The 70,870-nt window shown below is 47.1% G+C and overlaps 1 protein-coding gene and 1 long non-coding RNA gene across 4 annotated transcripts; one reads left to right on the top strand and one right to left on the bottom strand.

Annotated features, from left to right (window-relative positions):
- Positions 1–11,185: 11,185 nt before the first annotated feature.
- LOC103351603 (uncharacterized) lies at positions 11,186–19,867 on the bottom strand. Of its 3 annotated transcripts, XR_016224230.1 has the most exons (3): positions 19,433–19,867; positions 18,056–18,305; positions 11,186–11,869 (listed from the first exon to the last, which is right to left on the bottom strand). It is a non-coding gene; the product is annotated as an uncharacterized LOC103351603 (long non-coding RNA). The 3 variants fall into 3 exon arrangements; XR_007911556.3 differs by having other exon boundaries at positions 12,550–19,867; XR_016224229.1 differs by having other exon boundaries at positions 18,056–19,867.
- A 192-nt stretch (positions 19,868–20,059) lies between these two features.
- Positions 20,060–65,648, top strand: GNA13 (G protein subunit alpha 13). Its single transcript, XM_002719488.6, has 4 exons — positions 20,060–20,516; positions 22,753–22,979; positions 53,815–53,865; positions 60,380–65,648. The coding sequence occupies exons 1-4, from the start codon at positions 20,234–20,236 to the stop codon at positions 60,950–60,952; spliced, it is 1,134 nt and encodes a 377-aa protein (XP_002719534.4). The 5' UTR covers positions 20,060–20,233; the 3' UTR covers positions 60,953–65,648.
- The last annotated feature ends 5,222 nt before the right edge of the window (positions 65,649–70,870 follow it).

Here is a 70,870-nt window from a genome sequence, read left to right as displayed (position 1 = left end):
GAATATAATTCCCAGGTGGCTTCATGCCGGGAGAGGCACTGCCCCTAGCTCATACCAACAGCTGGGAGGGACTCACTCTTCCACCGAAGATCACGGCTAGAGGTGCTGTTCCGGTGCCCTCTCTGTAGCCTTCCCCTCCCCCTTCTCTCTTTGGGCAAGTTTCCGGTCCACAGCCTACTCTGTGTTCTCATTTTCTCAAGACTTAAATAAAATTAGTTACGGTTTTTTTGCACCTTATATGTGTCTGCACTTAGAACGATTGCCTACATGCAAGGCAAGAGCCTGGACTGAAAATGAATACACCCAGCCCACACAGGGAACACTGGCCACCAAGTCCTCCTTTGAGATCCCTGGTGTCCCTGAGACAGGCTCAGGCTTAGCCTTCCCAGACCACCCAGCCCCTCCTTCCGCTTCCAGATGGGGGAGCAGGAGTGTGTCCAACTGTGACTTTCCAAAGAGAGGGACTTTCCAGAGCCCCCACCCCCGCTGCGTTCTGCCCCTGCTATTCCTGGGAATGGCCAGGACCCGGGCAGGGTGCAGGAAGATGACTGATGCAGGATACGCAGAGGAAATGAAGATAGGAGCACCTGGGACGGGTTTGTTTGCGATCCCCCAGTTCCACTTTCTTTATTTAGATGGGGAGTTTCAAATTCCAGCTCCTTCACCCTTGCACATGGGAGGTTTCTGACCCTTCATCCTCAAACTTCCCAGGTGCAGGGCAGGTTACGTTCTACAGATTTCGCAAGAACACAACTGTGAAGTCACATCAGGCGATCCCAAGGCTCAGCATCTGTTCAGAGCCCCAGATTGATGGCTCATCCCCTTCTAGAACTTGGCTACTCCCCTGCAGTTCTGCCACTCACATTAGTCCTTCTTCTCAAGTCCCTGGCCAGACCTCCCTCTCCCTACCCTGGGCAGGCACCGTGGCATGCGCATGGCTAAGCAGCTGGCAGCCCTGAGCGCCCACCTCGACCCCTCCCCCAACCCCGTCCCCATCTGTTAGGGAGTGATCACGCATTCTTCTTCCTGCTCAAGGTCACTGCCTCCAGCTGCAGGGGCTTGAGAGTCTTGAGTCCGCTTCCTCCTATCTCTTCCTTGACCTTACTCACTTGTTCTCTCTCTCTCTCTCTCTCTCTCTCTCTCTCTCTCTCTCTCTCCCTCTCCCCTTTGTGCCTGGTCTATGAATATGCTAGAGTCATTTCTGTCTCTAGAGACATAATAACCTCTCTTCCTGCCTCCCTTAGGTACCACTCCACGTGTTTGCCCTCCTCTTCCAGACTTTCGGGAGGAATGGCCCTCTCTGGCCCTCTCCATGCCATCTCCCACCAGCTCTCTTAGCCGCTGCTCTCTCCACAACTGGCCTGCCACATGCCAACCCCAGGAGATATCCTCACCCTTTTCTTGCTCTGCCACGGCATCTCACACTGCACATCGTTCCCTCCTACAGGCCTCTCCTCCGATTTCCGGGACATGACGTGACTTGACTCTTATTCTTACTCTCCAGCCGACAGCTACTTCTAGGTCTCCTTTTGTGGACCCTCCAGTTTCTCTGAAAGCCTATACTTTTGAGGGCTCAGCCTTAATCCACGTACCTCCTCCTCTCCAAGATGACCTCACCCATCCCCTGCTGGAGAACCCCCTGATGTGTTGGTGACCCCAAAGTCTTTATTCCAGCTCAAGCTACTCTCCCAATTTCTAGATCAGTGCTGTCCAGTGGAACTTGCTGTGATGTCCTGTAAACTGCGCTGTCCAATATGGTAGCCGGTGACCACATGTGGTTTGCAATGCCATTCAAAAATTGCTAGTTTGAGCAATTGAAGTTTACATGTTTTTTTTTGTTTGTTTGTTTGTTTTTTTTGTTTTTTTTTTTTTTTTGACAGGCAGAGTGGACAGTGAGAGAGAGAGACAGAGAGAAAGGTCTTCCTTTGCCATTGGTTCACCCTCCAATGGCTGCCGCAGCCGGCGCACCACGCGGATCCGATGGCAGGAGCCAGGTGCTTCTCCTGGTCTCCCATGGGGTGCAGGGCCCAAGTACTTGGACCATCCTCCACTGCCTTCCCTGGCCACAGCAGAGAGCTGGCCTGGAAGAGGGGCAACCGGGACAGAATCCGGTGCCCCGACCGGGACTAGAACCTGGTGTGCCGGCGCTGCAAGGCGGAGGATTAGCCTATTGAGCCGCGGCGCCGGCCGTGAAGTTTACATGTTATTAAATTTCAGTTTAAATGCCAGCATGTCACTGGTGGCTATGGTTTGGGATGGTACAGTTCAAGGTCCACATCGTCAACTGCCTGTGGACATCTTGACTGGTGTGTCCCTCCAGCCCTTTATCGAGCCCCAGGCCAAGCTCAGTAGCCCCACACTATTCCCCAATACCTTGCCTAAGTCTTCAAAGCAAAACAAAAACTTTCTCTTCCTCCACCAGTCAGGCATTTCTCCAAAGCCTAAGCTTCTAGACTCTTCCTTTCCCCCTCGTTTCCCACAAGCATAGCCGATTCTGTTGAATTTCTTTGGTTCTGTGCTTGCCTTCTCCAAATCTCCTCTGGGACTTTAGCTTGACTCTTGTTGGGGTATTACTAATTCCCTGCACCAACCCTCCTTTGAACCATTCCTCTGTCTCCAGCCTCTACCATTATGCCCTGGGCAGCTGGATTCTGAGACTCTTATCACCTGGGCCTCCATGCCCTTAGACTTCCTACTGGGCCTGGAGATTAGAGGGTGGGAAGACACTCGGGTATTTAATCAATGAGCTCCCTGGATGGGCGGTGGCTACCTCCCTCTGCCTAAGTCCAGCCCTCATCAGTGGCTGACCCTCCAGTTACCAGGGACTCTGCTTCTCACCCTGGCCCCTTGCTGCAGTCAGCCATCCCCTTGGCTAGTGCCAGGGTGCCTCATTGCCCTTTGTCGGTTTCTCTAAATCCTTCTCTAAACTTCACAGGCAGTGCGTGATTAAGTCCTCCTGGACTGCCAGTTTGTCATCTGCTTCCACTGGGATTTGATTGACATCCTCAAGCCTTGTGATGGCCCGCAGGAGAAGAAGCCCGTGGGTCTTTGGAGAGCACACAGAGACATCATGATCTGTCCCCTGCCTGCTCCTACTGCCTCATCTCCCACCCCTTCTGCCCTTGCACTTTAGTCCTCCAGTACCAGCTCGCTCGTGGTGCCCTGGATGAGCCCTGTTGTTCTACACCTCCAGTCTCCGCCTGCCAAATTTTTGCTTAACCTTTAAAACCCTTCTCTGTAAAGCCCCCCGGGGCCTTCCTCTCTACTTTCCTGCACTTTGTACACACTCCTATTATCTCAGGTCTCACAATATATGGTGATTTCTTGTTTAGGTCCATCATGTCTTCTCTGCCCACAGAGTGCCTTGTGAGATGGATAGTGCTTAGTGAGATAGATAGACCAATGAATCCATAGGTAATATTTCATTTGATGAACTATTTAGGTGCTAGAAAGGGACTCCTTTCTATGAAGAATGGGAAAGAGTGGTGTTGTCCCTGTTGTAGAAAACCCAGAAGGCTTGGGTTACAGTGCTCTGCCATGTTCAGAAAACTTACAAGACTTTGAACCCCTCAGTTCAGACGTTTGGCCACAATTTTATGTTGCTGTGGGTTTTGCCAAGAACAGTCTTATAAGGCTGCTGTTACGGGTTGAATTATGTCCTCTTGCAGTCTACACATGTACACACACTCACACACACACACACACACACACATGCATTGAAGTCCTGAGACTCAGGACCTCAGAATGTGGCTTTATTTGGAAGTGAGGTCTTTACAGAGGTCATCAAGTTAAAATGAGGCCAGGTGGGCCTTAACCCAACATGATTAGTGTCCCTGTAGACAGGACAGTTGGACACAGAGATACAGAGGAGCGATGATGTGAAGACGCAGGGAAAAGACATGCATGGAATGAAGTCAAGAAGTCTGGCAAGCTCCAGAAATCCAGGGGTCCTACTGACACCTTGATTTTGTACTTCCAGCCTCCAGAGTGGTGACACAGTGCATTCCTGTTGTTTTAAGCCTTCCAGTTTTTGGTTCTCTGTTAGGGCTGTCCTGGGAAGCTCGTCCAGCTGGGAAGGCTGACGCTGGGAACGGGTTAAGTCCCTCTTTACTGGAAGGCAGGGCTCTCAGAATACTAACAGAAAGTGGAGTTTCCTGGGAATACTAAGTAGATACGAAACTGTGCTCCCAGCTGGCTCTGGGTCTGCGACATGTGGTGATTTGTAAACCTGAGTCACCCCATGGACGCATCCTAAGGAGAGTCAACCCCCAGCTCCTCACAGGGTCTGCCACCCCCAGGGCTCCCACCCCAGGCACCCAGTGCTGGTTGTTGAGTCAGTGAACTCTGGCCAGCTAAGGCACCAGGAGGAGCCTGTGGGAGTTCTGGATTTCAGGGGGTGTCCATGAACGGAGCACAGCCTGCGTGCACACACACATGCACGCAGGCCAGCCCCAGGACAGATGCGGTCCATGTTCCGGTCAAAACAACCACATAAAGTTTCAGGAGGCTCTCCTGGAGTCTGCTGTTCCCCAGGGTGACTCACTGCTCTGCAGAGAGGAGCCGGCTGGGGCTCCAGAGCCCCTGCTTTCATCTCCTTGTCTTCTGTCTTTCCAGGAAGTCCTTGGAACAGGATGTAAAAGCAGCACTTTCCACGCAGCCTGACATCCTGCTCCCAGATGCAGGAGGCGGAGCAGGCACTGGGATAACATTTCAGGGGCTGCGACCACGATGTTCCAATTTGAAAACCGGAGCCCGGCGGCTTCCACACTCAGCGCTCGCCCCTGAACCTCTTCCTCCCCTGTCCAGGCCCTCAATAGAATAATAGATGACCCTTTGGTCAGTCTTTCTGCGAGCAGTCAGCACTGGGAAGGCTGGGACCTTGTCATCGTCGTCCTTATGGCCAGGGGTTGTGCTGCTGGTGGGAGCTCCACAATGGTTGGTTAAAATGAATGTTCAAGGCAATTGTTGAGTCGTCAACAAAGCTGGAACGAAATGACACAAAGGAAACTCCTCAGCTGGAGGCCCAGCGCCCTGATGGTGACCATCTTTGCAGACTCCATACCCTCTCCTGCCAGGCTCTCCAAGTTCCGACTTCCAGACCAGGAGGCAGGAGCTGAAGCAAACTGATGTTTATACAGAGCTTCAGAGAAACCAGGTGCCAGAGGTTTGAGTGTCAGTCCAGGGCAGGTACTTTTAATGTCCCCAGGGTCCACTGTGGGATATACACATACCCCAGAATGGGCTGGGGAGGAGCCTGCAGGATGGAGACACGAGACACATGAGGGGTCACAGATCAAACCTCAAGGCACAACCTCAGCCTTACATCTGGTTACGGCCTGTTTGGATGAGCCACTCAGAGAGAAGTCTTCTTGGGTCAAACTGGAAAAAAAAATGCATTTCTTCCTGCAAGGCCATCATCTTGGTCTCTCTGTGTGGTACAGTTGTGGACCTGCCTGGGAAAGTTTTACTGGATTGATGTGTGAAAAGTGCCATAGTGGCACTGTGATGCCACTGGTTGAATGATGATAGGCAGCAGAAAACAGCAGCAAGCTGGCAAGCACGGACGGAGCCCTCATGATGTGCACACCATGGTGGGGACACAGAGGCAAAAGGCACACACTGTGGATTAACCCACAGCTCGTGTCGCCGGCATCCCACATAGGAGTACTGCTGCAAGTCCCGGCTGTTCCTCTTCCGATCCAAGTTCCTGCTAACGGTCCCGGAAAGGCAGCAGAAGATGGCCCGAGTGCTTGGGCCCATGTTGGAGACCTGGATGGAGCTGCAGGCTCCAGGCTTCAGCCTGGCCCAGACCCAGCTGACACAGCCATTTAGGGAAGATTTCTCTCTTTCTGCCTTTCAAATATATATATAAAAATTTTCTTTTCTTTTTTTGAAGATTTATTTATTTATTTGAAAGTCAGAGTTACACAGAGAGAGAGAGAGGAGAGAGAGAGAGAGAGAGGTCTTCCATCTGCTGGTTCACTCCCCAGATGGTCTCAACAGCCGGAACTGCACCAATCCGAAGCCAGGAGCCAGGAGCTTCTTCCAGGTCTCCCACGCGGGTGCAGGGGCCCAAGGACTTGGGGTATCTTCTACTGCTTTCCCAGGCCATAGCAGAGAGCTGGATCAGAAGAGGAGCAGCCAGGACTAGAACCAGTACCCATATGGGATGCCGGCGCTTCAGGCCAGGGCATTAACCCGCTGTGCCACAGCGCCGGCCCCTATAAATTTTCTTAAACATGATTTAAAAAAAGAGTGTCACTAATAAAAGTTTGGTAAACTGACAGCCAAGACCGGCACATACAGCAACACAAACAACGCAGGGATGCATGGTGGGGGCACAGGCTGAAGAGCCAGTTGAGTGTCAAGCCCAGCTCTGCCGCATCCAAGCTGTGTGCCCTGGAGAGACCGCTCAGTGCTGCACATCTCAGTTTTCTCATCTGTAAAATGGGAATGGCAATCACAGTGTCTCCTCCATGGGGACTGCCTGGAACAGGATGTGGGAAGCACTTAAGTAGCTACTGCCACATTTTTGTTTTAGTTATGATCTTTGTCTATGCTGTTAAATGCCACATAAAGTGTTAGGCAGTGCTGGCATTTACCAAGAGCTCAGCCATGGTCACTGCTAGTATTATGATCATTTTTATGATTTAAGTTCTAAATTAGGTGTTGATGGCTGTGTAACAAATCATCCTAAAACGTAGTAGCTTAATGCGACAATGACATTCAGTATCTCACAGGGTTCCTTTGGTCAGTGCCGAGGTTGGGAATGGTTTGCAGGGGTCCCCGAAGTCCGTGTGCTGGAGCTTTGTGCCCAGCAGGGCATTGTTGAGGTGGGAGAGCCTTTGGGAGACGGAGTCTAGTGGAAGGTCATGGGAACTGCATCCTCCAAAGGAATTAATGCTGGTGTCCAGGAATGAGAAAGCCCGCAGCAGAGTGGGCCGTCATGAAGCAAGGCCACCCCTCATGCTTGGCCCCTTCACCATGCACCGGTTCCCTTTCCACTTCTCCTCCATGTTGCGACACAGCCGGGAGACCCCTGCAGGACACTGTCCCCGTCCTTTCTAGACTTTGCAGCCATAAGACTCCTAAGCCAAATAAACATCTTTACGCAGTTTCCAGCTCCAGGTATTCCATTATCACAAGAGGAAACATCGTAAGACAGGCAGGAATTGGGGAGCAGCGTACAGCTTCGTGCTTCTAGCTCAGGGGGTCTCAGAGGCTGCAGATGACTTGTTGTCTGTGGCCTGCTTGGGGTCTGGCTGGGGTCTGCCGGGTGGGGGCTGGCTGCTGGCAAGAGGCCTCAATGCTTCTTCAGCTGGTGTCCTGCAGTTGACCGGCTTCTCTCTTGGCAAGCCAACCACGAGAGCCAGGCAGAAGCCACAGCACTTTTCCTCACCTACCCTCGGCGCTCACACTCTGTGCCACAACGTCCTATAGGTTCCATGGGTCAGTCCTGTCCATCCGGTGTGAAGCAGGGGAGTAGTTTGGACACCACGGATACAACCTTGTGTGGCAGAAACCAAGAGTTCCACAGGAGTTCAAACGAAACAGGAGGAACAGGAAGTACGCCGGGAATGCTGGCATCGTTTTTCTGCTTGATCTTGAAGGACTGCCTTTGCCATTTCTCCTCCCTCACGTTTCCTCCTGTGGAAGGACTTGGGAGGAGAGGGGAACAGGACTTCCCCATCCAGGAGGGCAAGAGTGTGGGGAAAAGGTGGAGGGATGAGCAGGACCGAGGGGAGGGCTTGGAAAGAGGACGAAGAGGAAAATGTGAATAAGGTCGCGGAAGGCCTGAGAAGCTGAGCACAAGGCGTTGAAAGTAGCTGGCGTAGAAAGGAGGCACTCGGGGCGCACGGCTTTGGCTGAAGACAGGCTCGAGGCCCTGCAGGCGGGTTCGACGTGGGGGCTTGAGGCTGGGCAGTGGGTTTGGGGAGCGTGAAGTCTGCCTTAAGGGACGTTTGCTTCCACACACGCATGTTTTGGTGGGGTCAAGGCAGCACCAGGAAAGGGACTTTAATAGCTTCCTGATATCAGAGTAGGAAGCTCGGGTTGATAAGAAGTTGGAATGGAGCCTCTCAAAGGAAATGTTGGAGTGGGAGATAGTCTGTGTTTACACAGACTCTATCTTCGGGCCTGGCTGAAGACGGAATCGCCTGACCTAGAAAAGCCCGAGCCTGGGCCTGTGCCCAGCCAGCATCAGGAGGAAGTGGCTGCCTGGGCCCACCCAGCTGGGGGCTGCCTGGACAGGTTGGGGTGGGGGCAGCCCTGCACGCTGCCGGCCCCACACAGCTGCTGTGCCAAGCTACTGTCAGTAGCTCGGGAGTCCTGTTCGTGTCCTGTCTGGAGAACCACCAGGTCGGGTCTTCTGGTTTATTCCAAGTAGCAACAGGGATTGCCACGTGGCACCCTTAATCCATGACAGAAACAAAACCTGATGTTTGCGCATAATGGTGGGTTCTCCAAATGCTCCCAACTGGCTGCTGCGTGGTTCTCAGATCCCTGCTGCTTAAAGAGGTGGCCTGAGTCGGGGCTATTTATGGGTTTGAACCAGCCCCATCCCTGCAGCGTGACCTTGGAGAGGGGCATTTTACTGCTCATAGTTTCAGTTTGCCTATCTGAGAAGTGAGGAGAGACTAATCACAGTGCCCAGCACACACCCACCAGTGCCACTGTGGCACGGCCATCCCGTTATCATTGCACTCCTCCCTGTCTTCACCCCATGCTGATCCCAGCCCAGAACGTCCTCCCTCCCACTCCTCCTCCTCACTTCCTCTTTCAAGACTCACACTGAGCTCCCAGCCTGGCCGAGAGATTTCAAGTCCCATACACAGCCCTGGCTGGCTGCGCCTGCCCCCAACATGGCACAGAGCCCTTGGCACAGAGGCGACCGGGAGGCTGATCCTCCCTGCTCACTGTAAACTCCTCATAAACTCCTTCCCCTTCATGCCCAACACCCAGCAGCATGCCTGGCCCAGAGCGGGCACTCCCCACACTCTCGACAGCGCAGTGTTGTACTTGCTTCATGTCACAGAGAGCACAGTGGGTGGATGGGTCCCCACCTGGATGAGCCCCGGGATATCTGCTTCTGATCTGGACTGTGTACACCTGGAGGCTGGGGACCGTAGGGAGCTGCGGACATGGACGATTGCAAGAGCCAATTCCTCCTGTCTCCCAGCAAACCTGGATTCACCTGGGCAGCTAGGCCTTCCCAGGGAGGATGGCGGGGCTGTAACAAAGCAGTCAGGAAGCAGGGGGCTGCCGCTAGCCCTTTCTGAGAACGAAGGGCCCTCGATTCAGCTCCAGCCTGGACCCTGCCCCTCCGAGAGTTCCCTTGAACTCAGGAGTGTCTCTTACAATCTCAGGGCAAAGTCCGGAGTAGTCACTGTGTGACTCAAAGGGTGGGGCAGGTACTATAAATTATGTCTTTGCTTTAAAATAATTTAAAAAAATAGACACCAGGTGGTTCAGCTGCTGTCCCAGGAAGCCATTTCCTAACTTCTCAGTGTCTCCCAGGCACACAGGCTCCAAGACTCCCCCGCCTCCACCTCTTTCCTGGCCCTCTTTCTAAATAACTTGGTCAGTGTCTAAGGCCTGCAGATCCTGGCTTTGTAAAGCCTCTGGATGGTTCTATCTGCTGATATGCTAGCCAGGTGCTGTCAGCACACCCAAGGCTCCACAGCCACCTCCATCCTGCCCTCTCCATCGCCTCACGGGCACTGGCACCTAAAACGCTGCAGGTGTCACCCGCCCCCTGCTCAAAAATATTTGAGCGGTTCCTTTTCGTGGATGGGATAAAACCCTAACATCACAGCTTGGGACTCCCATGTCCCATATTGAAGTGGCTGCTTCGAGGCCTGGCTCCTCTCCCAATTCCAGTCTCCTGCTAATGCTTACCTTGGAAAGCAATGGTGATGGTTTAAGTACTTATTGGAAGACTCCAGATTAAATTCCTGGCTTCCAGCCAGCCCACATTTGGGGGGAGTGTACTGGTGTGATGGAAGACCTCTGTGTGTGTCTTCCTTTCAAATAAATTAAACATTTTTTAAAACCTCCCAAAACAAAACAAAGCAAACACACACACACACACACACACACAAACAAGCAAAACATCTTAACATACTCCTATATAAACCCTTCCCAATCTGACTCCACCTGTCTCTTAAACCTCACCCCATGGGTTCTGAGCAAACTGGCCTCCATGTTGTCCTAGGCTCACGCTAGGCACACGCCAACTCCCAGGCTGTTCCTCCTGCCTTGGGATGCCTTTCCTCACTCTTTGCTTCATCTCCAGCCCCTCAGAGCTCCTGCCCACTTCCCATGCATTGGTCCAGGAAATGGCCACCAGCCCCACGTAACTACTGAACCCTCGATATGCAGCTTATGTCACTGAGGGATTTGAGTCTTTATTTTATTCAACTTCAATTTGAATTTAAAGACTGGTACTCAGATCAGTTATTAGAAAACATTTAAGCATGTTTGGGACAACTTGGTTTTGTAAAGCTACTTTTTTAAGATTATAAATGTTATGAAATCTATATACAGATCAAATCTCTGATGAGGGGCTGACATTGTGGTGCAGTAGGTTAAACTGCTGGAATGCTGGGTCAAGTCCTGGCTGCTCTGCTAATGAGCCTGGGAAGGCAGTGGATGATGGCTCAAGTACTTGGTCCCTGCCATCCACGTGGGAGACCCAAATGGAGTTCCAGGCTCCTGGTTTCGGCCTGGCCCAGCCCTGTCCATTGTGGCCATTTGAGGAGTGAACCAGCGGATGGAAGATCTCTTTCTCTCTCACTCTCTGTAACTCTGCCTTTCAAATAAATAAATATACATATATTTTTAAAACCTTTTAGAGTTTCTCACTATTGATAATGTACCCACTTTTAGTATTTATTTCCTCATCCATAAAGAATATTAAATAATTAATAATAGGGCCATGGAGAGGCAAATTTTTCAGGAACCAAGACATATATTGTGGGTTCCCAGCTCCTTCAGACTGTCCATCAGAACTCACTGTGTTCTCTTTATTATATCTACTGCCTGCTATGAATCTGTCCCAGAGGAGTCAAATATCCCTACAAATCCCAATTCCTTAATTGTAACAAATTAGCCAAGAGTCTCTGTGACTTGCTTAGTTCTTACAGAAGAATACTACCTAAGGGGGTTTAAGGTATTAATCTTTTCATTTTTTTATTTTTTAAAGATTTATTTATTTATTTATTTGAAAGGCAGAGTTACAGAGAGACAGGGAGAGACAAAGAGAGGTTTTCCATTGACTAGTTCACTTCCCAAATGGCTGCAATGGCCAGGGCTGGGCCCGTCTGAAGCCAGGAGCCAGCAGCTTCTTCCAGGTCTCCCAAGTGGGTGCAGTGACCCAAGGACTTGGGCCATCTTCTACTGCTTTCCCAGGCCATAGCAGAGAGCTGGATCGGAAGTGGAGCAGTCAGGACTTGAACTGGAGTCCGTATGGGAAGCCTGTGGTGGAGTCTCAGGTGGCAGCTTTACCCGCTACAAAACAATGCCTGCCTGTTAATCTTTTAAAATGTTAGCACATTGCTGAGGCCATCCCACAAGAGGGAAGCCTTGGTGAGAACTACTTCTTTGTGTAGCAGAAATCCAGGGTGATAGGATAACCGAGGGCTAGCACCAAAGCTTATACACTGTGCATCCGCTGCTCTACACTTGTGCTCTTGGGCTTCCTGTCCAACAGCCTTGGGAAGGACAGTACAACCGGAGGCTTGGCTCCTACGGGCGGGGCACACAGTCTCCAGCCAAGGACTGGACTGCCGCATTTCAGCTGAGCATTCAGAAGTGTCTCCATTGGGATTCACTTGAAGATCCGGAGAACTTGCGAGGTCTGGCTCAGCTCCTGAGAAAGGGGACAAGTCAGATGTTAACTCATGGTGTCTTCCCAGCCAGTACCACCCTTCCCACCAGGGAAGAGAGTTCCTCTCCTTTCTGAGTTGAAGAGGGTCCTGTTCTGGCCTTCTCTTGGTGCTGTTCCTATGGATGGGGCAAGGCCAAGGGACCACTGGAGCCCATGCTCCATTCTAGTCCAAATTCACGTACTGCAGGACTCCAAGGTTCCCTATTGGTATGGTTCCCCTTGGTATGAGTCTGCCCTGAGGGGGTACTACCCACTAACAAGCCCACCCCCAGGCCTGAGGGCTATCAATGACTGCTCTTTGAGGGGGGTGGGAACATGGGCTGATGTAGCCACATTCAGGTCCATAATCTTAATGACAGATACAAGTCCATTAACTGGATAAGTAAGCTCTCAGACAGAAGGACATGTGACCACACTGATAGAAGGTCAGCTCTGTAACCTCATAGAACCACAACCAGTACCAACACCATGCCCACCTTACAAATTAGAAAACAAAGCCCATGCCAACCCTTCTGCCTTTTCTTTTTCTTTCTTTTCTTTCTTTCTTTCTTTCTTTCTTTTTTTTTTTTTTTTTTTAGATTATCTATTTACTTGTTTGAGAGGTAGAGTTATAGAGGGAGGGAGAGACAGAGAGAAAGGTCTTCAACTGCTGATTCCCTCACCAAATGGCTGCAACATCCAGAGTTGGACCAATCTGAAGCCAGGAGCTTCTTCCGGGTCTCTCATGTGGGTGCAGGGGCCCAAGCAGTTGGGCTATCCTCCACTGCTTTCCCAGGCCATCATCAGAGAGCTGGGTCAGAAGAGGAGCAGCTGGGACACGACCTGGAGCCCATATGAGATACTGCGCTACATGTGGAGGCTTAGCCTACTATGCCACAGCGCTGGTCCCAACACCTTTGCTTTCTGGTTTTGAGTTGATCCCTTAGGTTTTGGGTAGGAACTAACAAATCCTGCCCCTCTTCAGTATTGAAATTTAGGGGACAACCCTTCATATTCAGGTCTTTTTCTCATTGTTGTATCATATCCATTTGATGGTAACAGTTCTTGCTGGCATGCACATCAGTAGCTGTGACTGAATCTAAGCCTAGGAAAGAGAAGAAATGTGTTTAAACCATAGAAAGAAGGGCTTAGGAAAGACAGAGGGGAGCGTTCTGACAAGGACAATACTGCTAAGCCTTCAACAGGGCTCTTACAGACTCCTCCCTTCAAGCAGACTAAAAGGAAAACTCCATTTACGGGCAGGCACTGACTGCATTTGTTCTATAATTTCATCTTCATGACAAACCTACACATATGGCCACTCCCATTATACAGTTAAGAAAGGCAAGGCTCAGGTCAGTTAACTGAGCTCTTGTTCCAGTTCTCCCCCGCTGTACCACATTCCAGAAAATACAATGCCTGGGAAACAATTTGATATGATTCCCATGGATTTAGACAGAAAGTGGATTATCTCCTTAAATAAGGGACTTTTTCTTATTACAGTTCTGCTTATTAACACCAAAATTTAAAAAATGTAATCATAAGAACAAAGTTGCTTTGAAACACGTAGAGCAGCTTCCCCTTGGTTTTTTGCTTGTTTCTTCTTTTTTAAACATTTATTTATATATTTAAAAGCAGAGTTACAGAGACAGAGGGAGAGATCATCTACCCTCTGGTTCACTCCCCAAAGGTAGCAATAGCTGGGGCTGGGCCAGGCCAAATCCAGGGGACTGGAACTCCATTCAGGTTTCCCATGTGGATGGCAGGGACCCACGCTCACTTAAACCATTCTGCTGCTTTCTCAGGTGCATTAGCAGGGAACTGGATCAGAAGTAGAGCAGCCAAGACTTGAACAGACACTCAGATACAGGATGTTGGAGTCACTGGCAGTGGCTTAACCTGCTGCATTATAACCTGCTGGCCCATGCTTCCCTTGTTTTTACTTCCTCTTCTGCTAGAGCCTGGCAGGACCTCCCCAAAGCCAGCAAAAAAGTTAATACGTACAGCAGAAGAGGGATGCTGGCCACAGAGCCCTCTACTTCTGTCACTCTGACTCAGCACTTGCTGCCTTTCCCTGAACCCTGCCATGGGCCCGCCTTTCTTTGGCTTAGTAGCTGACACAGTTGTTTCGAGAAAGATGCGTCGATGACGCTCTCTGCTCCGGGAGCCAGCCTGCCGCAGTTTGACGTAGGCCACACGGCCCATCTCTCAGTGCCCCTGGATGAGCTGTTTAGAGCTCGGTAGTAAACTCAGCAAGCTGATGCCCCTGGCTGTTTTGTACTGAAGCAGAGGCCAGGTCTGCAGGCTGAGACACGTTAACACTACCCGTGGAAGGAGCCTGCTAGTCAGGAGTGTGGCTGCTGGAAGCTGCAGGTCCAAGCCTGCTGATCCAGTGTGCCGAGGGAAGACATCTGCTGCCACCGGGAGCAGAGGATTTTAAGACAGACACAGGAATAAACTGAGACTGGAACTTTCCTGGGAGGAACAGAACTCACGCTAAAGACTCTGCCTGTTTCTGCCCAGAGGTAGCCTGTAAAACAGACAGTATCACTGATGTTTAAAAGTGGTGAAGAGACATCTAGGAGAGGGCTAAGCAGCTTGTCTTGATTTCCCTGAAAGAATCGCAGATTGATAGGCAAAGCCTTGTGTTCAGCGTTACTCAAACAGCTTGCCTGTGCTCCGTGTGAGGCAGGAGGCAAGGTGCAAGAACCCACATGCATGCTGGTGTGTGTCTTTAAGACAACAAGGCTGCTGACTCGGGACTAGCTGCAGCCCCAGCTGGTCAACAGCAGCTCACAGATCTTTTTCAGAGGCTAAGAAAAATACAACCAATAATTACAGTCATGCTTTCCATTATTAATAACAACAACCCAAACTACCACCAATTCAATTCCACATGTCTAGTTGCATATGAAACTTTCCACAGGAGAGGCTTATTCTGGTAAGGGCAAGATCAAATTTCATCATGAAAAAAAGTTGCCTTTTGAGATCTAACTCACATTCAGTGAACACCTTTAGGGCTTACACACCATGAAAAGATTGCGTAACTTTGCTCCTCTTTACTTCTTCGTTCACCATAAGCCACCTGGGCCATTTCTGCAAACCAGCCCCTGAGCTCAGAGGACAAATGAAAGATCTTCACTGGGGAAGTCCAAGATGGCAGTCAGCCTGAGAGGCTGAAGAGCCAGGCCAACCAACCAAGCAGCCAACCAATCAACCAGCCAACCAGCCAACAACACTACTGGTGCCTGGAGGCTAAGGCACAGACACTTAGCTACTTGTCTCAAGTAAGTTTCACCTTTATATGCCTGGGCATTCTGGACACCACGGCAATTTCAAGCAGTCAGAAAGAGCACTGGGCTAAGAGCCAAAGTATGGGGCTTTCAGCCCTCGCTCTGCTTCTGGCCACAGTGAGGGAAGCTTTGAAAAAGTCGCTTCAACTGATTTCCCCTAAGCTGTTCCTTGTGGCCAGTCTGAGTAAGGTTAATGCTGGGTGTTCCTAGTCATGCTATTGTGAGCAGCAAATGAGATAAAGTAGGTCAAAGTGCTTCGAGGCATTTGAAACTCTACAAATGTAAGGGATTTGTATTATGGGAAGGGCTTGGGAATTCCCTTCCTCTCAGTAGGGCAGGAAGGTATGAAAACACCCTGGCTGCTTTATCTGTCGGAAAGGATTCCTAGCCATCTGTTATATATGGATGGTGAGACAGAAGAGTTGTGTAATAAGCACTCTGTGTGTGGTGTCATCCCTATTAGAAAATTAACCCAAGGTTTAGCCATCAAGTAATATGACTGATCTTTAAATAAACATAACTAAGTGGGTGTTGTCCCATCCCGAATGGCAAGTAGTACTCTGGCAAGCACAACACTTATTTAAATATTTCCTGCCATTAAAAAAAAAAGGCTTTTTAACTCTTCTTTTGGAACCATTCCGAGTGCCTCTGGCACATTCTTTTGAATATGTCTGAGGGTGACACATTTTTGTCCTTTGTGGATAATCCTGAATTTTGTAAACAGCCCAGAGTTATTTGGCAGGAAGTCTGGTAAATAAGCTAAGTAATACCATTTTTTAATTGCAAATAAATGGTGACTATAAGATAGAAGCCTTATCTTTCAGCTCTAATCAAAGTTACAAGTACCAGATTTCAAGATGGCAGTATTGTTGGGAAGGGTGTGTTCCTTCCTACAGTGGTAAGAGAAAAGTCATTTAGAAGTGTATTTCATTTTCAGTTACACTTTTTATTATTTACCTTGAAAGACTGCAAGGAAGCACTTTGACCTACTTTATCTCAAGCTTTGAGTTTCTCAGAAAGAAAAGAGCATTACAACTAAGGGACTCATTCTAGAACTTTATCACAGCTCTAGGGGGCATGCAAACCCCTAGCTTGCATTTAGATTAACTGGCTAGCCACAATGCAGACGTTTCCAAGGTATTACCATCTGGAGCTGTTGGAAATAGAGCATTCAACAGATTGAATTGTAACTAATAGACTATATTTTCTTAAGAAGTTTGAATTATTTTTCAGCTATGAAGCAAGCTATCAGAAAAAGTTACAATGTCATCAGTAGCATTACAATGTAACCTGAAGTAACTGCTACAACAGATGTGCATCTGGCGCCCTTAATTACAATCATGGCGGAGTGAGTGACGCCTGCATACCATGTGGAGTGTCTGAGTCCTGGCTGCTCCATTTCCCAGCCAGCTCCTTCCTAGTGTGCCTGGGAGCAGCAGATGGTGACTCAAGTACTTGGGTCCCTACCACCCACACGGAAGACTTGAATGGAGACCCTGGTTCCTGGGTTTGGACTGGTCCAGCCCCAACTGGTATGGGCATTTGAGGAGGGAACCAGCAGATGGAAGATCTTTCTCTCTGTCACTATGTCTTTCAAATAAACAAAACAAAATGTATTAAGGATGGGCATTTAACCTAATGATGCTGATTAAGATGCCTTAAACTGTATCAGAGCACCTGGGTTCCACACTTGGCACCAGCTCTTGACTCCAGCTTCCTGTTAACACAGACACTGGGAGGCGGTGATGATGGATCAAGTACTCAAGTCCTTGCGATCCACGTGGGAGACCTGGATTGAGTTCCTGGCTCCTGGCTTTGGCCAGTCGTTGCAGGCATTTGGGGAATGAACCACTAGATGGGAGTTCTGTCTCTCAAATAAATAAATAAAACTTAAAAATTGTTAGAATTATTTTACAATAAACACAATGGCATTTTCACTTACTGAATACTACAATACTACACACTGGGGGTGCTTCAATGTCAAATGATAATAATGACTTCTTTTATGGAAAATATCTTTCCTCTAGCCTACATTTTAAAATAATTTTTATTTATTTTCATTTGAAAAAGAGGGAGAGAGAGAGAAACAGAGATAGATGGACGGCCAGGGCTAAGCCAGGCTGAAGCCAAGAGCCTGGGGCTCACTCTGGGTTTCCCATGAGGGTGGCAAAGACCTAAGCCTTGACCTTGAGCCATCACCTCCTGCCTCCTAGGGTACACATTAATAAGAAGCTAGAATTGGAAGCTGGAACTCAAACACAGGCACTCTGATAGGAGATGCGGGTGTCCCAAATGGTATCTTAAGTACTGACCCAAATGCCCACCTCTACTTATTTTAGTAGGATTCACACAACATAAAATTCACCATGTGAGCATTTTAAAGTGTACGATTCCGTGGCAATGGGTGTATTCACCAAGTTTGCAGCTATCTCCACTCCCCAGTTCCCATTTTCATCACCTCCCAAGGGAAACCCCGTCCCATTAAGCAGTTACTCCCCAGCTTCCCCTCACCCTGAATTCCTAGCAACTGAGAATCTGCTTTCTGTTTCTATGGATTTGGCTATTCCGGTCATTCATTTCACTTAGCATATTTTCAAAGTTCATTCTTGTTGCACCAGATGTCAGGGTTATGTTCCTTTTCATGGCTGAATAATCCGACTGCATGGATATCCACACTTGGTTTACTCATTTATTCGGGATGGATACTTGGACTATTCTCACCTTTCGGCTAATCTGAAGCATGCTCTTATGAACATGGGGATACACAATTTTGTTTGGACACCTGTTTTCAATTCTTTTGGCTACCTACCCAGCAGTGGAATTGCTGGGTTATTTGACAATGCTATGTTTAACTTTTTGAAGACCCACCAAATCTCTAACTCATTTTTATGCTTACAATTTACAAGGTATCTCGATGACCAGTTAGAAGTTGAACAGCTACAGCCAAACCCCAGGTCTGGCCAAAAGAGGTCTCTCCTTGGGAAACACTGATTAGAGCAGCCAGGCTTCCTCTACGCTTGTTCCAAGACAAGGTTACACGCAGGGCTTTGTACAGCTTTCTCTGGTATTCTGCGTGTCACAACATGAACTGGCTGGGCGGGATCATCTTCTGCCTCCTAGGCATCCTTGCTTGGCTTTCCATTTCGCTGCACCCAATTGGGAAAAGAGAGAGAGACAGAGCCGTGAATGTTACTCAGCCTAATGTGTAGGCTTCCCTTCTCTCTCTGCTGAGCTCACATTGGCACCCAGAGTGCATGCTGAGAGAGTGCTCAGCCAGAGCTGTGTCCTTGTCCTGGGCAAGGGGCTGCAACTGCAGGGTGAGAGAGCAGGGTCTCCCCAGCAGAAGCTGGGATTAGAGAAACATCTGCCATTCAGCGTACATTTTGCCTGACAGTACTACCCAGTGATTCTTTTTTGGGGGGTGGGGGTAGTGGTGGGGGGTGGGGATACTCTCATCTGCTGGTTCACTTCCAAAATGCCCATAATGGCAGAGAGTGGGCTGAAGCCAGGCACCAGGAATGGATCCCAAATCTCCCATATCAGTGGTAGGAAACCAATTTCTTTATTGGTCTGCACTAGCAGGAAGCTGGAGATGAGTTTGGAACCCAGGCACTCTGCTATGGGATGCAGGATGTCTCAGCTGCCAGGCTTGGTGGCGCGGGCCCTGACAACCCACATCTCCAGGAGGGGCGCTCCCCTGCCTGTGGACAGGTAGCCCACGGCCTGGCCAGGGCAGCAGGAGACAGCCCTACTACTACAGGCATTGTGGCCAACGGGCTGAATCATCAGGCCTGCCGGTGACTAACTCAACCCCTGACACTCGGCCACGCGCACTGACGTGGACACTGAAACCTGTCCTTAGAGTGCTGACCTTTCCCCCGAACTGCCTAGCGCACAGGAATCCGAGTGACAGGAGCCCAAACCAAGGAGTCTCACGTCGCATTGCCAAAACACAGACACACCGGCCGTGGCCTTTGCCACCTGAAACCGAATACTAAGAACGAAGAGGCCGGCTTCCGGGGGCCAAGCCCGGCTGTCACTCGCAGCCCTTTCAGGTGCCTTGGCCTGAATCTGCTGCTGCTGGGAGGATTAAAAATTAAAAAAAAAAAAAAAAAAAAAAAAAAAAAGCCCCCTGGCTGGTCACATCCTCTGCACGGTGGCAGGAAACCTAAAGGGTGCCTGCTCCGTCCTCGGCCTGCCTGCTTATCTGCTTCCTCGCCGGGAAGAGTCTGCATCAGTGTCCGGTGCAGGGGGATTTTCACCATGACCTCACCCTGCTCGCCATGCGCGGACTCGGGGCCGAGCGCGGCCGCCGTCGCCGCCCCGGGGAGACGCCGGCCACCCCGCCGCTGCGGCCACACGGGCCTCGCCTCAGTGCTGTCAGCTCGGACCCAGGGCCCCGGTGAGGAGCAGGGGCGCGGTAGCCGACGGCGGCGTCGGGTCATCGCCCCGGGCAGGGGAAGCGCCTCCTCGCGTCGGGGGCGTGACGCTAAGAAACGCCCCCCAAAACTTTCCACGCCCGTGCCGGCTGCGGGAACGATTTGCAAGCTAATGGCCTCGAGCTAGAGCGCGCGGAGGGTGACAGCAGCTGGGCAGCGCCCGGGACCTGGGTCTTCCGCCTCCGCGATTCCGGGAAACTGCCCCGGAGTCGCACGGCCCCGGAAAGTCCAGCTCCGCGGGCGCGCGCTAGGCCGGCCCATGTGACCACGGCTCCGCGAGCCGCGCGCGCGCGCACGCGAGCGAGCGAGCGGGACGGCGAGCGCGTGACTCGGCAGCCCTGGGCGGGAGGCGGCGTGCGTGCGTGCGCGTGCCCTGCGAGGCCGCGGGCGCGCGCACGCCCCCGGGGCCGCCGCCCCTCCCGGGCCCGCCCTCCTTCCCTCCCTCCCCGGTTCGCCTAGCCCGCCCTGCCCGGCCCGCCCTGCGAGTCAGTTCTCTGGTTCCCTCCCTCCCCGGGCGCGCTCGGGCCGCCGCAGCGCTCCCCGCCCTCGAGCCGCGGTGCCGGAGCCGCCCGCCGCCCGCGGAGGAGGTGGAGGGAGCCGGAGGGGCCCGCCGAGGCGGCGGCGGCGGCGGCAAGATGGCGGACTTCCTGCCGTCGCGGTCCGTGCTGTCCGTGTGCTTTCCCGGCTGCGTGCTGACGAGCGGGGAGGCCGAGCAGCAGCGCAAGTCCAAGGAGATCGACAAATGCCTGTCCCGGGAGAAGACCTACGTGAAGCGGCTCGTGAAGATCCTGCTGCTGGGCGCGGGCGAGAGCGGCAAGTCCACTTTCCTGAAGCAGATGCGGATCATCCACGGGCAGGACTTCGACCAGCGCGCGCGCGAGGAGTTCCGCGCCACCATCTACAGCAACGTGATCAAAGGTGCCGGGCCGGGGACCGGGGGACGCGGGGGACGCGGGGACGCGGGGCGGCGGGCGGGCGTGCGCGGGGCCGGACCCCGCCCTCGTCCGCTCGGGACCCGGCCGAGGACCGGGGCGCGCCCGGGGCTCAGGTTCTGCCCGCCGGCTGTGCCCTCGGCCGCTTAGGGGCGGGGGCGCCCCGCTTTCCCCCTGGCCGCCGGAGGAGAGGGTCGCGGCCGGCCCCCCGCCCCCAGCCCGGCCGCTGGCTTCGCCGCGTCCGAGAGGGAAGTGAGGCGAGCCGGGTGCCACGGGGTGCGGGGTGGCCTCTGCCCTCGTCCTCCCTGCAGACGGGGCCGCACACCCCGCCCCAGCCGCCTCTCGCCGGCCCCGGGGGTCGGGTGACCCGAGCCGCCGAAGGTCGGGGGCGCTCCCGGCTTGCTGGGCTGCCCCCGGAGCGAGTTCTGGACCCGGCGCAGTCGGGAAACTCTTGCCTCGGACTCTCGTCCTAGGGCATAGAGGGACAGCCCCTGGGGCTTTGGGGGGGCCGGGATGTGAAGCTGGAGGGTGTCATCTGTTGGTCCTGGCTGCAGGAAAGAGTAGACCCATACCTTTGGTCTAACATGATGCGCGTCCGTGGGTTCTCGCCCCAGCGCTCCGGTGCGCCGCGACGGGCGCCTGTAATCGCTTGTTGCTGAATAGCTGGGGAGGGAGTGGGGTCCCCATCCTGCCTTTTCTGTCGAAGTTGTGTTGTGCTAAGAAGGCTCTCTGGCCTGAAAGTAACGCGGGTGCTGGCCAGGGGAAGTCAGTGACTTACTGTTGGGTGGGATGATAGGCTCCACTCCTTTTTGACGGGCGTTTTGAAATTGAACTTTGTTCCTAAGTGAAACAGACACGAGATCTTTATTTGGGAGGCGTTCAAGGAGATCGGGAATTTAGCTGCTGTTTTGTCGTTGGAAACGTCACGAGCTCGCCTTTTTCTTAGTGTCAGGCATTTTCCACACTTGGAGGGACTGCGCCTGTCACTTGGCTCAGGTGCATCTGTCGCCTGCTGTGTGGAGAGCAGGTTATCCAGGAGTTCGCAGGGCTTTTGTCCAGGAAGTACAGAAGCAACTCCCTCAGCTCACTTTTTTCCCCTCCCAGAGTTCGTGTAGAGGCAGACGGCACAGAGAGGGAGGCATTGTGGGGTAGTGGCTGGAGAACGCCGGCCCGGAGCTCACACACACAGCCAGCTCTCAGCCCTGGTGCCTCTGCAGTTGGACTGTAAAGAACAGTCGTGTTGAGCCTGCCTCAGTGTTTGGCACAAAACTAAAGTCTCTTTCAAGGCCGCAGACTGCCTGGCAGGTCCTTAATTGAAGGTGGCTTTGTATTGTGATGCAGCCGAATGTAGAGGAATTAGGATAATGATTAGAGTCAGCATGATAACTGATTCTGGCTCTTCAGACGTCTGGGTCCTACAGGTGACCTACTTTGAGCATTGATGATGAGGTGATGTTAAGTCATCTCCTCTAGTCAGCTAGGCATTTCGTTTTATTTTTGAGCTAGCATGCTCAGGAAATTGACAGCCAAACAGCTCCTGGATTATCCAAACAAATGACTTGCTAATAGCCATGTGACTGGCAGGGTGGCCCAGAGGTAACAGTTTCCTGAGGGATGTGAGTTTGACCTAGCCTCTGAGTTGAAGTCTGTTTCTAGGTCATTCTGCAATTGGCCCTCCACCCTTTTAGGGGAGCTGTAAGACCCCTGAGCCTCATACTCGTTTGAGTGTGGTCTGGGAGAAGTTTTTGAGTTTTGAATGTATTCCTAGAAGACTCAGGGAAAGAACTGAACGCAGAGCTGTAGTGTTGGTTCTTAGTATTAAGTAAAGTAAGTGTCTTAGACAGCCTCATGAACCAGTGCTTGCAGCCGTCATCTTCACAGCTTGGACACTGGGCAGTGCAGCGTCAGTTCTTTTTCTCCTCTACTTTAGTTTTCCTTTGACCACTGTCTACCCCAGAAGTTACTTTATAAATTGCAACATGTGAGAGGCCCGCAGAAAGAGCAATTGTGTTCTTAGTATTTACTTTTCAAGGCTCTAATTTTGCAACCTTGAGCAACTGCTTTCCATAGCTGGGGAGATACTGGGGTTTGTTTTGGTGTTGGTCTCTATTTTTGGAGGAGGAGGGCTGCAGTAGTTAAGTTTAAGGAAATAATATTGGAATGAAAACTTAGGATAGTATCTCACGATTCTTCCCCATTCCCGTTTTTCTTTTTGAACATAGGTATGAGAGTGCTGGTGGATGCTCGAGAGAAGCTTCACATTCCTTGGGGAGATAATGCAAACCAACTGCATGGAGACAAGATGATGGCTTTTGACACCCGGGCCCGTGCGGTGTCCCAGGGAGCGGTGGAGACGCGGGTTTTTTTGCAATACCTTCCAGCTATAAGAGCGTTATGGGCAGATAGTGGCATACAGAATGCTTATGACCGGCGTCGAGAATTTCAACTGGTAAGAGCTTTTTTTTTAAATTGTGGTTTTATTTTAAAGATATCTAATAATGCCTACTGTTAGCACACTTTTTTCACTGACTTCCACAGTATAATTTGCCCCTAAAATGTGGAAATGTAGCATCAGGTCTTTGGATTGCTGTATGATGAACTTTTTAGTAAGTAAGCTAAGAATGAGGTTAACTTATTGTTTGTTTGTTTTTTTGTTTTTGAAAGTAAAGTCATGATGATTTTCTTAGGCATTTCTAATTTTGCTCTCGCCAAAAATAATTTCCTCCCAATTATGGTGATAATATCCTTTGAAATAGATTTTCCATCAAGTGTTTTATAATTTAATTGTGACTACTTTGTATTTGAGTTTTATTTGCCAAAGACCAGAAAGATTCCAGCAGTGATAAAAATCTAAAGCGTATGCAATTTGGAGATAATTCAGAGCTGAAGTGCTGTAATGTAAAGTGTCTAAAATAAAGTGACAGTGAAAAGTAAAACTGCTTGGGAAGTTGTGTGATGATGTCACCAACATCAAGGCTATCCACATTGATGGGTGTGGCTACACAGTGATGGACAGCCGGCAGTCTTTGCTGCTATGGTTTGTACTCAGAAGCAATCTTGGGTATTAAAAGTTCTAGAAAAGTATTCATGGTAACTTATAAAACTGACACCTTAATCTTTACTTTCTATAAATATGGCTCTTTGGATATCGTATAATTAGAACTTGATTGTGTTCTTTTTTTCATGTGTATATCTGTCTTGTCAAGTAATTTGCCCTTTTCTGAAAGTCACATTATTATTAAAGTTGAATAGCTGGAGCATTGTATATGGAAAACCATGTAACCTGACAGGTGACCTCCATCCAGTTCCCAGATTCTGACTCATGTTTTGTTCTTTGGTCAGTGTTTGTTGTTGTTAAATTTGCTTGCATAAGTTCCTGCACATACCTCCCTTCACTCTGCCTCTTTATAAGTGCTGCTTATTCTCCTTAGTTCGTTTTCTCAGCAGTCCACATGGCAGGTTTTGTCAGGCTCTGGGTTCACCTCTCCAAGATCAGGGCAGGAACAGCCTTCTGTGATGAGCATCTAGCACATACTGACTGAGTGGACCAGTGAACAGCTGTGTCCCTGGAAGTCCCTGTGGGAAGGTTCCAGATCTAGCCCTTTACCATTTAATTGAAGTTGGGCTTTACTGACCTTAACAGTTGGGGCGTTGACATCACGTCAAGACTGGCACGCCAGCTGGGCATGGGAGAGTGTCCCCGAGTACGTGTCATGCAGAGCACGCGGGCGAAGCCACTCAGGAGGAGGACCTGCGTGCTCTCGACTTGAGGCAGGTGGTGCCGTAGAGTCAGGAAGTCCTCCAGGGTGGCGAGAGTCAGGTTCCGGACATACTTCTCTTCACAGAAAAAGGAGTAGGGCGAAGTGTACTCCTTAAAGTCCTGGAAGACGGAATTTTTTTCCTGGATGTATCCTTGGCATTGTTAACAGTGCATGGCGCATGTCACAGGTGCTCAGTGATTATGTTGAATGAATGATGTACCTTCCGTATGCCGTCTGGGATTTGGCCTGGTGTTGGACACTAAGACTCTTGGCCTGTTGAATCCGTCGTTGTCAGTTCCTTCTGCTTATCTATGTACAGCTAATCCTGAAGTCCTGTCTTTCCTGGTTCTAGAAAACCTCTTACATAGAGTCCCTCCTTTCCTCTTTACGCTATTGTCCTAGTGCATCTTTCCTGGACGGCAAGGAAATTCGTTCAAACACAGCATGGATTCGCTCCGAAAGTTTGACCATCCTCCATTGCCTCTCACAGAGTGCGGCCTCTTCGTGAGAGTCCTGACCTTAACTGGCTTCCCTGTGAGTCCCACAGTAGATTTCAGTAGGCTGCTAGACGTGCCCTGTAACTTCCTGATTCCTGCACGCCTGGTTTTCTGTTCCAAGCCCTGACTTTGTGTTTCCCTGACTGTCTGTATGTAGTCCCGTCAGGATGTTTCTTCACTGGACCTGTTCACTAGATCTTTTCCCTTCCTTCACCTCGAGCAGGGGAATCTGATTTGAACGAGACTGAGTTTGGTCCCTGGATCCCTTGCGTTATGCTTGTTAAAATGCAGCAAGCAAATTCCCACATTCCAGCACCTGAAGATCTTCAGTAATCTGGAATGGGGCGGAGTGATCTGTGTTGTTAGCAGTAGGTGATTTGGTTGAATGGCTGACGTGTTCTGTGTCCTCTGGCTGGACCGGGTCTCTGTGCTCTATCTCCTCAGTGTGCTTGCCTCTAGCACACACTGTCCCCCATGTGGGACCTGCTTACCTTCACGCTTGGCTCTGTCATTAACACAGAACAGGTTAATACGCCTCTGGTGCGACCTGTCTTTTCCTCTCCTACTCGCATAGGGCTTGACACTTAAATATTTCCTCATGTTGTAGGCATTATGAATTATGATCTTGCAGAGAAAAAAAATTCTCCACTTTTTTCCTTCTGCAGAACATGAATTATTTCTATATGCTAGTTTTAGAATTTTCTAAGAGGAAGTCTTTGTATTATATGGTTACGATTTTTTTGTGTTCTTTCGTTATGTTTGGCAATATTACTTTTTGTATTTTGTGTAGAAAGGGTGACCATAGGGGAGGCAGGAGGAATTGCCAGATATAAAGTAACCAATATTAAAATTAGCTTTTTTTTTTTAAAGATTTATATTATTTATTTGAAAGTCAGAGTTACATAGCAAAAGAAGGAGAGGCAGAGAGAGAGGTCTTCCATCTGCTGGTTCACTCCCCAATTTGCTGCAACTGCCAGAACTGCACCAATCTGGAGCCAGGAGCTCCTTCCGGGTCTTTCATGCGGGTGCAGGGTCCCAAGGACTTGGGCCATCTTCCACTGCTTTCCCAGGCCGTAGCAGAGAGCTGGATTGGAAGTAGAGCAGCTGGTACTTGAACCGGCGCCCATATGATATGCTGGTACTGCAGGCAGCAGCTTTATCTGCTATGCCACAGTGCTGACCCAGCCTTTTTGTTTCAGCTAATGGTTAATTATCAAACTTATTACTACAAATTGAAAAAGTAGTTTGTAAGGTTCTCCATGACTGGTGTTTTGCTTAAGATGAGTGATTGCCCTTTAATCAATTTTTAGGCAAGGGGCAGAGTAGTGATAACACAGCTTACCTTTAAAAAAAAAAAATTATTATTTACTTATATGAAAGGCAGAGTTACAGAGAGGCAGAGGCAGATCTGCTGGCTCAATCCCCAAATGGCCACAATGGCTGGAGCTGTGTTGATCCAAAGCCAAGAGCTTCCTCCAGGTCTCCCACGCAGGTGCAGGGGCCCAATGACTTGGGCCATCCTCCACAGCTTTTCTAGGCCATAGCAGAGAGCTAGCTCGAAAGTGGAGCAGCCGGGACCTGAACTGGTGCCCATATGAGATGCCGGCACTGCATGCGGCAGCCTTACCCACCACGCCACAGCGCTGGCTCCAGTGTAAGTTTTTAATAGGCTTATTAGTAATAATACTCTTGTTAGTAATAACTTCAAGTGCAAACATGACTATTTCCCTTCCCAAGTCCCCAAGGCGAACATTTCCTTTTTGGTTTGTTTCATTATGGGTAAGATAAATAGCTTATTGTGAGAAGTAAAAGTCTTAAGATGCATTTTCTTATATAACTTAGGGTAATTTTTTAATTATTAAAAACTAGCATGTTAAGGATATTAGAAGGATAATAATGAGTAAAAGTTTGTGATGCTACTGCCTGCTGTTGCACTGATGCGTTCCCGCCCTTAGAACAGCTTCTCAGGTCAGAGTAGCTAGAGAATTGATAGCTTGGGTGATGGCAGAGATGATGGGGGTCCAGGGTTGGCTGGGATGTGCTATAATTGGAGGTGTGGATCAGAACTAACAGAATAGCTAGGAGTCACTAGCTGCTAATATTGTTGTTTAATTTCTTAATGGAAAATGTAAGCAATGCTGGTTTATAAGCAAGACAGTGTGTGACAGTGGAATGAACACCTCACAGCTTCCCAGTTTCTGTAAATAGTTTTAACATTGTCAGCGTTAATACAACTTCCTGTAATGGCCAGCTTGTCTTCTCAATTCCTGAAACCAAAAGATTTTCTTTGTTAATCATGGTTCCTTGGGTTAGACTTAGTTTTTCTTCCTCAAGTAGTACAGTTTGTGCTTGCCAGATAGTTACACTTCAACCCTCTGATAAGGCAGTTTATTCATAAGACAGAATTGCCTCTCAATCTGTGTAACTAAGTAACTGGTGAGATTCAGGATGGGCCTGTATAGAGGAGCTGAGTGCCAGCTAAGTCAAACTGGAAACTTTGTTACTGCTAAAATAGTTATTTGTATTGAAGCATGTATTTGAAATAGACCGGAATCAGAATCATTTGTTGATTTTTTAACACTAATTTGGATTTGCTTTAAAAAGTTAAATACAACTTTCACATATAAAGTGCTGTATTTATGTTGGAGGATTTGGTCCTTTTCTTCCTATGGTTAAAGTCAAGGCCGGCGCCGCGGCTCACTTGGCTAATTCCTCCGCCTTGCGGCGCCGGTACACCGGGTTCTAGTCCCGGTCGGGGCACCGGATTCTGTTCCGGTTGTTCCTCTTCCAGGCCAGCTCTCTGCTGTGGCCCGGGAAGGCAGTGGAGGATGGCCCAAGTGCTTGGGCCCTGCATCCCATGGGAGACCAGGAGAAGCACCTGGCTCTTGCCATAGGATCAGTGCGGTGCACCGGCCGCGGTGGCCATTGGAGGGTGAACCAATGGCAAAAGGAAGACCTTTCTCTCTGTCTCTCTCACTGTCCACTCTGCCTGTCAAAAAAAAAAAAAAAAAAAAAAAAAAAAAAAAAGATAAAAGTCAAGTAAGGACTTTGAGCTGCCAGAAAACTTGAGTGTCTACTTGTTGTGTGGTTAGGGTGAAATATTTCAACCTAGGTGACATAAGGATTGTATATGACATCAGAGATAGAGGGCTGTTTGTTTGTTTTTGTTTTTGTTTATTTAGTAAATGTGAAAGGTAGAGTGACAAGGAGGGGGAATGGGAGTGGGGAGAGATCTTCCATCCTTGGTTTACTCTCCAAATGGCCACAACAGCTGGGCTGGGCCAGGCTGAAGCTAGGAGCCTGGAACTCCATCTAGATCTCCTACATGGGTGGAAGGGGTCCAAGCACAGGTGAATTAGCAGGGAGCTGGTTTGGAAGCAGAGCAGGCGGGACTTGAACCAACACTCGGATAGGGGGTGCCTGTGTGGTATACTGCTGTGCGCCACAACACTGACCCAAGAGATAGTAGGGATTTTAAAGTTTGGGTATTTGTAAGTAGAATTTCCTTTTGGAGACTGCTCAGATATCAAGAGTGGTTACATTTTGTCTAAATGTTGGAAACCTAGAGCTCCAGCATTGTTTACTTTAAAAACAGGATGTTTGGCAAGTGCTTATAGTTTCCTTTTCAGATTTTTTTTTTTTAATTTATTTGAGAGGTAGAGAGGGTGAGCACTGCCATCCACTACTGGTTCATTCCCCAAATGCCTGTGACATTTGGGTTGGCTGAGGCCAAGGCTGAGAACCTGAAACTCTGAATCTAGGTCTCCCTTGTGAATGTCAGGAACTTAATTACTTGAGCCACTATCACTGGCTCCCAGAGTCAGCACTGGCAGGAAGCTAGGGGTCAAGAGGCTGAACCAGGTGTTGAACCAAGGTACTTTTTATAGAACATAGCCTCTTAACCCGCATCTTCAGTAGAAGATCAAATGCCCACCGTGCGTATAGTTGTAATACAACTTAGTGCACATGTACACACACCCATGCTTTTGCACATATAAGTTAATCTCTTGATGTGTTCCATTAATGTGATTTTTCATGTTCACATTTTTTGTTGTTGGTTGTTGGAAAGTTGACCAGCTGTGGGATGTCTAGGGCTTTGGTGTTAAAGGGGAATTGTAAGATTCTGTGCTGTTTTCAGTATTGCCTTTGTTGCTAAACAAAACAAGTGATAGAGTAATTTGTGTTGCTCTGAAAACGGTTATTAGGCAGCAGAGAGCAAGGAAACTAAGAGAACCAGTCTTTAGTTTTAGAGTTCTACCTAGAGTGTGGATGTAGCCCAGGAAAAAAGGTTTGTGAGCTTCTTTTAAAGAAAATCATGGGGGCGGGTGCTGTGGCACAGTGGGTTAAAGCCCTGGCCTGCAGCCCCAGCATCCCATAAGGATGCTGGTTTGAGTCCCGGCTGCTCCGCTTCTGATCCAGCTCCCTGCTGATGCGCCTGGGGAAGTAGTGGAAGATGGCCCAGGTCCTTGGGCCGCTGCAACCATGTGGGAGACCCAGAGAAAGCGCCTGGCTTCAGCCTGGCCCAGGCCCTGTCATGTGTTCATTTGGAGAGTGAACCAGTGAATGGAAGACTTCTCTCTGTTTCAGTCTCTATAACTCTGCCTTTCAAATAAATAAAAAAAGAAAAACATCATGGGCCAAGGACTCCCCAGATTGAATATTCCCTATTCATCTTTCACAAATAGCAGCAGCTCAACCAAGTTGGACTTTCTAATCAGATTAGCCCATAATAGGTACTACTTTCTCCAGGAAATTAATTGATAATGCTGATAATTGTAATTACTGTTTAACAGCTTATGTTTTGTAACATTGTTTTGTACTTTTCAAAGCCCTAACCCGTATATTAGCATATAAGCCTTAAAAAAAAAAATTGTGAGGGGGACCAGATACATGCTATTGTATCATTTCATGAATAAAAGAGTTGAGATGCAGAGAGGTTCGTGAGATGTTTTGATTCACAGTCCTAGTAAATGATAAGAAAATTGATACTGGAACCCCAAACTGCTGCTTCCTAGTCCACAGCGTTGATGACCACTAAACCAGTTTGAACAAGCACCCAGGGGGTACACCTTTGGAGCTTTCTTCTTTCCTTCTATTCCCCAACTCTCCTGACCACCACCTGTACCTACAATTGACAGTCCCCCTCTTAAGTTTTAGTGTATTAAGTAAAAGATTTTATTAGGACTGCTTGGAGGCTTGGAGGCTGGCGTTGGCATAGCAGGTTAAGCTGCCACCTGTGACACTGGCATCCCATATGGTGCTGGGTCAACACCTGGCTTGAACTTGCTCCACTTCTGATCCAGCTCCCTGCTGTTGTGCTTGGGAAAGCAGCAGAGACTGATCCAAGTGTTTGGGCCCTTGCACCTATGTGGGGGACCTGGAAGAAGCTCTGGGCTCCTGGCTTCAGCATGGCACAGCTCTGCTCCTTGCAGCCATTTGTGGAGTGAACCAGTGAATGGAAGATATCTCTCCCCCAACCTCTTCATAACTCTTTCAAATAAATAATAAATACACTTACAAAAAAAGATTGTTTGGCATTAAACTGATATTCACATAATTCGTTTTCTATTCTTAACTTTCATAAGTATTCTCATACCATTCCTTTTTAGTAGCTTGCAGTTATGGCATAAATAATCCACACCGAGTGGAACACTCGCTAATGTAGAGTATGTTCATCCTAACTACAAGCCGATGTCTGGACATTCACCTTTTAGGCAGGTGACTGTTGCACCCTCAGGTGTCGCTGTCAGCGGGTAGGATTATGAAGTCCTCTGACATAGAGTGCTTCACCGCAACCAGTTGACTCGAGGAGGCAGCCAGGCATGATTCTAGAAAGTGTCATTTTGGTTGCCCAGATTTGCTTTTGTTTGGGAGAAGGGGATATCAGAACGCTTTTAATCTTGACACCGCCTTTAAAATGCTTCTTGTGTAATTATGTCAGTCTTTATGTTTATGAGCAACCTAGATAGTAGTTCATCACAAATTTTTGTTCCATTTAGAAACAAAATTTTTTTTAAAAGTAAATTAGCAGTGGTTTTTATTGTCTTGCTTGAGAGTACTTACCGTTTTTTTTTAACTACATATTACTCACCTTTGTCTCTATCGTGAACCTGTATTTTTTATTAGGTGTCTTTTTTCAGGGCCGGTGCTGTGGCATAGTGTGTAAAGCCGCCACCCATGGTGCTGGCATCCCACATGGGCTCCAGTTTGGGTCCGGGCTGCTCCATTTCCTATCCAGCGCTCTGCTAATGTGCCTGGAAAAGCAGCAGAGGATGGCTCAAGTGTTTGGGGCACTGAACCCACATGGGAGACCCACAGGAAGCTCCTTGCTCCTGGCTTCAGCTTGGCTCAGCCCTGGCCATTATGACCATTTGGGGAGTGAACCAGTGGGTAGAAGATTCTATTCTCTCTCTATAACTCTGCCTTTCAAACAAATAAATAAATCTTAAAAAAAAAAAAAAGGTGCCTTTTTCCAAGAGAATTTGTTATAGCCACAGAGCAGAGCAGGATTAGGATGGACTGATAGGAATCAAGGAAATAGTTTTGTTTTGAGAACTGGACTGTAGCAGATTTGGGCCAAAGTCCCTGATCTGTTTCAGGGATGGTAGTTGTTAATCTTTCCAGTTTAATTGCTCTTCTTTTAGAGAAATGACTGAAAATAAGATTTTTAAATCAGTGAAGTGGGTGAACTTTTTCATTCTCATCTGCTCTGTAGAATTTCTCTTTGTTGACTTATCTTGGTTTTGGTCTGAGATCTGTATGCTTGGTTGTGTTCTATGTGATTTTTTTATATTTGTTTTCTTTACAAACATAAAAAAGTTCAAACTCACTGATTTATTTTACTTATTGTATTTTTACATAGGATTTTAGTGTGATGACATTAATTTGATGTGGTTTTCTGCTGTGCTGTGGGGTAAAGTGGAATAAGCAGGCAGCCAGAGTGTCTATTTCTGTTCTAAAACAAGGTTGATCATGGGGACTACTTTTTTTTTTTTTTTAAGGTTAATTTTATTTATTGGAAAGGCAGAGTGATAGAGAGGGAAAGAGAGAGATCTTCTCCGTTGGTTCACTCTGCAGATGACCACAGTGGCTGGGGCTGGTCCAGGTCAAAGCCAGGAGCCCTGAGCTCCGTCTGGGTCTCCCACATGGGTAGCAGGGGCCGTGCTCATGCTCCACTACCTTCCCGGGGGCGGCATCAGACGAGCCAGGACTGGAGCCGAACTCCAGTCTGGGGTGCTGGAATTGCAGGTGCCAGCTTAGCTTAGGGCCTTGGCGTCCACCCCAGGAGAACTGCTCTTAACTGCTACTGCAGGTTCCATGGGATATCCATGTAGAGCCCTTGGTGCACAACACTTGATGTGTCTTAAACCATATGATTAGTATTAGCTATTAATACTGCTAATGTATGGTATGCACGTGAGTATCTTTTAAAAACACAAAGCACTGCAGTTCACAATATCTAAGACATGAAACCACCCTAGATGTCCATCAGCTGATGACTAGATTAAGAACTGTAGTATATGGACCAGCATTGTGACGCAATGGGTAAAGCCGTCGCCTGTGATGCCTCATCCCATATGGGTGCCAGTTTGTATCCTGGCTGCTCCACTTCTGATCCAGCTTCCTAATGGCCTGGTAAAGCAGCAGAGAATGGCCCAGGTATCCGGGTCCCTGCCACCCATGTGGGAGAACCAGAAGAAGCTCTTGGCTGCTGGCTTCAGCCTGACTCAGTGCTGGCCATTGGTGACCATCTGGGGAGTGAACCAGCAGATGGAAGATCTCTCTGTGGCTCCCTCTGTCTCATAACTTTCAAAATAAATAATTTTTTTTAAATTTATTTGACAGAGTTAGACCGTAGAGAGAGAGACAAAGAGAAAGGTCCTCCTTCTGTTGGTTCAAGCCCCAAATGGCTGCTATGGCCAGAGCTACGCCTATCCAGAGCCAGGAGCTTCCTCCTGGTCTCCCATGTAGGTGCAGGGGCCCAATCACTTGGGCCAGACTCCACTGCCTTCCTGGGCCACAGCAGAGAGCTGGACTGGAAGAGGAGCAGCCAGGACTAGAACCTGGTGCCCATATGGGATGCCGACGCCGCAGGCGGAGGATTAACCAAGTGAGCCACGATGCCAGCCCCTAAATAAATCCTTTTTTAAAATGTATATGTTCATGATGGAATATTACTTAGCCATAAAAATGAAAACCTTGCTTTTGCACCAAAATGGATGCAACTGGAGATCACTTTGTTAAGTGAAATAAGCCAGACTCCAAAAGAAAAGTATCACATTTTCTCTGTGGTAATTAATATATACACATATACTATTATAGTTTTAATGATCTGTGATTATTTTAACGTTTATTGTACATGAGTGAAGGCCACATATTTTCATTTGATTATAGTCCTTGGCTATGTTCCTGCTGTCTTTTCACTTGTTGAATTCTCTATTTAGTGAAGCATTAAGGATTTGACTATAATGTACATTAAAAATACATTGTCTCAAAAATTTAAAAATAACTCGTGTCTATGAACCACATTGAACCTGTTCTCTGTGTTACTGTCACGTCGCCATGAAGGTGGTTGAGGATCCTGTGACAGCAGTTACTGTGCACTGTGACTCTGAGAATCTAGTGCGTTAATCAGCTCCTCCAGTGAAGCTCTGTGAGCTTGACTCACTCTCTGGACTTGTAGAAACCCTGCATTTTGAATTATGGTTAGTATGAGATTTATATTCTGGTTAGACCATGTGTTTTTTTCTAGTGAAGATCACACATCAAAGGGGAGATTTGAGAGGCAGGCGTGGCACAGTGGATTCAGCTGCCAGCTAGGAAGCCAGCATCCCCTGTCTAAGTGCTGGTTCAAGTCCCATCAACTCTGCTTCCAATCCAGGTCCCTGCTGATGCGCTTGGGATGGCAGCTGATGATGACCCAAGTACTTGGGTCCCTGCCACTCATATGGGAGACCCAGATGGAGTTCCTGGCTCCTGGCTCCTGATCTCTCTATCTCTCTCTCTCTCTCTCTCTCTGCCTTTCAACCAAATAAATAAATCATTTAAAAGAGAGCAAGAGAGAGATTTGAGGTATTCATTGTTACATTGGTTCTTGTTGCCTAATACCACCTTGTGTGGTCTTCAGACTGAAGAATTTATAATATGGTTCTTCCTTTCTTCACAGTGCCTTTTTATGATTTTTTAAATTTCTGTTCTTGTTTTATTTGAAAAGCAGAGAGAGATGAAGACAGAGGCAGATTCTTCACCCATTTACTCCCCAGACGCTTGTAACAGCCAAGGCTGGGAACTCTGTCCCGGTCTCCCACATGGGTGACAGGGGCCCAGGCACAGGAGCATCATCAGCTGCTTTCCCAGGCCCATGAGCAGGGAGCTGGATCAGAAGTGAAGCAGCCAGGACTTGAACTGGTGTTCACATAGGATGCTGGCATCCCAGGTGGTGGCTTAACCCAAAGTATCACAACACCAGCACCCAAACTCGGATTTAAACGTGTTATACACACAGCTTGAATGTAACTTCATAAAATATTTTTGTGTACCTGCATTTTGGCTGCAACCTGTCACATGAGGTCAAGTATGTAATTATCCATTAGGACATGTTGTTGGTATTCAAAAAGTTGGGATTTTGGAGCATTTTGGGTTTGGGATGCTCAGCCTTTAATGCAGATACTAATTCTTTGAAAATGATAAAGCACAATGTAGATGTATAGTAAAACCAGTATTGATCTTTTTGGGGGGTAAGATTTACTTGAAAAGCAGAATGATAAAGATCTTCCATCCATGGTTCACTCCCCAAATAGCTGCAAAGGCTGGGGCTGGGCCAGGCCAAGGTCAGCAACTTGGAGCTCCATTCAGGTCTCCCACAGGGTGGCAGGGACCCAGGGACTTGGGGCATCCTCCATTGCCTTTCCAGGCACATTAGCAGGGAGCTGGAGCAGAAGCAGAGCAGCCAGAGCTGGAACCAGCCCTCTGATAAGGGATGCCGTGGCAGCTTAGCTCACTGAGTCACCACACTGCCCCAGTTCTGATTTTTGCTATGATGTTTGTAGCTGGAATGTGTTTCTGCATTGCTTCAGCTGTGTAGGCAGTTACCCAAATCCTATTCCTGCCAGAGACGTGACAAGATAACCTTTGGCATAGGTACAGGTGCCCTGCCATTCCTGCCAGCTGTGCCGCCTTCCTCGTCTCTCCCTTACCTTTGTTTCTGAGGCATGTCTTCCCAGGGTCCCTGTACACTGGCCCACGCCTGTCTGCTCTTCCACTTTCTACCATTCCCCTGGCCTGGGGCTTTGGCAAAGACATTGTGAGTACCTGGGTTAAAAAGGGTATTTGGGCTTCATTTCCAAAATAAATAAATTCTCGATGTTCATAAAATACAAAATGATTTTTATACAGTATTTTTGTTTTTATTTTTAAGATTTCATGTTGCTTTTTGTGAGATCGTCTAATAAAAAACATAGAAACAGTCTAACAGGATTCCTGTACTTTTCTCATGGAGCAAAATAAACAAATTTCAAATTTGTCTCCATTAAAGAATAAAAACGTATTGATTTTAGTGTTTAAAAACAATCTTGGCCAACAAGCACGACTACTCTTCACTGTCGTCCCCTGTCTCCAAAAATGTGTCTGTGTATTTTGATCCAGGGCAACTATATTTAGCTTATAAATAGAACATTCTTCCCCTAACTCTTCTAGAAAGATCAAATGAAAAAAAGCTGAAATAAGTGGAGTGAGAGACTTTCACTTTCCTTAACACCTTGGCTATTTTTTCCCTATTCTCTGGGTAACTTTTTAAAAAATTATTTTTCTATTAAATTGGATGAATTGGCTGAGTAGAAATTATATGGAGAATCTGTTTTTTTTTTAAATGGGTATGGATATGTATTCATAATAAGTTTTTAATTTTCAAGATTTTATTTTTATTTATTTGAAAGGCAGAGTTGAGAGAGAGGTCTTCCACTCACTGGTTCACTCTCCAAACAGCTGGAGCCGGACCAATCTGAAGCCAGGAGCCAGAAGCTTCTTCCGGGTCTCCCACATAGGTGCAGGGGCCTAACCACTTCATCCATCTTCTGCTGCTTTCCCAGGCCATAGTAAAGATCTAGATCAGGTGTGGAGCAGTCAGGACTCAAACCATTGCCCATATGGGATACTGGCACTGCAGACCAAGGCTTAACCCACTAGACCACGGCGCTGACCCGAGAATCTGTCTTACGTCACCTTGTTATTTTTATTTACATTTTGTGATATGAAGTGTGGTTGTGTACATTTGTTATTTTTTTTCCAAAGATTTATTTATTTGAAAGTTAGAGTTATACAGAGAGAGAGAAGGAGAGGCAGAGAGAGAGGTCTTCATCCGCTGGTTCACTCCCCAATTGGTTGCAAAGGCCAGAGCTACATAGAACCGAAACAAGGAGCCAGGAGCTTACTCTGGGTCTCCCATGTGGGTGCAGGGGCCCAAGGACTTGGACCATTTTCTACTGCTTTCCCAGGCCTTACCAGAGAGCTGGATCTGAAGTGGAGCAGCCAGGTTTCAAACCGACGTCTATACGGGATGCCGGCAATACAGGCGGTGGCTTTTACCCGCTACGCCACAGCGCCAGCCCCGCATTTGTTACATTAAGTGGGGGAAAAAAAAAAAAACTGTATGCTACTAGTGATAAGTAGCTGCCCCACGTTTTCCAAGTTGGTAGAGTCACAGGTTATTGCCTATCCTGCTGTGCTGTGGGAGGCCTGACAAGAGGGAACATGTACATGACTGTACAATTGCCGTTCAATTCTTACTGATTTTTAAAGCCTAGATAATTGAATACTGTATATTCACAAAGCTGCTAATACTATTTATTCCAATGCAAATTTTCAAGAGTGTGCTCTAACCAATTTAGTTAAAAATACTACAATACAAATGATTTGCTGTTTTTAACAGCTCTGTTACTGAGTTGCCACATTTACATATAACTGTCTTCATTTGCCTTAGCTTAAAAAATGGTAGGACTTTAACTGTTACTCTAAAGATTATATTCATTTAAACTCTAGACTAGGTCAAGAAAGTTATATTTGCTTCATTTTTTTCTTACAGTATGTTATGTTTACCGGTTTTACAGTTGGCATTATATTTTAGCAAAAGAACCAAGATTCCCTCCTGCTGTCCTGTGTTTTACACATTTTACCTTAACGTGTAATAACTTTCTTTTGAAAAAGAGTATTTTAATAAATTGTTTAGTTCCATAAAATAATTTTTAATAGGAATGCCCATCTTATTAATTTTTTTATAAGATTGATTTATTTAATTGGAAGGTATAATGAGATTCCATTCACTGGTTTATTTCCCAAATGGGCACAACAGCCAGGGCTAGTCCGAGTCAGAGCCAGGAACTCAGAGCGCCCTCCTGTTCTCCCGCGTGGGTGGCAGGGGCCCCTCTTGTGCCGTCTTCTACTGCCTCCAAGGCCCATTAGCAGTTTCTGCGGAAGTGGAGCCGTTGGTACTCAGTCCAGCTCTCCGATACGGGAAGCCGGCATCACGAGTGGCAGCTTAACTTACTGCACTCAGCTCTGGCCCCTGAAGAAAATACCATTCTTAAAGATCTTATTTAGAGAGGTAGAGTTACAGACAGAAAGAGGCAGAGAGAGAGAAGGGTCTTCTAACCGCTGGTTCACTCCCCAAAAGGCCACGATGGCTGGATCAATCCAAAGCCAGGAGCTTCTGCTGGGTCCCCCACACAGGTGCAGGGGCCCAAGGGGTTGGGCCATCTTCCATTGCTTTCCCAGGCGTGTTGGGGGGGGGGGGCGCTGAATTGGAAGTGGGACAGCTGGGATTAGTACCGGCGTCCATATGGGATGCTGGCACTGTAGGAGAAGGCTTAGCCCACTATGCCACAGCACTGGCCCCATGAAAATTTTTTGAGATTTTATTTATTTATTTGAAAGAGTGGCAGAAAGAAAGGGAGAGTCTGGAGAGAGAGGAGAAGGAGGGAGAGAATCTTGGGACTCTTCCATCCACTAAGTCACTCCCCGAATGGCCACATGGCCAGGGTTGGGATAGCCAGGAATTCCATTCATATCTTCTATGTGGGTGGCAGGAACCCAAACACTCGGGCCATCATCTGCTGCCTCCCAGGCAGGAAAGCCCAGGGCAGCAGATTATAGGTGTTAACGGTTCCCTCAAACCTGTTGCGTGAGCCAGGCTCCCTTTTGCAGGTTAGGGATTAGCTGGTAAACCAAGTGAAAGTGATCTCTGTTGATTTTAGATGTAGAATAGAGGAACCTATGCTAAATAGGCAAACAAAGCAATATAGAATTACAGACATGGGCAGTGCTCTGAAGGAAAAGAAATGGAAACAGAAACAAACCAAGAGATTGTACAAGAAGGTGACATTTGGGTTAAGATCCCACTGATGAGGAAGTGTCAGCCAGACAAGAATTCTTCAGGCAGAAGCAGCCCCACATGCAAAGTCAGAAAAGCTTGTTCCGTGTTCAGAAAATGCGATCGAGGCCAGCGTGGGTGGGCAGTGAGGGAGGAGTGCCCCAGTTGGGGAGGCAGGCGCAGCTTGTCACTGCCTGGCCTGGAGCCCACATTGCAGGCCTGGGGCTTCTCTGACTGCGCTGGGAAACCATCGGGAGTTTTGGGCAAGATCACTGAGACTGTTCTGCAGACTAAGGAGTTAGCAGAGCCCTTGTGCCAGGCACTGTTCTGAGTGCTAACCAGTTCCATGGTTACGGGACTGCAGAATGAGGGACTTGTCCAGGTGGTGGCCATCGAAGTGAGAAGAGATGAATTGTAGGCATGCTTTGTAGCAACAGTCTCTGGATTCTGATAGGATATGAGGAACAGAGAGAAAGGCATACGTTGAGTGACTCTGGTCTGTGACTTTAACAACGAGGTGAGGTGGATATTGGTGCTTTTTACTGAAATGGAAAGATTGTGTGAGACAGATTTTTTTTTTTAAGATTTGTTTACTTATTTGAAAGAGTTCCAGAGAGAGAGAGAGACAGAGAGAGATCTTCCATCCTCTGGTTCTTTCCCCAGATGACCACAATGGACAGGGCTGGGCCAGGCTGAAGCCAGGAGCTAGGAGCTTCTCCTGGGTCTCCCACATGGGTGTCAGGGGCCCAAGCTCTTGAACCATCTTCCACTGTTTTTCCCAGGCCATTAGCAGGGAACTGACTTGGAGCAGCTGGAACTCGAACCGGCACCCATATGATGCCGTATGAGATGTTGGCGTTACAGGTGGCAGCTGTACCCACTGCTGCACAGTAACACCGGGCCCTGTGCGAGACAAATTTGAGGGAGAGCCTTCCGAGATGAGTTTGGGCATGTTATGTTGGACGGTCTCTGATCAGACATAGCAGTCATGATTCCAAGTATGAGTCTGGAGTCCAGAACAGAGCTTTGGGCTAGAAAGGGAGATTTAGAAGTTGTTTTTATCCAGGCAGTATTTAAAAATCTATATAGTGCAAAAAAAAATAATAAATCTATATAGTGCATGTGATTAATCAGGGAAAGTGTATGAAAAAAGAGATCAGAGTTTATGGTAGAATTTTGAGGAACCTCCAGATCTTTTGAGACTATTCAAAAGAGCAGATGCTTAGTAGCAGACACGGCCAGACGGGAGAAATTCAGGACTATGCCATGCCATGGAAGCCGGGAGAGCCAGGTGAAGTCTGTCAAGGTGGAGAATGATGTTTCCATTGGTTTTGGCAACAGGAAGGTTGCATGTGCTGACTGTGGCAGGTGACTTGGTGAGGAAGAGGCCAGTCCGGCAGGGCTTGGACAGGGAGGCAAGGTGAGGAAGTGGAGAAGATTCACTTGTAGTCAGGCTGCCTATTCTCATTTCCCTTTTGCAGAACTCGAGCCACCTGGCATAATAGGTTGTGGTTTGTCAGACCTTTTTAAAGTTCAAGAGGACATTGCATTTATGTCAACCAATTTATTTGAATGTTTCAGCAGAGTTAAATATCAGTTAATGAAAATACTTTTTCAGATTTATTTACTTGAAAGGCACAGTGTGGGGGGGGGGGGCACAACAGAGGGAAAGAGATATTCCCTCCACTGGTCCACTCTCAGGATGGTCCCAATGGCTGGGGCTTGTTCAGGCTGAGGCCAGGAGTCTAGAACTGCATCTTGATCTCCCACGTGGGTGGCAGGGGCCCAAGTACTTGGGGTATTGTTCCCTGCTCTCCCAGGAGCTGGATCAGAAGTAGAGCAGCTGGGACCTGATCTGTGCTCTAATACGGCATGCTGGCATCACAAGCGACAGCTTAACCCTCTGTGCCACAATGCTGGCCTCTAATATTATTTAGGCCAGGCAAATACAAAAGAGTGTTTCTTTTGGACTTGGTTATTCTATGTAAGGTCAGTTTCCAGTTAGTGAAGAGAGTAACTTTATCAGTTTTACTTATGGTGCTCATTAATTCTTCAGCAGAGTTGTATTCCATGCCTATGTTGTGTTTTGGACCCAAATCCTGGGAACTCAGGTGCACTGCCTGCCTCCCTGCCTTATTGAGGGCTCGCAGTCTAATGAGGATCAGGTAAGTCAACAGTACTGGCAAGGGGGCTTTGTGGCAAAGCAGGTAGAAACCGCCACCTGGGATGCTAGCATTCCATATGGGCACTGGTTCGAGACTGGCCACTCCGTTTCAGTCCAGCTCCCTGCTAATCGTCTGGGAAAGCAATGGAAGATGGTCCAAGTGCATGGGACCTTCTGCACCCACATGGGAGACCGAGAAGAAGTGGGCTTCAGCCTGGCCCACCTCTGGCGATTGTGGCCATTTGGGGAGTGAACCAGCAGGTAAAAGGTCTCTTTCTCTGTCCTCCTTCCCATAACTCTGCCTTTCAAATAAGTAAAAACTAATTTTTCTTAAACAGCATATGCAAATTGTATGGTAAAAACTGTGTGTACTGTTGTTTGAAGCTGTCCTGCCAGGAGTGTGCAGAATCACTGGAAAGGACTTAAGGGAGCACGTAGCCCAGTTATTTTGCTTTGCACATAAACAAGTGTGTGGGGGTGAAGGACACATGAGACATTAAGGTCACACCTGGTTTTGGTGCTAGAGCAAGATTCAGACTCCAGGCTGTAGGAATCAGTGGCCATGTCTGATACCCACGACCATGCTCTCCTACTTCCCTTGATGACGAAATGGAAACGGAACTCGTATGCTGTTATAAATAGTGGGTGGATTTCCACATTCATCAGTGTTTAGAAATACTTGCAGTCCGCATGGCTTTGCTGTCTGACTTGATTGGAGGATAGGGAAGGGAAGGTAGTTAATGTTCCTGGTTAGCTGGATGAGCTTTTCTGCTAGTAAGAGTTTGGAATGGTAGATTGAACACTAAACTGGGGATGAAGTGGTCTTGGTTTTCCTCTTACCTGTTGTGAGTTGAGGCATAAAATCACGTTATTTATTCATGTTGGTTATTGTGTAACATTTGAGTTGTGGGGTATTGCACGGTGACCGTGGAGCAGAACTTCCTGTCGGGTGCACTCACCAGGACTTTGGGTCTTACGAAGCACTCTGATGGGCCCCTCTGTTTTAGAGAGCAAGGAAATTGAAACTATTTGAGAAGTACCTCCCATGTTGGAAAAATGCATATTCTTTTTGTAACAATTTAGGTCATTTTTCTTTTTGGGAATTCCCTTCCCCCTCAAAGAAATCCCCACCACATAGTTTACTACCGAAGAGTTCTGGCTCTGGCAGCGCCAGGTAGTTCTTCATACGCTGTTGGAATTGGATGTGGGCCCTTTTCAAAAAGTGTTTTAACTTTGAGGAATTTTTCAAGGCTTAAAATGCTAAGCTTTCTGGTGTTATCATTATGTGAAAATTGAGAGTGGAAAAATGGGTTGTTTTCTTGCTTGTTTTGGGGAAATAACTTACAAGCTCCAAAATCCAAATTAACTTTTTAACAATTTTAAAGCATGTGTGTTCATTGAGACCTGCCTTCCAGTGAGCTGCTATCCCACAACTCCAGAACATCTTTGTTCATATTTTGGTGTATTTCCTTCTGGTATTCGAATACATTATTGGACATTGAGATAAACTTTTCTGTTCATTCACTATTGCAACATTAGTATTTCCTGGAGGGCGTGATTTTTTTTTCAGTAGTCCAGCAAGGCATTCTTCAGAAGTGAGTGTGAATTTTTTATTTAAATGGACAATTCTTGCCTATATTTATTTTGTGGACAGAAAGTGGAGGTACTGCATGGTGACAAGTGTAGTATATATGGGCTGTATCTTAGTGTATCTTCACCCCTTGATCAGCGTTGTGCAGGGGCAAAGCTGACTCGCCTCTGCAGTGTCAAACTTCTCCCTCACATTTAAAGTTTGTGCTTAACGTTTAATTCCATAAGACAATAACAGTACTGAGCATCTTAGAAGGTATGTGTGTATAAGATACATACATGTATTTGTAAATGTTGGACATACGGCTAAAACCTTTTTGTCTGTTTTTCTACTATGAAGCGTTGTAATAAAATCTTTTTTGTGATTCCACAGGAGAATTACTAAACTGCTTTGTATATTTTGTTAGGTGTAAATGGGAAGTTGATGGGGCTATGGGAAGACTGTTAAAAAACAGATTATGAAGATTTTTAGGCATAAGTTATGGTGATATCTAATGAAAAAGTTATAAAGAGAAACTTATCAAGAGTGGCAGTAATAAAAATGCAATTTATAGAATAAAGTAATAATTCTTTCCAGAGAGCTCTCTTTTTTAGATCTCTCTCTCTTTTTTTTTTTTTTTTTTTTTGACAGGCAGAGTGGACAGTGAGAGAGACAGAGAGAAAGGTCTTCCTTTGCCGTTGGTTCACCCTCCAATGGCTGCCGCGGCCGGCGCGCTGCGGCCAGCGCACCGCGCTGATCCGATGGCAGGAGCCAGGAGCCAGGTGCTTCTCCTGGTCTCCCATGGGGTGCAGGGCCCAAGCATCTGGGCCATCCTCCACTGCACTCCCTGGCCACAGCAGAGAGCTGGCCTGGAAGAGGGGCAACCGGGACAGAATCCGGCGCCCCGACCGGGACTAGAACCCGGTGTGCCGGCGCCGCTAGGCGGAGGATTAGCCTAGTGAGCCGCGGCGCCGGCCCTAGATCTCTTATTTTTAATATTATGCAGTAGTTTGTTTTTATACTTTGTATGCTAGAAAAATTTAAAATTGTTGTCCGTATGAGACAGAAGTAGTCTCCTGGAAATTCTACTTTATTATAAATTCTTATATTATTTCTGGAAAGATAGTAACTGATTCATTTTAGCCCTGTCAGAGGTTTTAACATGCATATAGAAAATGCTAGTGAGAAATCTGAAATTGCATACTCTTGGAGTCTACTTCATTTTGATATATCTACAGAGTATTTCTTTTTTCTTTTTTGTTTTTTGTTTTTAAATTGAGAGAGACAGAGACAGAGATTGAAGTCTCCATCCACTGGTTCACTCCCCCTTTTGCTACAGGGGCCAAAGCTGGAAACTGAATCCAGGTCTCCCACATGGGTGGCAGGAACCCAGTCACTTGAACCATCAACACTGCCTCTCAGGATCTGCATTAGCAGGAAACTGGAGTCAGAAACTAAGCTGGGTATTGAATCCAAGTGTTCTGGTGAGGAACAGAGGCGTCCTCACTGGCGTCTTAAACACTAGGCCGAAATGCCCACCCTGTAACGTATCATTGACATAACTTATCTTTGGCAGTTAGTAAATATTGTCTTGTTTCTCATAAACAAACAAAAAAGGCATGAGTGATAGTACTTTAAGTATACTTTAATGATAAAGGTGGCAATATTGTCTTTATTAAAAACATGCTTTTCAAATAAATAAACCTCCTTTAAAAATAAAAATGTCGGGCTGGCGCTGTGGTGTAGCGGGTAAGGCCACAGCCTGCGGTACTGGCATCCCATATGGGCGCCAGTTCAAGACCTGGCTGCTCCACTTCCAATCCAGCTCTCTGCTGTGGCCTAGGAAAGCAGTGGAAGATGGCCCAAGTGCTTGGGCCCCTGCACCCGCATGGGAGATCTGGAAGAAACTCCTGGCTCCTGGCTTCAGATCAGCACAGCTCCGGCCGTTGGGTCCAATTGGAGAGTGAACCAGCAGATAGAAGACTGACTCTCTCTCTCTTTCTCTGCCTCTCCTTCTCCCTCTGTGTAACTCTGACTTTCAAATAAATAAATAAATCTTTAAAAAAAATGTATATCACATTAAATACTTTTATCCCAGAGAAAAATGAAGTAATAGTCATTTAAAAAAAAAAAAAAAAGGCAGCCTCAAAGATAAGGAACAATAGAATTAGGTCCTTTGTAAAAGTCGGGCAAAATGAGAATGTTGGAGGGGCATTAAATCAAAGAAGTGAAACTGGTTCATGAGAAGTTTTGAGAACGAGGAGGAGAGCTTTGTAGCTAGCCTTGGCCTGGTAAATCCTCAAATAGTTCTTTTTTATATTAAAAAAAATTTTTTTCTCAGTTATTTTTTGAGAGGCCAGGAGGTGGTATGGGGTGGGGAAGTGGGTAGATAGAGCTCCCATCTGCAACTTCAGTCCCTAAATGCCTGCAACATTGAAGGCCAGGCAGGGGCTGAGCCAGGAGCCCAGAATTAAATTCAGGTCTTCTACATAGGTTGCAGGAACCCGGCTACTTGAGCTGTGACCACTGAGTCTGAGCGTCTGCACTACAGGAAACTCAAGTCAGGAGCTGGATCTGAATATCAAACCCAGGCACTCCAGTGGGGGCAGGGGGAGGTGTTCTAAGTTGTGTCTTTAATTGCCAGGCCTACGTTCCTGCCCTGGCGCTGCAGGCGGAGGCTTAGCCTATACCACAGCACTGGCCCCTAAAATCATTGTCTAAGCTGTGAACAAACTTTTTTTTAAGGTTTATTTTATTTATTTGAAAGAATTACAGAGCAAAGTAGAGACAGATCTTCTGTCCACTGGTTCATTCCCCAAATGGCCGCAATGGCTGGAGCTGGCCCCATCCGAAGCCAGGAGCCAGGAGCTTCTTTCAGGTATCCCACATGGATGCAGGGGCCCAAGGACCTGGGCTTTCCTCTGCTGCTTTCCCAGACGCATTAGCAGGGAGCTGGATCAGAAGTGGAGCAGGCAGGATTGAACTGGGGACCACATAGGTTGCTGGTGCTGCAAGCCAGGGCTTTAACCTGCTGTGCCACAGCGCTGGCCCCGTGAACAGACTTTGTAAATAACATCAGGCCTGGCTTAACTGTCTTTAAAGAAATTGGGCAGAACCATATTATGCCATATTTTGTATTTTCATTGAATATGTGGAGTGACAATAGAGAAATGGGATGGGAAATTGAGTCTAAATAGTAAGAGATATCACCATCTGCCTTTGTTACTAGCCATGTATATCCTTAGGTTGAAATGAAGAACGCTGATTCATTAACCAGTTTTAAGGCCAGATGTTTCCGTTTTCTACCTTACTTAATTCTTGCTGAAAGCTTTTAAGTACAGGATGGATGAAAGTGCTTATATCATGCAGAGTCTGTTCATAGAATATTATCATAAAACTCCTTATTTAGATGAGACTTCAAGCTGTTTTCAGGACTGAATCTACTAGTATATACAAATGTGAATTTTTCATAGAAACCTATATCTAGTTCTCTTTTGAAGGCAATTTAATAGATTTCCTATTGAATAGATTGCCCCAAGCAAATGTCTAATGAATCCTCTCAATGAATATTCAGGAAACATTTTGACCTGGATTTGTTTTGGAATAAAAAGGCATTTTTATTATAGTTTTGTAAAGACCTTAGTATGCTAATCGAAATAGCTTACATTTGTGATGGATTAAAGATGAGCATAAATTTCTGGTTTTCTACCACATCTCGTTTCTTTTTCTTCATTGAAATATTCTAGACTTACAAATGGAAGACTTAAATATGCATATAAAGTGTGTAAACCACATTAACTATTGGACTCAGTGTTTTAGAACACAGGCATCATTTTGTAGGATACCAGTATTTCGGGAAATGTTCTGCTTTTTATAGCACTTGGCTGTTTGTTGGTTCTTTATATAAAGAGAAACTGGATATTATCTTTGAGTTACACTATCATCTTCAGAATAATGTGTATATGTAGGTTCAAAGAAAATTTCTCACCTAATATAGGTTTTCTTTGAATTGTAGTATTCTTTAAACTGTTATGTTTACTTTTAAATAAAAGACTAGGTGGTGCTAGTCTCATAACATATAAAATGATAGCCTCAACACATAAAAGTGGAATACTTTTATTCACTTCTTTATTTTTTATTTCCTCATTCATTCATTCAATCATATTAAAGGAGAAGTAACAGAAGGAAGGAGAGAGATCTTCCATCTGCTGGTGTACTCCCCAGATGCTTGCAACCAGGAGCTTGGAACTTCCTTTTGATCTGTCGTGTGGGTGGCAGGGGTCCAGGCACTTGAACCATCCTCCACTTTTCTCATGCACATTAGCAGGAAGCTGGACTGGAAGTGGAGCAGGCCGAACTTGAATCAGTGCTCTGATTTGGGATGCTGGCATTGCAAGTGGTAGCTTAACATGGTGCCTCAACACCTGCCCCTATGTCCTTATTTTCTACGTAACTTATATATTTTGTCCAAGTCTGTTATTTACAGATTTACTTAATTGGCCTGTAATTACATTCTCGACATTTTACAAGATTAAGAAATGGTAGTTCATTTTAGTAGAAGTCTTTTGAACAACCTGTTTTCAGTGCTTTTCCTCATGGTCCATAAATAATCCAGTAAAATGAAATTAATTATATGTTTAATATGTATCTTGTCAGAATTTGACATTTGTCATATGTCCCAATATTAGTAATTACAATCCATACTACTGTAACAAAAACAAAACCTTTCTCAAGCTGCATGATCTGTGACTCCACCACACTAGTCCTAGAGCAGGCCCAGCCCTGCCTGCTCTTTCCTTTGAATTTGCATCTACTGATTAGAAGTATCCTGGAAGTTTTACAGCCTACTCAGGAAAAGCAGTCCTGAAAACTTAGCATCCACTTTGCCCCTTGCAGATCCCATCTGAGTGTTACTTTCTCTGAACTACCAGAATGCTTTATCACTAGCAGGGTGTGTCATTTTTGATCAATGCTAACATTTAATGATTACTTACATGGAGTAGGAGTCTCCTGTTTTATCTTAGCTTCTTTCCCATACCACTGCTGTAGTGCTTTTCAGTTGCCAGGCGTGTGGGAAAAAAAAAATGCATTTCATGCCTCTGAAGAGCTTAGACATCCTATTGATTTTCTGCCTTTATTATTTACATCTTTATAAACGAATGGAATTTAGTGATAGGTAGTTACTTTATTTATTTGAAAGGCAGAGTTACAGGGTGGGAGGCAGGGGAGATAGAAATCTTCCATCTGAAGGACTGTGTATACAAACAGGCAAGTGCAGAAGCTAGAGTAGTGAGTATGATAATAGAGAATGGCAGCAGAGGTGGGGGAGTCATCGTTGGTGCAGTAGGGGAGAAAACTAGACTAAGAACCAGGATACCTGTTGAAACAAGAATTTCAGTTCTTGCCACCAAAATAGTTTTTTTCAATTTCTGCCACTGAAATAGTCTTTTTGGCTAAGCCACCCTGACCTTCAGGCTCTTTATCTGTAAAAGTTTAGTTGTTTTACAGGCTGTCTTCAACTCAAAATCTGTCTGTTCTTGACTTTCCCAGTGTAAGAGTTTGGAAGTATTTATCCACTGCAGATTTGTCTGGGAATGGAGCTCAGCTTCTTGTTTTAACTTTTGACAACGAAGAAAGTGGGAAGCATTTGATGTTGCTTATGATTCAAACAATGCTAGTTGTCAAAATGCCTGCTAGAGCATAAGCTTCACCAAGAATGTTTTGCCTTGTAATTTTGGGTTGAATTCATTCAGAAATAGAATCAAGTCTTCCCCTAAGATGAATTTCCACAGCCACTCAGTGTGTTCAGCAGTAGTAGTTAAAGGTAGTCCTTGTTAAGAAAAAACAATTTCTGTCCTATTTTCAAAAAAAATTTTCACTAAGCTTTTATGCTTGCTAAGCTAAAGCATTTACCTTCTGTTTCTTTTTTTTTTTTTTTTTTTTTGTAAGATTTTGTTTATTTGAAAGGCAGGGATAGAGAGGGAGAGACAGGGAGATCTACCATATACTGGTTCACTCCCTAAATGACCACAATGGCCTGCCAGCTGAAACTAGGAGCCTAGAACTCCATGTGAGCCTCCCATGTGGGTGCAGGGGCCTAAGCACTGGGCCATCTTCCACTGCTTACCCAGGCGCATTATCAGGGAGCTGGATCGAAGTGGAGCAGCTAGGACTTGAGCCAGCGCCCACATAGGATTCTGGCATCGCAGGCAGAGGGTTAACCAGTTGTACCACAGCGCCAGCCCCTTGCCTTAGTTTTTTCATTGACAACCCCCTCCCCTACCCCAACTGCTTTTACAAATTTCTCTTTATCGTTAGTTTTTAACAGTTTTTTTAAAAAAATATTTCATTTGAAAGAGCACCAGAATGAGAGAGAGAAGGACAAGGGACAGGAGATTTTTCATCAACTGGTTCACACCCTAAATGACCACAGCAGTGAGATCCAGGCCAGGCTGAAGCCAGGAGCCAGGAACTCCATCTGGGTCTCCTGCGTAGTGACAGGGGCTCAGGTACTTGGGCCGTCTTCCACTGCCTTTCCAAGCTCTTTAGCCAGGAAGTCAGATTGGAAGCCAAGGAACTGGACACAGACCAGTACTCCAGTGTGGGATGCCAGCGTGGAGAGTGGTGGCTTACTCCTGTGCACCACAATTCCAGCCCTTTAAAAGATGATTGAAAGTTCCCAGTGTCCTCAGTTCTGAACATCTGTACCGCTGAAAGGCCAGCAGTTTGCTTGAGCTGGGGCGATCCAAAGCCAGGAGCTTCTTCCAGATCTCCCATGTGCGTGCAGGGGCCCAGGGACTTGAGCCATCTTCTGCTTTCCCAGGCCATAGCAGAGAGCTGGATTGTAAGTGGAGCAGCTGGGTCTCTAATCGGCACCCGTGTGAGATACTGGCAGTGCAGACGATGGCTTTACCTGCTGTGCCACAGCACTGGCCCCTAAATTTTTTTTCTTAAGATTAATTTTATTTATATGAAAGGCAGTACAGATGGAGGGGAGGGGAAGAGAGAGAGAGAAAGAGATCTTTTTATTTTTTTTTTAAGATTTATTTATTTATTTGAAGGTCAGAGTTACAGAGAGAGAGGAGAGGCAGAGAGAGAGATCTTCCATCCGATAGTTCACTCCCCAATTGGCCACAATGGCTGAAGCTGGATGGGAAGTGGAGCAGCCAGGGTTTCAAACCATGCCCATATGGGATACTGGTGCTTCAGGCCAGGGTGTTAACCTGCTGCACCACAGTGCCAGCCCCAAGAGGGAGAGAGAGATCTTCCATCCACTGGTTTACTCCCCAAGTGGCCACAATGGCCAGGTCTGGGCCTGGCTGAATGAAGCCAGGAGCCCAGAGCTTCTTCCAGGTCTCCCATTGGGTGTAGGGACTCCAGCACTTGGACTAGTGATTTAATTCACTATCGCTACATGACTAATAACTGAACCACTTGGAAATTTACTTTGGTGCAATTCATCTTCATTTTTTATTTTTGTGATGAGCTATTCTACTTGTGATTTGATCCTGTGGTTTGGGAACATAGTGTAATGTGCTTAGTCTATAAATGTAGATGTACATCATATTCTTTTAGCATTGCTGTGATGCCACTGCGTGATAAACACGGTGCTTTTTTTTTTTTAAAACACATTGCTTTTATCATCTAATTTAATATAAAAGTTACCCACATCCCATGACATTCAACGTCTTTTTTTCCTTTTTTGAGGGATGGGTACTTACGTACACTAATTTTTAATGTCATGGTATAGCAGTACTGGTGAGCGCACAGTTTTAGGCTATAGCTGTGTAAGTAGTTACCGTACCCTGAACACTGGTGTAGGTGATGAGAGCATCGTGGATGGCCTCTGACTGCAGTAACCCCTCTGCCTCTCAGCATGGAGGCAGCCGTGGGTAACACACGCAGGAGCATGGCTGTGCTCTAGTGCAGTCTTACTTACGGGCACAAAAAATGAATTTTATGTCATTTTCCTATGTCATAAAATAATTACTTTAAGTTTTCCCCCAAACACTTGGAAATGGACCATACACTAACAGGCAGTGGACTAGATTTGGCCTGTGGGCTGTAGTTTATGGTTGAACCCCTGTTGTAGAATCTTGATAAATAAAAAGAATAATCCAGTGGCTCTCAACTAACCTTTCTGTAGCAATTCACTACCACTTTGCAGTTGTGTGCATATACTTTTTCAGTAGTGCTATGGTGAGAATTTTCTTTGAAGATCTTGATGTAGATTTCCAAATGGTGTTCCTTGCTTTAATTTTTTAAAAATTTGTATTTGGTCCTCATCTTTGTATACTTTAGAAGTTACAGCCTTTGGATATGAATCAGACTTTGACATTAAAATCTCTACTTTTTACTTAATTTCTGTAAATTGAGTTGGCCCTTTCTTACCTGATATAAAGCTGCCAAACTTTTTGAAGAACCAGGTGAATTTTTTAAAAAGATTCATTTATTTATTTGAGTGACAGAGACATCTTCCATCTGCTAGTTCACTCCCTAAATGGCAACAACAGTGGGGCAGGACCATGCCGAAGCCAGGAACCTCGAATTCCATCTGGGTCTCCCACATGGGTGGCAAGAGGTTCCGGCACTTGGGGCGTCTTCACTGCATTCCCAGGTGCATTGGCAGGAGGCTGGACTGGAAATGAAACAGCCTGGACTCCAGCCGGCTCTCCTGGATTGTCAACATCAGAGGTGGCAGTTTAACCTGCTGGGCCGAACTCTGGTCCCCAGATGATTTCCTCTTGTGTTTGTTGTTGTTTGGCTGTTTAGGTTCAGTTTTGTACCCTCTTAAAGTAGTACTTTCTAAATTTTGTCCTTTATATATTTTAGCTGTGCAGAAGAGAACATGGAATACTTGTCCAGTAATTGAGCTACTGAATCTCTTTATCTGTGAATCTATTACCTTCAGACTTGGGGCTCTTCACCCATTTTGTCTTTGTAAGCAAAGGAAGACTGTTTATGACAAATTTTTGTCATGAATGGGAGATAACCTTGAGGCTCTTCTCAGTTGACAGCCAGCTGTATAAAAGTTAAGAAACGCCATTCAGAGAGCCTGGTGGACTTTGCAAACTTCAGGGCTCATTCAAGTTCACCAGTCATTGTCTGTCAGTAGTCAGGACCCTGTTCTGTGGCTGCTGTGCCATTGTGGACAGACCCCATGTAGGTCTTCAAGGCTGAAAGAGTCTCGCAGCAAAACACTTTAATGGTTTTACTGTAGGAAAAACTAATGAACCTCATACCAGTTCAGGTCAGGGTTTGCTGCCATTTGTGTTTTGGTGCGAAGCTTACAAAAGAAACCAAAGCACCAAAATAACGAAGCCAAGTTTGTAGACCTTCACTTTCTAATCTGTTACTTTAATTTAGCCTATAAGGCATAGATATTCCCTGTGCAAGCAAATATATCAAAATCTTATTTGATCATTTGCAATATTATGTTAATATACCAAAATTTATTAATTCCCAAAGGAATGCTGTGTCTCTCTCACACATCTCTTAAATGTTATCTCTGTGATAAATTTTTAAGGCAGCAGTTCTCAAAGTATGGTCCATGGACCCTTGGGAATCCCCAAAGCCTTTTCTGGAGGGTTCATTTGAAGACGGTTAGTAACTGTAGGTGGTAACTGGGGTAATTTCCTGTCCTCACTGTTAGCACTTGCACTGACTGTACCGCACAGCAGGGTGGAGGGGCCCAGTGGGCGGAGCTGCCGAAGCCTTGGCACACAGGTCAGTACAGTGGCCCCTGGTTGTAGTCTTCACTGTTGTGTACCTGCAGACCCCTCGGCCTCAGTGAGGTTAATCATGTCAAATCTCTCTCTGCCCTTGGGCGCACATCCCTTCTCTGTGAGGAAGGGGGTGCGTTACCACCACTCATGTGGCAAGATGGTTGTCTACAGGAACACATTGGCGGCTGGGGTGGTTGTGAGCTGAGCTAGCCACATAAGCCACGGACACTATTTTTATTTGAAAGAGCAAATGACTTAGGCAGACTTGAGCATTTAACAATTTTTAGAAGATGAAGCTAGCTTGTCACTTCAAGGGAAATCCCAAGAGCCTTGTTCTAGTGATTAACTTTTAACTTTCAAGTGAAAATTTGAATTTAGGAAAACTATCTGCTTACCACTGAACTTGACAGCTTCACAATATTTAAACCTCTTATAAGATTGAGATGATATTAATAAGTAAGACTTTTTAAAAATATTTATTTATTTGAAAGGCAGAAAGAGGTGGGAAAGGAAGAGAGATCTTTATCTGCTGGTTCACTCCCCAAATAGCTGCAACAGCCGGGGCTGGGTCAGGCTGAAGCCAGGAGCCTAGAACTCCATCCTGGTTTCCTGTGTTGGTGGCAGGGACCCAAGTACTTGGGCCATCTTCGCTGCTTCCCAGGCACATTAGCAGGGAGCTGGATTGAAAGCAGAGCAACCTGGACCCAAACCAGCACTCTAAGGGGGAGATGCTAGTGTTGCAGCCAGTGGCTTAATCTGCTGTGCCACAACACTGGCCCCAACAAATAAAACTTTCTAGACATTTTATGATGAAACATGCCAGCATTCAGAATGCTAATTTGGGAAACCCCTCTATTCCAAGTGACCAACGTCTGATGTTAGCAGAACATGGGAGGATAAAAGATGATTACAGCACAGTTTAGACCGTAAATTCTAACATGACAGGCTATGGAAAGTTGGTTGCCAGTTCCACAGGGAACTAACTTTTAAGAAACCATTAACTTGTCAGATTTTGGTATGAAAAGAATATTTACATTTATCTGGAAAGGTTATTTAAAAAGTTCCTGCTCCAGTACATCTTTGTGTGAGGCCATAGTTTGTTCAGCACTTCAGTCTTGCTGTTTTCTGTTAGGCTGCACAAACATATGGTAACTGGTAATGGGCCTGTTACTGATATTTTAAAATGAATTAATAAATAAAATAATTGTTTGAATTTCCCACTTTTACTTTATATGGAAAGCTGTAACCCACTATATAAATAAAAGCATTTTGAGATCCTCAAGAATCTTAAGACATGTAGAGAAGTTTTGAGCCCAGAAAGGCTAAGAATTACTGGTTTAGGGCCTGCGACTCAAAGTGTGGTCCTGGGCAGCCCCTGAATTGCAGAAACTGGGACCTCTCCCCAGACCTACCAAGTCAGGACCTGAGTGTCCTGAGGCCTTCGGGTGACGCTCCTGTGCAGTAAGGGGCGCTGTTTCTAAAACCTGGGGAGACATTTTTTGGGCAGGAGCAGCACAGCAGCAGCAGGATCCACTGAAAAAGTAACACCCAGGAGAGGGGCCAGGAAACTCGGACGCAGGGCTCTTGCTCCTGTTCTGTGGGCTCCTGTGCTGTGTCCGCAGGTCTTTTTAGCACTGTTTCTTACATGGTTTAGAGGTCAGTGGAGATCTGGGCTCAGAAAGGACAGGCCACTCAGGAAGAGACCTGCTGGGGACGTGCTGCGGCATCATCCAGAATCTGCCCTAGCACAGGCCTGTTACAGGGGGTTTACACGGTGCCCTCCCCTCATTCTGGCTGGTCTTGTCTCTGAGGTCAGCTGCCGCTGCTGTAAACTTAAGACGCAGTGCACACAGGAACATACTCAGCTTTCAGTGGCTGGTGTGTGTTTATCTCAAGCAGTTTCCAGGCATCTTCCCTTTGCATACACGTTATATCAGAAAGCATGCATGTAAACCCATCACAGAGAGGTCCCTTGGGCCATCACTTCTGTAAAGCTTTTGTGAAATTAGCCGGCCTTTGCAGAGTTAGCAGTTTGTAGCAGAGCAAACTTTTGTACGTTTCTAGAAGGATTTGTTCAGTCTGAAATCAGTGACTAAACAAAGTATGTTTGGATTGAATGTACAACCAGACAGTGTAATGTAAACTGTTACAGCAAGATCTTCCATGTCTGAGCGCTAATAACTTTGTTTTCTTCCTGTTTTTAGGGTGAATCTGTAAAATATTTCCTGGATAACTTGGATAAACTTGGAGAACCAGTAAGTTTTTTGAATATTTATGGTTTTTTGTTTGTTTGTTTGGTTTGGTTTCTTTCCCTCGTTTGAAAGCAGTAGTCTGCATATTTGATTTTTTATGTATACTGATTTGTTTAAAAATTTAGAAAAATTAAATACTAAGCCATTTCCTTTTTCCCAGTAGCAATATTGTGACTCTTCCTGTTTTATTTTAGAGTGATTAGTAGATATGAATACTGAGTGATTTTAACTGTTTCAAAATGAGAAAAAGATGTTTATTTTTCAGTTGCTACTCCTGTTTCTCCTCTACCGTTTAGGCCTCTGCCATTTCTTTCTTTTAAAGATTTATTTTTATTTATTTGAAAAATGCAGTTACAGATAGAGGAAGAAACAGAGAGGTCTTCCATCTGCTGATTCACTCTCCAAATGGCAGCAGTGGGCACGGCTGGGCCAGGCCAAAGCCAGGAGCCAGGAGCTTCATCCAGGTCTCCCACATGCGTGCAGGGGACCAAGGACATGAGCCATCCTCTGCAGTTTCCCAGGCACAGTAGCAGGGAGCTGGATCAGCTGGGACTCAAACCAGTGTCCATATGGGATGCCGGCGCTACAGGTGGTGGCTTAACCCATTATGCCACAACGCTAGCCCCTCTGCCGTTTCCTGAAGAATACCCTAGCCACTATTTCGTGAGAAGTAAAGGCTTTCACAGAAAGAAGTTCATGCTTGAAAATTAGATTGCAAATTATCTATTACACTTGCATGACTTGGCGAGTTTATAAAGCAGAAATAGTATACTTCCAGACTTTTTGGCAAACGACCGTCTGCATTTTGGGACTCTGTTGTGTTGTGTGCGTTTGTGAGTAGGAAGGCTCCACTCTGCAGGCCTGCTGTAGGAGGAGTCACGCTGGACAAGAGCTTGGTTTCCTGTAGCGTGCTCTTTGGAGGCAGCAACTCTCCCCTGGCTTTGTGGCTGGCTTTGCCTCCCAGGGGTCGCTGCAGGCAGATCAGTGCCGCTTGTCTCTTCTCTGTATTGGACAGCTGCAGAAGAAGTCATTGGAAGAAAAGTTTCTGCTGCTTAGGACATTTTTAAAAAACCATTGCCCTAGAATCATTTTTAACTTAATTTAGTGTAGCTTCATTTGCCTCCTTTTCAAACAAATTTTTGTTATAAATTTTTAATATGGTCTCATGGGCTCTTAAAAGCTTTTAACTTTATAACTGAAGGGAAGCATAGAAGGAAGCCGGTGGGCCGGCGCTGTGGCACAGCGGGTTAACGCCCTGGCCTGAGGCGCCAGCATCCCATGCGGGCGCTGGTTCTAGTCCCAGCTGCTCCTCTTCCAATCCAGCTCTCTGCTGTGGCCTGGGAAAGCAGTGGAAGATGGCCCAAGTCACATGAGAGGCCTGGAAGAAGCTCCTGGCTCCTGGCTTTGGATCAGCGCAGCTCCCGCTGTTGTGGCCATCTGGGGAGTGAACCAGCAGATGGAAGACCTTGCTCTCTGTCTCTACTTCTATCAATAACTCTGTCTTTCAAATAAATAAAGTAAATCATAAGGAAAAAAAAAAAAGGAAGCTGTTGCAAACAGGAAGGTAACATACTAGTATATGTAGGATATGTGAAACAGTGCCTTCCTTTGCCCTGCCAAGTTAGTTCTTGGATTTTCCCTGTATTCTTTTATATTGCGTTTGTCTCCTGCAAGTTTCTTAGATAGAAGTGTCCTCCAGAAGTTGAGATTTCTATAACTTACCAATTTTTTACTCAGTCAGTACTTATCAGTGAAACTTGGTATAAAAGTCTATGTGTTGGGGCCAGCATTATGGCATAGAGGATAAAGTCACCACCTGAAACACCAGGATCCCATACAGGCTCAGGTTCAAGTCCCAACCACTCCACTTCCAATTCAGCTCCCAGCTAATGTGCCTGAGAAAGCAGCAAAGGATGACCCAAGTCGTTTGTCCCCTGCATCCAGGTGGGAGACCTGGAAGAAATTCTTAGCTCCTGGCTTTGGACCAGCCCAGCTCTGGCCATTGTGTCCATTTGGGGAGTGAACCAGGGGGTGGAAGATCTTTCTGTCTGTCTGTCTCTCTCTCTTAACTCTGCCTTTTAAATAAATAAATAAAAATTTTAAAAAATACAGAAGTCTATATGTTACAATCCCTTTGCCATCTGGTCAGATCATAATTTTTTTTTTTTATATTTATTGATTGATTTGAAAGCCTGAGTTACAGAGATAAATCCATCTTTTGGTTCACTTTCCAAATGGCTGCAATGGCCAGGGCTGGCCCAGGCCAACGCCAGGAGCTTCCTCCAGTTGTCTCACATGGGTGTGGGGCCCAAGAACTTCTACTGCTTTCCTAGGTGCATTTCCAGGAAACTGGATTGGAAGTGGTGCAGCCAGGACCAAAACTGGCACCTCCACAGGATATCGGCACTGCCGGCAGTGTTTCAGCCCACTCAGGTAGCACAGCTCTGAGCGTACCACTCAGAGGCGCTCCTCTCCTTAGTCTCAGGGTCGGGCTTGCTTTTTCCCTTCATTGCACGTATGAGAGTTGGTGACTGCTTCATGCTTGTCCTGTCCCCAGCTTTTTCCCTGAGGGCAAGGACCTCATCTCTTGGTTGTGGAGAGTTGAGTTCCTTATGCCTCCTGACAATGCAGGCAGTGATTTTACCCACTATGCCACAGCACTGGCCACGCAGCATTTTCTTTATCCACTCATCCATCAGTGGATCCCTAAGTTGACTCCCTATCTTGGCTCTTTTGAATAGTATTTTGTGCAGGTTTTGATATTAGGCACTGTAGTGAGCTTGGGCAATGCAGCATCAATTGTCTGCTGATTCCAGAAGACAAGACATAAGGAGAGCCCTGAAAGTCACTTGGTAGAGTTGGGCTCTGGTGCAGTGGACCTCAGAATGACTTAGGTAGATCCAAGAGACGGGAGACACTCAAGACAAAGACACTGAGGAAGAGATGGAGATCCGTGCCTGAGATGAAAACAGTGGGGGCAGTGGGAAAGAGGAAGGGGGATGTGTGAGAATGAATTCAAAGAAGGAACAGGATTTGATACAAAATCAGAGGTGATAGAGAAGAATCCAAGCTGTCAGGCAAACCTAAAGAGGCTGGGATTGTTGGGGGGGGGGGGGGGGAGTGCAAAGGAACATGCACTGTTGGAATCCAGAGGAGTTTGTTACTGTGTGTGTTGTGTTTGCTTTCATGCATGTGACTGGCTAGCATTTAAAAAGGAATGGAGTTGTGCCTGGCTGTTGCAGTCTCCTTTGGGCAGTGACCACGGTGGCCGAGGCAGTGGTGGGAGACAGCATAGTGACAGCTGACGCAAGACGCCAGTCACCTCACCCATCCCACTTGCTTAGTCCTCACAGCAACCTTACAAGTGTCTCTGTTTTACAAGTGAGGAAATTGAAATGCAGGTGACTTGCCCAGCGTCACACAGCTAGTATGTAGCAAGCTAGTTAGCTGGCTGTCAGTCACGCTCCCAGTCAGCATGCTTCACCAGACTGTTTGCTTTTCCGTTTGTATTTACTAGAGAGAGGGCTCCCTCTGCTGCTTCACTCCCCCCATGCTCAAAAAGAGCATATGGAGTAATTCATGTAAAGTGTTAAGCAAAAATATGGAAGCAGACTAAAGACTGGACACCTGCTAATTATCAGTAAAGTAGATATGTATGGGACCAGTATTGTGGCGTAGTGGGTAAAGCTGCCACCTGCAGCACCAACATCCCCTATGGGTGCTAGTTTGTGTCCTGGCTGTCCCACTTCTGATCCAGCTCCCTGCTCATGGCCAGGGAAAAGCAGAAAATGACCCAAGTGTTTGGGCCCCCACCACCCACGTGAGAGACCCAGATGGCTTTGGTGGCACTGGCTGTTGCAGCCATCTGGGGAATGAAGCAGCGGATGGAAGATCTCTCCCTTTTCTATGTCTCCCTCTCTCTGTAATGCTTTCAAAATTTATTTTTAAGATTTATTTATTTACTTGAGAGGCAGAGTTACAGAGAGAGGGAGAAACACAGAGAGAGGTCTTCTGTCCGCTGGTTCACTCCCCAAATGACTGCAGTGGCCGGAGCTGGGCTGATCTGAAGCCAAGAGCTTCTTCTGGGTCTCCCTTGTGGGTGCAGGGACCCAAACATTTGGGCCATCTTCTACTGCTTCCCCAGGCCATCACCAGGGAGCTGGATCAGAAGTGGAACAGCCAGGACTCGAACCAGCACCTACATGGGATGCCAGCACCGCAGGCAGATGCCCAAACTACTATGCCACAGTGCTGGCCTCAAATACACCTTTTTTTTAAGTAGCTATGTGTGTGCAAACATGGAAAAACTAATTTTCTTGCTTTTTTATTTTTTTTAAGTAATAGTTGTTTATTTGAAAATCATTACAGAAAAAGAGGGAAAGACAGAGATCTTCATTGGCTCGTTCATGCACCAGTGTTCATGACCACAGTGGCCAGGGCCAGGCCAGGTCAAAGCCAGGAGCTAGGAGCTGCTTCTGGCTTCCTGTGTGGGTGCAGGGACCAAGGACTTGGGCCATCCTCTGCTGCTTTCCCAGGTGTATTAGGAGGGAGCTGGACTGGAAGTGGACCAACTGGGCCTAGAGCTGGCACCGATATGGGATGCCAGTGCTGCAGACAGTAGCTTAATCTGCTGCACCACAGCACCAGCCTCTGATTTTTTCCTTTTTTTAAAGAGTCCTAGCATTATTTAATCAGTGGCTATGGATTGCCAGTAGCTAAGAACTGCCTACATTTTCTTTCATTCTTCATACTATTATACCACTTCGAGAAGAATGATATTCAGGTTGTAATGGAATTTCAAAGTCATATTATACTGATTGGAAAGGCAAAAAAATGCATCATTGTGAATAGCTATCACAATTGCTTTATTTTTTATTTTTTATTTATTTGTTTGAAAAGCAGAGGGACAGAGCTAGAGATTTTCCATTGCTAGTTCACTCTCTCAATGCCCACAACAGCCAAGGCTGGGCAAGGCCTAAAGCCAGGTGCCCAGAACTCAGTCTAAGCCTTTTATGTGGGCGGCAGGGACCCAAGAGTTGAGCCTTCATCTGCTGCTTCCCAGGGTATGCATTGGCAGGAAGCTGGAACTGGAAGCATGCCAGGATTCAAACCAGGCACTGCGGTGTAGGATGTGGGCATCCTGAGCAGTGTCGTAACTGCTCTGTCAAATCTCTGCCCCACAAGTGATTTAAATCCTGCTTTAATTTATTTTTTAAAAAAGATTTTATTTATTTATTTTGAAAGAGTTACAGAGGGGGGTCGGGGAGGGACAGAGAAAGAGACCTCACATCCCCACTGGTTCACTCCCAAGATGGCTACAGTGGCCGGTGCTGGGCCAGGCCAGAGTCAGGAACCAGGAACTCCTCCACGTCTCCCATGTTGGTGGCAGGGTCCCAAATAGTTGGACCATCTTCCACTACCTTTCCCAGGCCGTTAGCAGGAAGCTCTATCAGAAGTGGAGCTCCTGGGACCCCAACCAGCACCCATATGGGGTGCTGGCGCTGCAGACCATGGCTTTGCCCGCTATGCCACAAGGCCAACCCTGCCCTGATTTGTTTTTAAAGTGCTTTTTTATCATGATGAACATTAGTCTTTTTTCATATATTGCCAAAGGTCTATGTCAAAGTTCTGGGGGAAAAAAAAAACTGAGCTGAGAAGAACCAGTTGGATTGTGTGAGGAAATGTGCCATCAGGGTGTGGCTTGTGACTCCAGTGGCTTTCATTTGTGTAGGGTCTCAGAGCTCGTGGATAAGGGTTCAGAGAAGAGCACCCTTGATCTTCACAACAACCCTCTCCCAAGGCAGATAGGCCAGGCATGATCTCGGCAGAGTTGTTGACACTTAGAATAAGTAGCTAAGTTATGAGTTCTCAGGTCAGTAAATGTGAAAGCAGGAACATAGCTGCTTGGAGTGCACACTGGAAACAAAACTTGCCAGGGCCCGCCCCTGAATAAATGCGGTTAATTAGTTCCGATAGAGGAGTGTTTTCCATACAGGAAATACAGCAGCAGGGGTAGCACGGTGGGGCCCAGTACAGAAGTTCTAAGTCACGGGGGAGGTCGTCGGTGCTTGCCCAGGAAAGGAGCATTGGAACCTAGAACAGGAAGAGGTCCTCAGGGAGCAGTGGTGGATTCAGACCTTTTGCCTTGAGTGTAGCAGGGAGCAGTGTGGAGAAGGTGGGGCGGGGGTGGTAAGAACACTCTGGCTGGAGCTAGGAGTGGGTGACCGACGAGTAGGATGGAAAACAGGTCTACTGCGCTGGGGGCGGGGAGGACACCTGGAAGATAAACTTGAATCTGCGTATGAGTAGTAGTGCAGGGATAAGAAAAAATAAGGTGGTCCTTTGTAGTAAATTTGGAAGCCATCTTTGTAGATTAAACTTTTAATGTACATTGCCATTTTGTAATGAGAATGAAAGTGTTGGTGCTTTAATATACCGTAAAATGTCTTTAGAAATCTCAATAGTCCATTCAGAATTCTCTGAATTACTAAATGTGAAATAATTGTTTCTTTTGCAGGACTACATTCCATCACAACAGGATATTCTGCTTGCTCGAAGACCCACCAAAGGCATTCATGAGTACGACTTTGAAATTAAAAATGTGCCTTTCAAAATGGTTGATGTCGGCGGTCAGAGATCAGAAAGGAAACGTTGGTTTGAATGCTTCGACAGTGTGACATCGATACTTTTTCTTGTTTCCTCCAGTGAGTTTGACCAGGTGCTTATGGAAGATCGACTGACCAATCGCCTTACAGAATCTCTGAACATTTTTGAAACAATTGTCAATAACCGGGTTTTCAGCAATGTCTCCATAATCCTCTTCTTGAACAAGACAGACTTGCTTGAGGAGAAAGTGCAGATTGTGAGTATCAAAGACTATTTCCTAGAATTCGAAGGGGATCCCCACTGCTTAAGAGACGTCCAAAAATTCCTGGTGGAATGTTTCCGGAACAAGCGCCGGGACCAGCAGCAGAAGCCCTTGTACCACCACTTCACCACTGCTATCAACACGGAAAACATCCGCCTGGTGTTCCGGGACGTCAAGGATACTATTCTTCACGACAACCTCAAGCAGCTCATGCTACAGTGATGTACAGAAGACTCGCTCTTTAATATCTCTTTGTGTTTTTGATTGTTTTCTGTTTGTTTGTTTTTTTTTTTTTTTTTTTTTTTTTTTTTTTTTTTTTAAATAGCAGTTTACATCAGGAATTAGAAAAAGATCTTGATTCTGTGTTTAACTTCTTTGGAAATCGTAGTCCTTCTGTGGCCTTTGGTGTGCAGCTCTAAGCTGCTGGTAACACAGAGCCAGTATCTGCTGACCTGCAGGCTGTGATGAGTCCCACGGTGACTTCTGGGCGCTCAGTGGTGGCCTCCTGGCCAGCCTCAGACTCGTTACATTTCAGGCTTGGTTCTTCCACCTTTCAAATGAATTCTCCTGTAGTGCCAAGGATAGAAGGTATCCTTAAATACTTGTAGGTGTGGGCTTAGGGTATTTGGCTCTAGAACAAGCGAGCTCTCCAGCCTGCCTTACACGCGGCAGTGACAGTGGGCGCCTGGCTCCGCGACGCCCTCCTGTCTCGAAAGGTTCTGTTGGAACACTGCTCTGAGTGGGGAATGGCAGTCTGCAGCTTTGCAGGGGTTTGGCCGTCTTGTTGTTAAAATTGCTTATGTGACCAAGTTTCTGAAGGCAGTGCTCTTAGTGTGTGCAAGTTTACGTGAGGATCTCTGGTCTGATGCTAAGGAGGATGCTCCAGGGAACAAAAGGCGAGCAAGTGCCGCGTGGAAGCTTTCAGTCAAAAGTAATGAGTGCAGTGCCGCTCGCTCTGCCCTTCAGCTAGCGTGCGATGTGCCGTGTACGAAACACTGGGGCCTGCACAGCAACTGAGAGACGCAGACAGCTTGGTGGCAGAACCTGCTCAGTACACACACCTGTCCCGGAATGTCGTGTGTGTCGCCTTTAAACCCTTTCCAGTTAACGTTGGGCCCCACGGTGGGAAGTCTCTGCTGTGTCCTCACCATCGTCAGGTTCCCCCTCCTGTTCGTCCCCAGCAGCTCCAGGCCGGCATTCATGGGATTCTTTTCTTTTGGTTTGTTTGGAGCTTGCCAAGAGCAATATTTTCCTGTCAAACTACTCAAGAAGGCATTTGAGACTCTCGTTCATTCTTGGTGTCTGTAGAAGATACAGTGTGTACATGTTTGTAATTATTGTGTATGAGATGCCAGCTTTATTGAGGTACCTTTCCAATGTTCAGTTCACACCGGAAGGTGGCCACCTTTAACCCGAGCCCCACTGCCAGGGGCTTTGTGATCACGGACACCTTGACGTTGAGCCCCACAGGTTGGCTGGTTTGCAGTGCGGGAAACACTGCCGAGTGGGCTGTGTGTGAAGTTAGCTTTGGAGTAGAGAAACCAATGCCCAGTCTGCCAGCTTTTCGCGGGCATGGTGACGGGACTGTGATACTGTCGCTGTAGCGCACAGCTGCCTGTGCTCAGGGATTGTTCAGCGTTAGAGACCACACAGCCTTCCCGAGTCACGGCTCTTGTTCTGTCTTGCTGTCAGGGTGAGAGCAGAGCTCTTCCGTGAGCCAGCCAGGGACCGTTCTTGGCACAGCTGACTTCTGGTGTGGGAAGCTCCTCGATGATCATTCTGTCCATATGTTTTGCAGTGTTTTCATGCCTTGGTAATACATGAGCTGCAGACTTGTAGCCCGACAGTATCATGCAGCTGTTCATAGTATATATCATGCATGTTTGAATAGTTCTACATCTAGTGCTTCTTGCCAAAAAGAATACATTGTTTGAGTTCACAAGGTTAGCTTGATTTCTGTAGTAACCAATTTCTGAGTGTACACAGTCACATTTGGACTATTCGGTGGCCAATCGTAAATCTAGCAGATAGTTTCTTGAATGGCCAAAACATTCAGCTCCCACGAAGGGTAACGTCAGTTCCTTGTAGGAAGAGGACCCGAAGTCTTATTTACATTATGTGTGTGGTGGGAGTCATAAATACTGCCTTCAAAGCAGAAATCACCATCTTGACTACCACCCGGAAGTGTTAAAGCACCAAAAATCAGGGGCTTTTGCAAATGTTCTTCCCTGATGTGTGTGTGTGTGTGTGTTCAGAATTAACATTGTTTTAAACTTCAGACTGTATTTTGAGGCAGTGAGTCACATCTACTTAATATAAGCAGGCTTGTTGAAGCGTTCAGTAGAACTGTGCGTTCAGTCTGGACACTCAGTCCATTTTCTGTGCTGTGTTTTAAGCTGTTTGAAGGAGCCTCTACCCATATCATGAAAACCAAATGCTTTTGAAATAGTGCTCTGTGAAGAGGGAGAGAATATACTGAACAGAATTTAAAAGGTGCTTATAATTTTTACTATGCCAGTTTGCCCCCAGTCTCTTTAAAAAAAAAAAAAAAGTAATTTAGATGTAGACTTCTTTGATGTGTGTGATTTTCTAAATCCTTGTGGTTTGGGATTGGAATAAAATGTGCCTAACTCCATGTTCTCGTTGTCTGTGAACCTGCATGCCTTCTCATTCTGGAGGGACAGCACCCTAGTGTTTGTGGCCCTAGAAGACGTGGATGAGATCAGAGTTGCGTACAAATCCAACAACCGTAGACCTTAATTTTTATGGGGAATGGGTTTTGTCAAATGTTTCTGAAGATTAAATGATTCAAGGCGTGCCTCTGCCATGCGAGTGTTTTCAGTAATCAGAATTGTTGCTTTCTGCCAAATATTCGCTTGGAATTTTCGTTTCAGCTTTGTTATCTGGAAGGGGCACTTGGTGGCTAGCGTGCAGCCAGCGAAGGCAGAGTGGAATGAAATGATGATTCGTTTTCGTTTGGCTTTCCTTACAAGTGCATTGGCGTGACATAGAGAAGGCCCTCTGGTCTCTCATGTTGGGGCTGTTTAGGGAAGTCCTTGCTCAGTCATTGGCAGTGCCTGGTTTAAAGAAGGAAATAGCATCACCTTAGTACCTTGATCTTGAGCAGAAATCCTCTGCCCTGTAGCTTTTTTTGTAAAAGGAGATGGCTAAATCTTAACTTTTAATGTATACCCAAATATTTGTATTTATGCTTTTGGTAAAATGTATTTTCAGCATTAATACACATGTCGGTTATGCCTTATTTATTTGAAGAATAAAGTTACCAACTTAAGCTGTTATGTCCTGAAACTCAAATCAGTATTTGAGAAACCCTCAAATTGGTGCTCTCATTATATAATGATACATTTAGACAAAACCCCAGACCAAGCCATTTGAAATAGGATTCTCTCCATTGCAATTTGTAGCTATGTTATTTCTGTTTATGCAGTGAGAAGGCTGAATATCAGTGTTAACTCTTAATTTCTTGTTTGAATCCATGAAATCATGCTTGTTAAACCCACACATCTGTAACAAACTCCCTAATAAATCCAGACCAAGTCACTGTTAGCTTTTCCTTCCTTTTTTTGAGGAGTTTTTCCCTGGGCCATACGACTTAGTACCTTGGTTCCGTGGTCTCCATTTCCGTCATTCCAAGGTTAAGGTCCTGCCGTCACAGGGGGTCTGTCCTTGTGCTGCATTACTCAAGTACTGTGTTGTTTTCAATGCTGGATTCAGGTGAGCTTCTCGGTCAAGTAAATGCCAGGGGGGAGGGATGAGCGGGTGTGGACGCGACTCCGTGTTCCGGATAAAGCAGATCAGAGGCCATATTCATTACGGTACGAGGTTAGGGCTTGGTAAATGTATGCTGTAGATTGAAGTGTGAGTCTGACCCGAACGTTTCAAACCAGTTGGACTGTTTAGGCCTTTTCTAGTACCGTCGGATGGGAGCCTTCGGGCAGCAGCGACAGCATCATCTGCAATGCAGTGTTTGTGCCACACACACTCTTCTGCCTGTACCTGAATGTATGCTTAACCTTTAAATGAATATGTTCAGATCTGACCATCAGGTTTCAAATGTAAGCCAGAGCTTATGTGGAGCGTTGATTGTTTTTTAGAGCATTAACGATATGGCAAGATTTTCTGGGTTGGTAAGAGGTGTTTGTGACGTGTACAAATCTGTTGATTGTGATGACAATGTACAGATGAATCAAACATGCAGAGACCTTCTGTGCATCAGTCTGCAGTCAGTGACGACCACTGGCAGTGATGCACTACTTGGTATGTGACTTTGGCTTGTGTAGAAAGCTTATTTATGCTATTTTTTTAATACTGTTTCTTGCCATGGTAAGTGATGATTTTGTCCTCAGTCATGCCTGTTTGCTGGTACCAGGCAAAAAGGGGATGGGATAAGGGTCAATTCTTGCAAAGTCTTTGTAACAATGCAACCAACTATGCCATTTGCCCTTTCTTTACCTCTTACTTGAAAGCAGAATCGCAAAATGTCTTCGGTGGCTTTGCTGTTATTACGGTGAGAGCTCATTTACCACAAGAAGCCTTATCAGAAAGTATATTTTGTGACAACCTCATAGATGTTGTACCTAACAAAACCTGACTTGTATTAGCTCTGTATAAAAGTTCCTTGTGGCTTAGGAGTCTTTACTCACATCTTTGTATAACTTTCCCAGAACTAAGCACATTATCTGATACTGTAAAATTTATTTTGTCAGTGCTGTAGTTCAGGATTGGCAATAAATTATTTCTAAAGGTGGTCTGAAAGTGGAAAGAATTTGATTTTCTGATAGGAGTTGCTAGTGCAGTAATGCTTTTTACTTTTGTACATATTTTGCAAAAAATTTGCCTCTTGCTATTGATATTGCTTTGTAAAAATTACTGACATTTAATAAACACTTACAAATGATGCAGGCCTATCACATTATTTACAGTAACTGATAAGTGTCCAGGGAGAGCAGAGGTTGCCACCAGTGACAGCACAGAGAGATCTGCCTGGCAGGTCTCGCTGAGCTTCCACGTTGGCCCGTGAGCGGTGCCGGCCCGGGCGGGAGACGTGGGTTTCTTCCAGGGAACTGCGGAGACGTGGGTTTTGACACGGCACTGGGGAAAGCGGAGCCCCTCGTCTCTCTGCTCCTCTCATAGTTGTGGAAACTGCATTAGGACGTCCCTGGGCTCTGATAACAGCTGTGCTGGGTCACTGCAACAATGTCTTAAAAAACTGTAGGCCGGCGCCGCGGCTCACTAGGCTAATCCTCCGCCTTGCGGCGCCGGCACACCGGGTTCTAGTCCCAGTCGGGGCGCCGGATTCTGTCCCGGTTGCCCCTCTTCCAGGCCAGCTCTCTGCTGTGGCCCGGGAGTGCAGTGGAGGATGGCCCAAGTGCTTGGGCCCTGCACCCCATGGGAGACCAGGAGAAGTACCTGGCTCCTGCCATCGGATCAGCGCGGGGCGCCGGCCGCAGCGCGCCGCCCGTGGCGGCCATTGGAGGGTGAACCAACGGCAAAGGAAGACCTTTCTCTCTGTCTCTCTCTCTCACTATCCACTCTGCCTGTCAAAAACAAACAAACCAACTGTGTTAATCACCTCCCCCACCCACATGCACTCTTTTTTAGATTATGGTTTACAGAAAAATTGTGAGATGGTACCGAGTTCCCCCACACTGCAGTGCTGCACCTCCTCATAATAGTTGCCCCAATTAATGTCTTGGTTAGTGTGATGGATTGTCACGACGAGTGTCCAGTACTGATGTGGTTCACTGACGCCTGCAGTGTATCCAGATTTCCTTAGCTGTGGCCTGATGTCCTTTTTCTTCAGAGCCCTTGCAGGATGCCACACGTCTGTCTGATTTGTGACGCCTCCCTCGTCCTTTGCCTTAGAAGACTTTCCTCGTCCGCACTCTCGTTTTTGATTAGCTCGCAGCTCTGAGCACCACTGGTCAGGTATTTCTGCAGCATGTGCCTCTTGAGATTTATCTCAGGATTTCCCCGTGGCCAGGCTGGGCCATGGGCTCGGGGGCCACGGACACCAGGTCTCACCCTCATCAAGGCTCAGCGAGGGCACCTCCTCTGGTCCCCGTTCGTCCTGTCCTTTTACAACAGAAATGCAAGTTGCAGGTGACTGTTGGCCTGCTGTCCCTTGGCTTACCTGGCGTTTGTTCCCCGCTCTGCTTGTGCTTTTCTTCCCACAGAATGAAGGGCTTTCCCCATCACTGGAGTGGCAGGGCAGCTACAGGCCTACCTGAAGTGACTCTGCCCCTGGGGCTGTGGGATCCAGCCCCCCTGCAAATAAATTCTCTTCCAGGGCCCCACTTTAGGGAACCAAAAAAATTTTTTTTTTTACTTGAGAGGCAGGGAGATGGGGCGCTCCCATCTGCTAGGCCACTCCTCAAATACCCACAACAGCTGAGGTAGGGCCATACCGAAGCTGGGAGCCAAGGGCTCAAGCCAGGTCTCCCCCCACAGGTGGCAGGAACCCATCTACTGGAGCCATCACCTGTGTGCTCCCAGGATTTCCATTTGTGCGAAGCCAGAGTTAGGAACCAGAGCATGACTGCAACCCAGGTCCTCGGAGGACGTGGGCATCTCGACCGCTAGGCCAGACAGCTGCCCGCATAGCCTTGCTTACCACATGAAATTTTACTGTTGGTCCCAGAAAACTCGAAGTAAAAAATTTGGACTTTACATCCAAAGATTTAAGAGGTTTTTTTTTTTTTTTTTTTTTTTTTTTTTTGACAGGCAGAGTGGACAGTGAGAGAGAGAGACAGAGAGAAAGGTCTTCCTTTGCCGTTGGTTCATCCTCCAATGGCTGCCACAGCCAGCGCGCTGCGGCTGGCGCACTGCGCTGATCCGATGGCAGGAGCCAGGTGCTTCTCCTGGTCTCCCATGGGGTGCAGGGCCCAAGCACTTGGGCCATCCTCCACTGCACTCCCTGGCCACAGCAGAGAGCTGGCCTGGAAGAGGGGCAACCGGGACAGAAAATCCGGTGCCCCGACCGGGACTAGAACCCGGTGTGCCGGCGCCGCAAGGCGGAGGATTAGCCTAGTGAGCCACGTATGTTTTACAAAGTAGATCCTTAGAGACTTATTGAGAGGCTTAGGATCTTTCAAAACTGAAACTAAACTAAACCCAAGCATTTGAATTCCCAAGAGAAATCTTTTTTTTTTTTTAAGCTTTATTTTTATTTGATACGCAGAGTTACAGAGAGAGAGAGAGAGAGAGAGAGAGGTCTTTCATCTACTGGTTCACTCCCTAAATTTGCCAAAACAGGGTTGGTTCAGACCAAAGCCGGGAACTCGATCTGGGTCTTCCGGTGGCAGGAGCCCAAGCACTTGGGCCATCTTCCTGGCTTTCCCAGGCCATTTGCAGGGAGCTGGATCAGAAGTGGAGCAGCAGGGACTTGAACTGGCACCCACAGGGGATGCAGGCGTTGTAGGTGGCAGCTTAACCCACTATGCTACAACGTTGGCCCTGCAAGAAATTTTCTTCAAAATAAACTTTTGGAGCTGGTGTTCTGGCATGGTGCATTGGGCCACTACCTGCAGCGCCAGCATCCCATGTGGGCACCAGTTTGAGTCTTGGCTGCTCCACTTCTGATCCAGCTCTGTCTGCTAATGGCCTGGGATAAGCAGCAGAGGATGGCCCAAGTCCTTGAGCCCCTGCAACCAAATGGAAGACCAGGAAGAAGCTCCTGGCCCCTGGCTTTGGTCTGGCCCAGCCCTGGCATTGCAGGCTTTTGGGGAGTGAACCAGCAGGTGGGAGATTCCCCCCTCAACTCTTTCAAAATAAATAAATAATCAATCTTTAAAGCAACAAAACTCATGGTGCCGTTTTGCCTCAGAAATCGGGGCACCAGAAACAGTATTGTGGTTGAAATAAGGAGTGTGATGTTGGGTGTGTAACTGCATTTCACCAGATTTCTTTCAAGATAACAAAAGGCTCAAACAGCCGTTGGCCGGAGACCAGCTCTTGCAGGCAGCCTTGGTGAGCTGCCCTGTCCCCCGTGAGAACAGAGAACTCTGGGGAAGTTGGGTCCAGAATGAACATTGGTGCTTGCAGAGGGAAGATGTTGATGTTTCTTTTCCCCGTGAAGGCGCATGGTAGGAAAACAAGCAATCAAGTCTTTTATTATGATCATTATTATTTTTATTATTTGAAAAGCAGAATATCAGAAAAATCTCCCATCTCTGCTGACTGACTCCCCAAATGCCTGCCACTGCCTGGACTGGGCCAGGTCAAAGCCAGGAGCCCTGGTCTCAATATGGGGTCTCCCACAGGAGTGGCAGGGACGAAGTACTTGAGCCATCATCTGCTGTCTCCCGGGCTTCCCATTAGCAGGAAGCTGGAGTGGAAGCAGAGCCAGGACGCCAGCCGGACAACCTGTTAGAGGATGCAGGCGTCCCACGTGGCGTCTTAACCAACACACCAAACGTCCATCAGGACAGTCGAGCCTTTTTAAAAAGCCGTGAACCCCTTTGCAGTTAATTACACTGCAGCCTGTAGACAGGCGAAACTGCCTCTGCCGAATGTTGAAGAAGCAGGCACACAGGCTGGAACTGCAAGCCAAGCTCTGCTGACTTTGGGAGACAAGAAAAGTGTAGTTGTTGTTTGTTCCTATTACTCCGCACGCAGAATTCTCGTTCTTGTGAGCTTTGTGGGGTTTGACTCGCCAGCTGCTTTCACCATCAGAGGGAGCGCATGGAAACTTCCTCCTGAAAACAGGAGCGGCTCTGCCCCTCATGGAGTTACGGATAAAAGCCGATTATCTGCAGGCACACCTTACGTTCCATTCCTTCGCAGCAGGTTAGAATTTGGGGGAAGATGCTAAAATCCAGAGACTGGCTGCCCCGCTCCTAACGGGCACACCAGGCGGCATTATCCCTGGCCAGTGTGTGTCCCAGGGCCGTGCAGGCCCCTTGCTGCCATCAGCAACAGCTCTCTTCCCCGCCCACCCTCCCCACATGCGTCCTTCACTCCGACCGTGCTGCGTGCTCACTTCCCCACTGCGTGCAGTCCCTGGCTCTCTTAGTCTTCCAGGCCCACCCTGGAGAGATTTCCTGACTGCCCCCCACCCCAGCTGGGGGCAGTTTGCTTCCCTTGAGTACCTTTCCTATACAAGGGGACTTCAAAAAGTCCATGGGAATGGAATTAAAAGGTGCCTGGGGGGCCGGCTCTGTGGTGGTAAAGCCACTACCTGCATTGCTGGCATCCCATATGGGCGCCGGTTCAAGTCCCGGCTGCTCCACTTCCAATCCAGCTCTCTGTTACGGCCTGGGAAAGCAGTGGAAGATGGCCCAAATCCTTGGGCCCCTGCACCCGCGTGGGAGATCTGGAAGAAGCTCCTGGCTCCTGGCTTCAGATTGGCGCAGCTCTGGCCATTGCAGACAATTGGGGAGTGAACCAGCAGGTGGAAGACCTCTTTCTCACTCTGCCTCTCCTTCTCTCTCTGTGATTCTGACTTTCAAATAAATAAATAAATCTTTAAAAAAAAAAAAAAAAAGATGTCTGGGCGCAAAATGTTTTGAAATCCATGTTTTTGCGTCATATGCATTTCTATGGGCATTCTCCCATCCTCAGAATACTTAAATCGGCCTACATTATTTTATATGTATTTGTCTTCCTTGAAAGTTTTTTAAGTATTTCAGAGGCAGGGAGACAAGAGGAGGCTGGTTCACTCCTCAGATGACCACAGTGGCCAGGGCTGGGCTGGGCTGGGCTGGGCTGGGCTGAAGCCAGGAGCCAGGGGCTCCATTCATGTCTCTCAACTTGGCTGGCAGGGCCCCAGATGCTAGCACCATCACCCGGTGTGCGCTCACAGGAAGCCAGAATCAGGATCAGAGCTGGAGCGCAAGCCCAGGAGCTCTGCTATAGGATGTGGGTGTCCCAACCAGAGGCTTAGCTGCTGGGCCAAACGCCTGCCTGCCTGCCTGCCTCGTTAGTGGGGTTTTTTTACTTAATTTTTCTGCATTCTTTACCCCACGGGGGACTTCCTTGTAAGATGCCATATTCAGAGCAAGCTGTTAGTCCCTCTTAGATACTTAAAGTTAGCATCTGGGCTGGGTTTGGTGCCGCTGGGCAGGCTGCCCCTGTGCCGTCAGCATCCTGCGTGAGAGTGCCAGTTTCCGGCTCACCTGC

The sequence above is a fragment of the Oryctolagus cuniculus genome, chromosome 17 (genome assembly GCF_051225735.1).
Source record: "Oryctolagus cuniculus isolate XC-2025 breed Fujian yellow rabbit chromosome 17, ASM5122573v1, whole genome shotgun sequence".
NCBI classification, from domain to species: domain Eukaryota; kingdom Metazoa; phylum Chordata; class Mammalia; order Lagomorpha; family Leporidae; genus Oryctolagus; species Oryctolagus cuniculus.
The sequence above is the reverse complement of the archived record's forward strand: the minus strand, read 5'-3'. Positions and strand labels throughout refer to the sequence as shown.

Coding starts and splice junctions, on each gene's coding strand:
- GNA13 (XM_002719488.6), top strand. CDS start 20,234: ATGGCGGACTTCCTGCCGTCGCGGTCCGTGCTGTCCGTGTGCTTTCCC. Junction 20,517..22,752: donor CTACAGCAACGTGATCAAAG/GTGCCGGGCCGG, acceptor TTTTGAACATAG/GTATGAGAGTGCTGGTGGAT. Junction 22,980..53,814: donor GGCGTCGAGAATTTCAACTG/GTAAGAGCTTTT, acceptor TCCTGTTTTTAG/GGTGAATCTGTAAAATATTT.